Here is a 72,089-nt window from a genome sequence, read left to right as displayed (position 1 = left end):
GTAGCAAAAGGTAACAGTAGCAAAAGTAATGTTTTTGGTATTTTGTAGTGATGATAGCAATAGCAACGGGAAAGTAAATAAGCGGAGAACAATATATGGAAAACTCGTAGGCAATGGATCGGTGGTAGAGAATTATGCCGGATGCGGTTCATCATGTAATAGTTATAACCTAGAGTGACACAGAACTAGCTCCGGTTCATTGATCTAATGTAGGCATGTATTCCGAATATAGTCATACGTGCTTATGGAAAAGAACTTGCATGACATCTTTTGTCCTACCCCCCCCCCCCCCCGTGGCAGCGGGGTCCTTACGGAAACTAAGGGATGTTAAGGCCTCCTTTTAATAGAGTACCGAAAAAAAGCATTAACACATAGTGAATACATGAACTCCTCAAACTACGGTCATCACCGGTAAGTATCCCGATTATTGTCACTTCGGGGTTAACGGATCATAACACATAATAGGTGACTATAGACTTACAAGATAGGATCAAGAACTCTCATATATTGATGAAAACATAATAGGTTCAGATCTGAAATCATGGCACTCGGGCCCTAGTGACAAGCATTAAGCATAGCAAAGTCATAGCAACATCAATCTAAGAACATAGTGGATACTAGGGATCAAACCCTAACAAAACTAACTCAATTACATGATAGATCCCATCCAACCCATCACCGTCCAGCAAGCCTACGATGGAATTACTCATGCACGGCGGTGAGCATCATGAAATTGGTGGTGGAGGATGGTTGATGATGATGATGATGATGGCAACGGATTCCCCTTTCCGGAGCCCCGAACGGACTCCAGATCAGCCCTCCCGAGAGATTTTAGGGCTTGGCGGCGGCTCCGTATCATAAAACGCAATGAATTCTTCTCTCTGATTTTTTTCTCCCCGAAACACAATATATAGAGTTGGAGTTGGAGTCGGAGAGGCATCAGGGGGCACGAGGTAGGGGGCGCCCCCCCCACCCTCGTGGACAGGTGGTGGGCCGCCTGGCCTTCATCTTTTGCAGGTATTTTTTATATTTTCTGAAAAGTTGCTCCATGAAGTTTCATGTCATTTCGAGAACGTTTGTTTCTGCACATAAATAACACCATGGTAATTCTGCTGAAAACAGCGTCAGTCCGGGTTAGTTCCATTCAAATCATGCAAGTTAGAGTCCAAAACAAGGGCAAAAGTGTTTGGAAAATTAGATACGACGGAGACATATCAACTCCCCCAAGCTTAAACCTTAGCTTGTCCTCAAGCAATTCAGTTGATAAACTGAAAGTGATAAATAAAAACTTTTACAAACTCTATTTGCTCTTGTTGTTGTAAATATGTAAAGCCAGCATTCAAGTTTTCAGCAAAGATTATAACTAACCACATTCACAATAACGCTTAGGTCTCAAGTTTACTCATATCAATAGCATAATAAACTAGCGAGCAATAATAATAAATCTCGGATGACAAACTTTCTCAAAACAATCATAATATGATATAACAAGGTGGTATCTCGCTAGACCTTTCTAAGACCGCAAAACATAAATGCAGAGCACCTTTAAAGACCAAGGACTGACTAGACATTGTAATTCATGGTAAAAGAGATCCAGTCAAGTCATACTCAATGTAAACTAACAGTAATGAATGCAAATGACAGCGGTGCTCTCCAACTGGTGATTTTTAATAAGAGGATGATGACTCGGCATAAAAGTAAATAGATAGGCTCTTCGCAGAGGGAAGCAGGGATTTGTAGAGGTGCCAGAGCTCGGTTTTGAAACAGAGGTGAATAATATTTTGAGCGGTATACTTTCATTGTCAACATAACAACCAAGAGATGGCAATATCTTCCATGCTACACACATTATGGGCGGTTCCCAAACAGAATGGTAAAGTTTATACTCCCCCTTCCACCAACAAGCATCAATCCATGGCTTGCTCGAAACAACGAGTTCCTCCAACTAACAAGAGTCCTAGGGGGAGTTTTGTTTGCAATTATTTTGATTTAGTTTGCATAAAGCATGGGACTGGGCATCCCGGTGACCAGCCATTTATCTCGTGAGTGAGGAGCGGAGTCCACTCTTCTTGAGAATAACCCGCCTAACATGGAAGATACGGACAGCCCTAGTTGATACATGAGCTATTCGAGCATACAAAACAGGATATTTATTTGAAGGTTTAGAGTTTGGCACATACAAATTTACTTGGAACGGCAAATAGATACCGTATATAGGTAGGTATAGTGGACTCTTATGGAATAACTTTGGGGTTTAAGGGATTGGATGCACAAGCAGTATTCCCGCTTAGTACAGGTGAAGGCTAGCAAAAGACTGGGAAGCGACCAGCTAGAGAGCGACAACAGTCATGAACATGCATTAAAATTAATCAACACCGAATGCAAGCATGAGTAGGATATAATCCACCATAAACATAAATATGTGAAGGCTATGTTGATTTTGTTTCAACTACATGCATGAACATGCGCCAAGTCAAGTCACTTAAATCATTCAGAGGAGGATACCACCCTATCATTCCACATCATAATCATCTCAATAGCATGTTGGCACACAAGGTAAACCATTATGACTCATAGCTAATCAAGCATGGCACAAGGAACTATGATCTCTAGTTGTCATTGCAAACATGTTTATCCATAATAGGCTGAATCAGGAATGATGAACTAATCATATTTACAAAAACAAAAGAGGTCTAGTTCATACCAGTTTTTCTCATCTCAGTCAGTCCATCATATATCGTCATAATTGCCTTTCACTTGCACGACCGAACAATGTGAATAATAATAATAGTGCGCGTGCATTGGACTAAGCTGGAATCTGCAAGCATTCAATAAACAGGAGAAGACAAGGCAATATGGGCTATTTTGTCAGATCAACAATAATGCATATAAGAGCCACTTCAACAATTTAATTATGGTCTTCTCCTATCGACCCCCAAAGAAAAGAAAAGAAAAGAAGTAAAACTATTTACATGGGAAAGCTCCCAACAAGCAAGAGAAGAACAGGAAATCTTTTTGGGTTTTCTTTTTAATTACTACTACAAGCATGGAAATTAAACTAACTAAAAGCTAAAACTAATTTTTTTGGTTTTTCTTAAGGTTTCTTAAACACATAAGAAGAAAGCATAAAAAGGAAAATAAACTAGCATGGATGATACAATGAAAAAGTATGAGCACCGACATCTAGCAATGAGTGTGTGAACATAAATGTAATGTCGGTGGGAAATACGTACTCCCCCAAGCTAAGGCTTTTGGCCTAAGTTGGTCTATGGCCACGGCTGGCCTGGCGGATATCCATAATAATAGTTGGGGTCGTAGTGAGATGCAGCGGCTATCGCCTGCTGAGCTGCAGCGTGACGACGAGCGGATTCTGCTCTCCTCTCGTACTCATCTGCCTCCTCTCTGGTAATAGTATATCTTCCTTTTGCCTGATGATCAAAGAAGGCAGGAGCAGGGAGAGTAATATGGACAGCACAATGTCTGTCAAAGATTAGTCGGTACTGGAGAGGTGATTCATTCCTCTCGACAAACTGGTGGTGAATCATAGCATTAAAGTCTAGGTAAGCAGGAGGTAATTCAATATCATCTTCGCGTATGGCTATACCAAGAAAATTAGCTATGCGGGTTGCATAAATTCCTTCAAAGAAATCTCCATTAAATCTATTAAGATGCAACCTACGTGCAATAATGGCTCCCAAATTATAAGATTTATCTCCTAACACAGCACTCCTAAGAATACTGAAATCGGGGACACACATGTGACATGCCTCATCTTTACCATTAATGCATCTACCTATAAAGAGAGCAAAATAAAGTATAGCGGGAAAGTGAATGCTCCCTATGGTGGCTTGTGTTATATCTCTAGATTCTCCCACAGTTATACTAGCAAGAAAATCTCTAAATTCAGATTTGCGAGGATCCCTTATACTACCCCATTGTGGAAGTTTGCAAGCAGTGGTAAAATCCTCCAAGTCCATAGTATAAGAATTTTCATAAAGATCAAACAGGACAGTTGGAGAATTACGTGAAGTTGAAAATTCAAACCTCCTCACAAAGGTATTGATGAGGTTGTGATACTGGCTGCACTTCTCTTCCTCGAAGCTCACAAGATCAGCGTTACGCAAATATGCGTTAAATTCTTCCATAATTCCCGCTCGATCCATAAAGTTCTTAGAAGGCCATTCACAAGGACGCACTGGAGCGTCTCTTGGTGGGTCATCATCAGCATCACGCATTGCAAGCCTGAGTCCTTGCTTCCTTGAAGAACCACCTTGGAACATTTTCCTAAGCATATTTCTTCCTCTGAAAAATTTCTGAAATTTTTAGTAACTTCAAAATAAAAGTAAACCAAACTCAATAATATTGATAGCAACTACTCTTACAAGTGCCTAGAGCCTATATCATGCATCAAAACTACTTGGAACCATATAAATTTGACATGCAAGCTCAAGAACAGGGTCACCTAAGCAGCAAAAATTTGCAATGAATAAAGCACTAGAACAAAAACTAATTGGACCAATGAAGGAGTCACATACCAAGGAACAATCTCCCAAAGCAGTTTTGTGAGAGGTGCTTTGAGCAAGGAGATCGAAAATGGCAGCAAGATGAGCTAGAACTCATGCTTGAGCTGGATATTTGTGGTTGTGGGAGGAAGAAGAAATGTGTGGGTGCAGGAATAAGTGGAGGAGGGCCACTGTGGGCCCACGAGGTAGGGGGCGCGCCCAGGGGGGTAGGGCACACCCTCCACCCTCGTGGGCACGTGGTTGACCCCCCTGTTGTGTTCTCAGTGCCAAATATTCTCAAATATTCTGGAAAAATCATATTTAAATTTCAGGGCATTTGAAGAACTTTTATTTTTGTGGTATTTTTATATTGCACGGATAATCAGATAACAGACAAAAAAATATTTATTTTTATTTTATTTAATATAAATAACAGAAAGTAAAGGTGGGGTACAGAAGGTTGTGCCTTCTAGTTTCATCCATCTCATGCTCATCAAAAGGAATCCACTAACAAGGTTGATCAAGTCTTGTTAACGAACTCATTCCGAATAACATGGAACCGGAGAAATTTCGAATAACACTATGTTACCTCAACAGGGATATGCACATACCCAATAATAAGAATATCATATTTCTTCTTGACAGTAGGAAGAGGAAATTCAAAACCTCCAAATATAATCGATGGGATTTTTCCAATAGAGTTGATACTATGAACTTGAGGTTGTTTCCTTGGAAAGTGTACCGTGTGCTCATTACCATTAACATGAAAAGTGACATTGCCTTTAGTGCAATCAATAAAAGCCCCTACAGTATTCAAAAAGGGTCTTCCAAGAATAATAGACATACTATCGTCCTCGGGAATATCAAGAATAACAAAGTCCGTTAAAATAGTAACGTTTGCAACTACAACAGGCACATCCTCACAAATACCGACAGGTATAGCAGTTGATTTATCAGCCATTTGCAAAGATATTTCAGTAGGTGTCAACTTATTCAAATCAAGTCTACAATATAAAGAGAGAGGCATAACACTAACACCGGCTCCAAGATCACATAAAGCAGTTTTAACATATTTTCTTTTAATGGAGCATGGTCTAGTGGGTACTCCTGATCTCCAAGTTTCTATGGTATTCCACCCTTAAAAGTATAATTAGTAAGCATGGTGGAAATTTTAGCTTCCGGTATCTTTCTTTTATTTGTAATTATATCTTTCATGTACTTAGCATAAGGATTGGTTTTGAGCATATCAATTAATCGCATACGCAAGAAGATAGGTCTAATCATTTCAGCAAAGCGCTCAAAATCCTCATCATCCTTTTTCTTGGATGGTTTGGGAGGAAAAGGCATGGGTTTCTGAACCCAAGGCTCTCTTTCTTTACCATGTTTCCTAGCAACAAAGTCTTGTTGGGGAACGTAGCAATTTCAAAAAAATTCCTACACACACGCAAGATCATGGTGATGCATAGCAACGAGAGGGGAGAGTGTTGTCTACGTACCCTCGTAGACCGAAAGCGGAAGCGTTAGTACAACGCGGTTGATGTAGTCGTACGTCTTCACGGCCCGACCGATCAAGCACCGAAACTACGGCACCTCCGAGTTCTAGCACACGTTCAGCTCGATGACGATCCCCGGACTCCGATCCAGCAGAATGTCGGGGAAGAGTTCCGTCAGCACGACGGTGTGGTGACGATCTTGATGTTCTACTGTCGCAGGGCTTCGCCTAAGCACCACTACAATATTATCGAGGATTATGGTGGAGGGGGGCACCGCACACGGCTAAGAGATCAATAATCAACTGTTGTGTCTGTGGGGTGCCCCCTGCCCTCGTATATAAAGGAGCAAGGGAGGGAGGCGGCCGGCCTAGGAGGAGGGTGCGCCAAGGGGGGAGTCCTACTCCCACCGGGAGTAGGACTCCTCCTTCCCTTGTTGGAGTAGGAGAGAAGGAAAGAGCGGGAGAGGAACAAGGAAAAGTGGGCTGCACCCCTTGTCCAATTCGGGCCAGAGGGGGGGCGCGCGCCTCCTTCCTTTTGGCCTCTCTCCTCTATTCCCGTATGGCCCAATAAGGCCCATATACTCCCCGGCGAATTCCCGTAACTCTCCGGTACTCCGAAACATACCCGAATCACTTGGAACCTTTCTGATGTCCTAATATAGTCGTCCAATATATAAATCTTTACGTCTCGACCATTTCGAGACTCCCCGTCATGTCCCTGATCTCATCTGGGACTCCGAACTCCTTCGGTACATCAAAACTCGTAAACTCATAATATAACTATCATCGAAACCTTAAGCGTGCGGACCCTACGGGTTCGAGAACAATGTAGACATGACCGAGACACGTCTCCGGTCAATAACCAATAGCGGAACCTGGATGCTCATATTGGCTCCCACATATTCTACGAAGATCTTTATCGGTCAGACCGCATAACAACATACGTTGTTCCCTTTGTCATCGGTATGTTACTTGCCCGAGATTCGATCGTCGGTATCTCAATACCTAGTTCAATCTCGTTACCGGCAAGTCTCTTTTACTCGTTCCGTAATACATCATCCCGCAACTAACTTATTAGTTGCAATGCTTGCAAGGCTTAAGTGATGTGCATTACCGAGAGGGCCCAGAGATACCTCTCCGACAATCAGAGTGACAAATCCTAATCTCGAAATACGCCAACCCAACAAGTACCTCCGGAGACACCTGTAGAGCACCTTTATAATCACGCAGTTATGTTGTGACGTTTGGTAGCACACAAAGTGTTCCTCCGATAAACGGGAGTTGCATAATCTCATAGTCATAGGAACATGTATAAGTTATGAAGAAAGCAATAGCAACAAACTAAACGATCAAGTGCTATGCTAACGGAATAGGTCAAGTCAATCACATCATTCTCCTAATGATGTGATCCCGTTAATCAAATCACAACTCATGTCTATGGTTAGGAAACATAACCATCTTTGATCAACGAGCTAGTCAAGTAGAGGCATACTAGTGACACTCTGTTTGTCTATGTATTCACACATGTATTATGTTTCCGGTTAAGACAATTCTAGCATGAATAATAAACATTTATCATGATATAAGGAAATAAATAATAACTTTATTATTGCCTCTAGGGCATATTTCCTTCAGTCTCCCACTTGCACTAGAGTCAATAATCTAGTTCACATCGCCATGTGATTTAATACCAATACTTCACATCACCATGTGATTAACACCCATAGTTCACATCGACATGTGACCAACACCCAAAGGGTTTACTAGATTCAATAATCTAGTTCACATCGCTATGTGATTAACACCCAAAGAGTACTAAGGTGTGATCATGTTTTGCTTCTGAGAGAAGTTTAGTCAACGGGTCTGCCACATTCAGATCCATAAGTATTTTGAAAATTTCTATGTCAACAATGCTCTGCACTAAGCTACTCTAGCTAATTGCTCCCACTTTCAATATGTATCCAGATTGAGACTTTGAGTCATTTGGATCAGTGTGAAAACTTGCATCGACGTAACCCTTTACGACGAACCTTTTGTCACCTCCATAATCGAGAAACATATCCTTATTCCACTAAGGATAATTTTGACCAATGTCCAGTGATCTACTCCTAGATCACTATTGTACTCCCTTTGCCAAACTCAGGGCAGGGTATACAATAGGTCTGGTACACAGCATGGCATACTTTATAGAACCTATGGCTGAGGCATAGGGAATGACTTTCATTCTCTCTCTATCTTCTGCCGTGGTCGGGTTTTGAGTCTTACTCAACTTCACACCTTGTAACACAGGCAAGAACTCCTTCTTTGATTGTTCCATTTTGAACTACTTCAAAATCTTGTCAAGGTATGTACTCATTGAAAAAACTTATCAAGCGTCTTGATCTATCTCTATAGATCTTGATGCTCAATATGTAAGCAGCTTCACCGAGGTATTTCTTTGAAAAACTCCTTTCAAACATTCCTTTATGCTTTGCAGAATAATTCTACATTATCTCCGATCAACAATATGTCATTCACATATACTTATCAGAAATGTTGTAGTGCTCCCACTCACTTTCTTGTAAATACAGGCTTCACCGCAAGTCTGTATAAAACTATATGCTTTGATCAACTTATCAAAGTGTATATTCCAACTCCGAGATGCTTGCACCAGTCCATAAATGGATCGCTGGAGCTTGCATATTTTGTTAGCACCTTTAGGATTGACAAAACCTTTTGGTTGCATCATATACAACTCTTCTTTAATAAATCCATTAAGGAATGCAGTTTTGTTTATCCATTTGCCAGATTTCATAAAATGCGGCAATTGCTAACATGATTCCGACAGATTTAAGCATAGATACGAGTGAGAAACTCCCATCGTAGTCAACACCTTGAACTTGTCGAAAACCTTTTGCGACAATTCTAGCTTTGTAGATAGTAACACTACTATCATCGTCCGTCTTCCTCTTGAAGATCCATTTATTTTTTATGGCTTGCTGATCATCGGGCAAGTCAACCAAAGTCCACACTTTGTTCTCATACATGGATCCCATCTCAGATTTTATGGCCTCAAGCCATTTCGCGGAATCTGGGCTCATCATCGCTTCCTCATAGTTCATAGGCTCGTCATGGTCAAGTAACATGACCTCCAGAACAGGATTACCGTACCACTCTGGTGCGGATCTCACTCTGGTTTACCTACAAGGTTCGGTAGTAACTTGATCTGAAGTTTACATGATCATCATCATTAGCTTTCTCACTAATTGCTGTAGTAGTCATAGGAACAGATTTCTGTGATGAACTACTTTCCAATAAGGGAGCAGGTATAGTTACCTCATCAAGTTCTACTTTCCTCCCACTCACTTCTTTTGAGAGAAACTCCTTCTCTAGAAAGGATCCATTCTTAGCAATGAATATCTTGCCTTCGGATCTGTGATAGAAGGTGTACCCAACATTTTTTATTGGGTATCCTATGAAGATGCACTACTCCGATTTGGGTTTGAGCTTATTAGGTTGAAACTTTTCCACATAAACATTGCAACCTCAAACTTTAAGAAATGACAACTTTGGTTTCTTGCCAAACCACAGTTCATACGGTGTTGCCTCAACAGATTTAGATGGAGCCCTTTTTAACGTGAATGCAGCTGTCTCTAATGCATAACCCCAAAACTATAGTGGTAAATCGGTAAGAGACATCATAGATCGCACCATATCTAATAAAGTAGAGTTACGATGTTCAGACACACCATTACACTGTAATGGTGTTCCAGGTGGCGTGAGTAGTGAAACTATTTCACATTGTTTTAACTGAAGGCCAAACTCGTAACTCAAATATTTTACTTCTGCGATCATATCGTAGATACTTTTATTTTTGTTACGATGATTCTCCTCTTCACTCTGAAATTCTTTGAACTTTTCAAATGTTTCAGATTTGTGTTTCATCAAGTAGATATACTCATATCTGCTCAAATCAACTGTGAAGATCAGAAAATAATGATACCTGCCACGAGCCTCAATATTTATCGGACCACATACATCAGTATGTATGATTTCCAACAAATCTGTTGCTCGCTCCATTGTTCCGGAGAATGGAGTCTTAGTCATCTTGCCCATGAGGCATGGTTTGCAAACATCAACTGATTCATAATCAAGTGATTCCAAAATCCCATCAGCATGGATTTTCTTCATGCGCTTTACACCAATATAACCTAACCGGCAGTGCCACAAATAAGTTGCACTATCATTATTAACTTTGCATCTTTTGGCTTCAATATTATAAAAATGTGTATCACCACGATCGAGATTCAACAAACCATTTTCATTGGGTGTATGACCATAGAAGGTTTTATTCATGTAAATAGAACAACAATTATTCTCTAACTTACATGAATAACCGTATTGCAATAAACATGATCAAATCATATTCATGCTCAACGCAAACACCAAATAACACTTATTTAGGTTCAACACTAATCCCGAAAGTATAGGGAGTGTGTGATGATGATCATTCAATCTTGGAACTACTTCCAACACACATCGTCACTTCACCCTTAACTAGTCTCTGTTCATTCTGCAACTCCCGTTTCGAGTTACTACTCTTAGCAACTGAACCAGTATCAAATACCGAGGGGTTTCTACGAACACTAGTAATATGCACATCAATAATCTGTATATCAAATATACCTTTGTTCACTTTACCATCCTTCTTATCCGCCAATTACTTGGGGTAGTTCCGCATCCAGTGACCAGTCCCTTTGCAGTAGAAGCACTCAGTTTCAGGCTTAGGTCCAGACTTGGGTTTTTTCACTTGAGCAGCAACTTGCTTGCTGTTCTTCTTGAAGTTCCCCTTTCTTCCCTTTGTCCCTTTACTTGAAAGTAGTGATTTTGTTTACCATCAACACTTGATGCTTTTCTTGATTTCTACCTTCGTCGATTTCAGCATCACGAAGAGCTTGGGAATCGTTTCCGTTATCCCTTGCATATTATAGTTCATCACGAAGTTCTACTAATTTGGTGATGGTGACTAGAGAATTCTGTTAATCACTATTTTATCTGGAAGATTAACTCCCACTTGATTCAAGCGATTGTAGTACCCACACAATCTGAGCACATACTCACTGCTTGAGCTATTCTCCTCCATCTTTTAGCTATAGAACTTGTTGGAGACTTCATATATCTCAGCTTGGGTATTTACTTGAAATATTAACTTCAACTCCGGGAACATCTCATATGGTCCATGACATTCAAAACGTCTTTGAAATCCCGATTCTAAGCTGTTAAGCATGGTGCACTAAACTATCAAGTAGTCATCATATTGAGCTAGCTAAACGTTCATAACGTCTGCATCTGCTCCTGCAATAGGTCAGTCACCTAGCGGTGCATCAAAGACATAATTCTTCTGTGCAGCAATGAGGATAAACCTCAGATCACGGACCCAGTCTGCATCATTGCTACTATCATCTTTCAACTTAATTTTCTCTAGGAACACATATAAAACATAGGGAAGCAATAATGCGAGCTATTGATCTACAACATAGATATGCAAATACTATCAGGACTAAGTTCGTGATAAATTAAAGTTCAATTAATCATATTACTTAAGAACTTCCACTTAGAAAGACATCCCTCTAATCTTCTAAGTGATCACGTGATCCAAATCAACTAAACCTTAACCGATCATCACGTGAAATGGAGTAGTTTTCAATGGTGAACATCACTATGTTGATCATATCTACTATATGATTCACGCTCGACCTTTCGGTCTCAGTGTTCCGAGGCCATATCTGCATATGCTAGGCTCGTCAAGTTTAACCTGAGTATTCTGCGTGTGCAAAACTGGCTTGCACCCGTTGTAGATGGACGTAGAGCTTATCACACCCGATCATCACGTGGTGTCTGGGCTCGACGAACTTTGGCAACGGTGCATACTCAGGGAGAACACTTTTATCTTGAAATTTAGTGAGAGATCATCTTATAATGCTACCGTCAATCAAAGCAAGATAAGATGCATAAAAGATAAACATCACATGCAATCAATATAAGTGATATGATATGGCCATCATCATCTTGTGCTTGTGATCTCCATCTCCGAAGCACGATCACCATTGTCACCGGCGCGACACCTTGATCTCCATCGTAGCATCGTTGTCGTCTCGCCAATCTTATGCTTCCACGACTATCGCTACCGCTTTGTGATAAAGTAAAGCATTACAGCGCAATTGCATTGCATACAATAAAGCGACAACCATATGGCTCCTGCCAGTTGCCGATAACTCGGTTACAAAACATAATCATCTCATACAATAAAATTTAGCATCATGTCTTGACCATATCACATCACAACATGCCCTGCAAAAACAAGTTAGACGTCATCTACTTTGTTGTTGCAAGTTTTACGTGGCTGCTACGGGCATAGCAAGAACCGTTCTTACCTACGCATCAAAACCACAACGATAGTTTGTCAAGTTGGTGTTGTTTTAACCTTCGCAAGGACCGGGCGTAGCCACACTCGGTTCAACTAAAGTTGGAGAAACTGACACCCGCCAGCCACCTGTGTGCAAAGCACGTCGGTAGAACCAGTCTCACGTAAGCGTACGCGTAATGTCGGTCCGGGCCGCTTCATCCAACAATACCGCCAAACCAAAGTATGACATGCTGGTAAGCAGTATGGCTTATATCGCCCACAACTCACTTGTGTTCTACTCGTGCACAACATCAACGCATAAAACCTGGCTCTGATACCACTGTTGGGGAACGTAGCAATTTTAAAAAAATTCCTACGCACACGCAAGATCATGGTGATGCATAGCAACGAGAGGGGAGAGTGTTGTCTATGTACCCTCGTAGACCGAAAGCGGAAGCGTTAGTACAACGCGGTTGATGTAATCGTACGTCTTCACGGCCCGACCGATCAAGCACCGAAACTACGGCACCTCCGAGTTCTAGCACACGTTCAGCTCGATGACGATCCCCGGACTCCGATCCAGCAGAATGTCGGGGAAGAGTTCCGTCAGCATGACGGTGTGGTGACGATCTTGATGTTCTACTGTCGCAGGGCTTCGCCTAAGCACCACTACAATATTATCGAGGATTATGGTGGAGGGGGGCAGCGCACACGGCTAAGAGATCAATAATCAACTGTTGTGTCTATGGGGTGCCCCCTGCCCCCGTATATAAAGGAGCAAGGGAGGGAGGCGGCTGGCCTAGGAGGAGGGTGCGCCAAGGGGGGAGTCCTACTCCCGGTGGGAGTAGGACTCCTCCTTCCCTTGTTGGAGTAGGAGAGAAGGAAAGAGCGGGAGAGGAACAAGGAAAAGTGGGCTGCAGCCCTTATCCAATTCGGACCAGGGGGCGCGCGTCCTTCCTTTTGGCCTCTCTCCTCTATTCCCGTATGGCCCAATAAGGCCCATATACTCCCCGGCGAATTCCCGTAACTCTCCGGTACTCCGAAAAATACCCGAATCACTCGGAACCTTTCCGATGTCCAAATATAGTCGTCCAATATATCGATCTTTACGTCTCGACCATTTCGAGACTCCTCGTCATGTCCCTGATCTCATCCGGGACTCCTAACTCCTTCGGTACATCAAAACTCATAAACTCATAATATAACTGTCATCGAAACTTTAAGCGTGCGGACCCTACGGGTTCGAGAACAATGTAGACATGACCGAGACACGTCTCCGGTCAATAACCAATAGCGGAACCTGGATGCTCATATTGGCTCCCAGATATTCTACGAAGATCTTTATCGGTCAGACCGCATAACAACATACATTGTTCCCTTTGTCATCGGTATGTTACTTGCCCGAGATTCGATCGTCGGTATCTCAATACCTGGTTCAATCTCGTTACCGGCAAGTCTCTTTTACTCGTTCTGTAATACATCATCCCGCAACTAACTTATTAGTTGCAATGCTTGCAAGGCTTAAGTGATGTGCATTACCGAGAGGGCCCAGAGATACCTCTCCGACAATCGGAGTGACAAATCTTAATCTCGAAATACGCCAACCCAACAAGTACCTCCGGAGACACCTGTAGAGCACCTTTATAATCACCCAGTTATGTTGTGATGTTTGGTAGCACACAAAGTGTTCCTCTGATAAACGGGAGTTGCATAATCTCATAGTCATAGGAACATGTATAAGTTATGAAGAAAGCAATAGCAACAAACTAAACGATCAAGTGCTATGCTAACGGAATAGGTCAAGTCAATCACATCATTCTCCTAATGATGTGATCCCATTAATCAAATCATAACTCATGTCTATGGTTAGGAAACATAACCATCTTTGATCAACGAGCTAGTCAAGTAGAGGCATACTAGTGACACTCTGTTTGTCTATGTATTCACACATGTATTATGTTTCTGGTTAATACAATTCTAGCATGAATAATAAACATTTATCATGATATAAGGAAATAAATAATAACTTTATTATTGCCTCTAGGGCATATTTCCTTCAAGCCTTTCTTATCATAACGTTGATTCTTTGATTGTGGGTTATCAAGATCAACAGCAGGTTCAATTTCTACATCATTATCATTACTAGGTTGAGCATCATCATGAACATTATTATTAACATTATCACTAGTTTCAGGTTCATTACCAGATTATGTTTCAGCATCAGAAATAGAAATATCATTTGGATTCTTAGGTGTTTCAACAATAGGATCACTAGAAGCATGCAAAGTCCTATCATTTTTCCTTTTCTTCTTTTTAGAAGAATTAGGTGCATCTATATTATTTCTCTGAGAATCTTGCTCAATTCTCTTAGGATGGCCTTCAGGATACAAAGGTTCCTGAGTCATTCTACCACCTCTAGTCATAACTCTAACAGCATTATCATTATCTTTACTATTCAATTCATTGAGCAAATCATTTTGAGCTTTAAGTACTTGTTCTACTTGAGTGGTAACTATAGAAGCATGTTTACTAATAATTTTAAGTTCACCTTTAACATTAGCCATATAATCACCCAAGTGTTCAAGCATATTTGAATTGTATTTCAATTGTCTACCAAAATAAGCATTAAAATCTTCTTGCTTAGCCATAAATCTATCAAACTCATCTAAGCATGGGCTAGCAAACTTAGTAAATGGGATTTCAGCTTTATCATATTTATAGAGAGAATTTACCTTTACTACCCGTGTCAGGTTATCAAGACCATGAGTTTCTTCAATAGGTAAAGGATTAAGATCATATGTTTCTTCAACAGGCGGTAAATTAAGACCATGTATTTCTTCAATAGGAGGTAAATTCTTAACATCTTCAGCTTTAATACCCTTTTCTTACATAGATTTCTTTGCCTCTTGCATATCTTCAGGACTGAGAAATAGAATACCCCTCTTCTTCGGAGTTGGTTTAGGAATAGGCTCAGGAATTGGCTCCGGAGGTGTCTAATTATTTTCATTTGTCAACATATTATTCAATAGAATTTCAGCTTCATCCGGTGTTCTTTCCCTGAAAACAGAACCAGCACAACTATCGAGGTAACCTCTGGAGGCATCAGTTAGTCCATTATAAAAGATATCAAGTATTTCATTTTTCTTAAGAGGATGATCAGGCAAAGCGTTAAGTAATTGGAGAAGCCTCCCCCAAGCTTGTGGGAGACTCTCTTCTTCAATTTTCAAGCAGAGAAGTAATAAATCATATCCCGGGGACTACGCACACAACCAGGATCAAGAGAATTAAACCATATCTTAGCATCACCCTTTAATGAGAACGGAAATATTTTAAGGATATGAAAGTAACGAGTTCTCTCATCATTAGTGAACAGGATGGATATATCATTTAATTTAGTAAGATGTGCCACAGCAGTTTCAGATTCATAACCATGAAAAGCGTCAGATTCAACCAAAGTAATGATATCAGGATCACCAGAGAATTCATAATCCTTATAAGTAACACAGATAGGTGAAGTAGCAAAAGCAGGGTCATGTTTCATTCTAGCATTTAGAGATTGCTTATTCCATTTAGCTAATAACCTTTTGAGTTCATATCTATCTTTGCAAGCTAAAATAGCTAAAGAAGCTTCTTGATCAAAAACATAACCTTAGGAATAACAAGTGATTCTTCATCATCACTTTCATCAGTATCATCACTTTCAATATTTTTAATCTCTCTAGCCCTAGCAAGTTGTTCATCAAGAAATTTACCAAGTGGCACAGTAGTATCAATCATAGAATTAGTTTTATCATAAGTATCATGCATATCAGAAGTGGCATCATCAATAACATGTGACATATCAGAACGAATAGCAGAAGCAGGTGTAGGTGTCGCAAGCTTACTCAAAACAGAAAGTGAATCAAGTGCAGAGCTAGATTGCAGTTCCTTACCTCCCCTCGTAGTTGAGGGATAAATCCTAGTTCTTGGATCTTTCAAGTTCTTCATAATGATAAGCAGATATATATCCCAAGTGACTCAAAGAATAGAGCTATGCTCCCCGGCAACGGCGCCAGAAAATGGTCTTGATAACCCACAAGTACAGGGGATCACAATAGTTTTCGAGGATAGAGTATTCAAACCAAATTTATTGATTCGACACAAGGGGAGCCAAAGAATACTCTCAAGTATTAGCAGCTGAGTTGTCAATTCAACCACACCTGAAAACTTAATATCTGCAGCAAAGTGTTTAGTAGCAAAGTAATATGATAGTAGTGATAACGGTAGCAAAAGGTAACAGTAGTAAAAGTAATGTTTTTGGTATTTTGTAGTGATGATAGCAATAGCAACGGGAAAGTAAATAAGCGGAGAACAATATATGGAAAACTCGTAGGCAATGGATCGGTGATAGAGAATTATGTCGGATGCGGTTCATCATGTAACAGTTATAACCTAGGGTGACAGAACTAGCTCCAGTTCATTGATATAATGTAGGCATGTATTCCGAATATAGTCATACATGCTTATGGAAAAGAACCTGCATGACATCTTTTGTCCTACCCTCCCGTGGCAGCGGGGTCCTTACGGAAACTAAGGGATATTAAGGTCTCCTTTTAATAGAGTACCGGAACAAAGCATTAACACATACTAAATACATGAACTCCTCAAACTACGGTCATCACCGGTAAGTATCTCGATTATTGTCACTTCGGGGTTAACGGATCATAACACATAATAGGTGACTATAGACTTGCAAGATAGGATCAAGAACTCTCATATATTGATAAAAACATAATAGGTTCAGATCTGAAATCATGGCACTCGGGCCCTAGTGACAAGCATTAAGCATAGCAAAGTCATAGCAACATCAATCTCAGAACATAGTGGATACTAGGGATCAAACCCTAACAAAACTAACTCGATTACATGATAGATCTCATCCAACCCATCACCGTCCAGTAAGCCTACAATGGAATTACTCACGCACGACGGTGAGCATCATGAAATTGGTGATGGAGGATGGTTGATGATGACGATGGCGACGGATTCCCCTCTCCGGAGCCCCAAACGGACTCCAGATCAGCCCTCCCAAGAGGTTTTAGGGCTTGGCGGCGGCTCCGTATCGCCAAACGCGATGAATTCTTCTCTCTAATTTTTTTCTCCCCAAAACACAATATATAGAGTTGGAGTTGGAGTCTGAGAGGCATCAGGGGGCCCACGAGGTAGGGGGCGTGCCCCCCACCCTCGTGGACAGGTGGTGACCCCCTGGCCTTCATCTTTTGCAGGTATTTTTTATATTTTCTGAAAAGTTGCTCTGTGAAGTTTCAGGTCATTCCGAGAACTTTTGTTTCTGCACATAAATAACACCATGGTAATTCTGCTGAAAACAGCGTCAGTCCGAGTTAGTTCCATTCAAATCATGCAAGTTAGAGTCCAAAATAAGGGCAAAAGTGTTTGAAAAAGTAGATACGACAGAGACGTATCAGACTACTACATGTGTTATCCTGCAATTCTCACAAACACATTAGTCCTTCAACCAGGTTTGTCGTCAATACTCCAAAACCAACTAGGGGTGGCACTAGATGCACTTACACTTGGCAAATCCGGTATCTCCAATGCCCGCGGACGCATCTGGGCGCATCCACTGGCACTTACTGAGCACCCCTCAAATAATGTAATCCACATCCGGACACCTCAATTAACATATCTTAAACCCATACAAACTCATGCAACTATGTCGACGCACACGCATCATCCGGCTACTCCATCATACTATACTAACACATGTGATTGGACTACCAAAATTTGGCATGTTTGGCTATGGTAGAGTTCATCCAGGCTGCCCTTGCCCTTCCCGGCACCCTTACCGTCCTTCTCACGAAAGTACCAATCGAAGATTCAGTATGGATCGAGCCGGGTCTGCTCGTCGTCGGAGCTATCCTCGTCGTTGTTGTCCTCCTTCGGTGGCAGTCCGACCATGGCACGGACCGGCCGATTCTACTCTTGGGCGAGGGCGCGCGTGTTCCTCCGCTGCCGTTTCTTCATAATGCGAGCGCAGATGGCTTCCTCCTCTACGGCCGCCCACGCCGCCGCCATTTCCGCCGCGATGCGGACCTTGGTGGTCCTTATCCTCTCCTTCCCACGGTGTGCCGCCCGTTCCCAGGGAAGTATACTCTGCCCGACCGGTGATGGGGAAGGAGAGGTGTTCCTGCCGGGACCACGAGGATCCAGCGCCAAAGGACCCGAGCGCCCCCATGAGCCGATGCTATGACGTCGCGGCGGACGGGTCCGTCCGTCGGCCGGGCACTGTCCTCTCGGGAGTGACGGAGTGCAATGCGGACTGCCATTGCCTTCTCCAACCCACACGGGATGACACCCCAGTCGATGGATCCAAACTGGCCGGAGTCTGATCCGCTGCCTGCCATGGCGGAGAAGACCGAAAAACCGCCGGAGGTGAGCTCGGGTGACGAAGGGGAATGGAGTGAAGTGGCTAGGGTTTGCTCCGGCGAGCGGATGAGAAGGAATATAAGTGCGGTTGGATGGGCCAGCATGTGCCGGGGCCGACGTAGCGGGCGTGCCCGGGCGCGTCCATATCCGCCTCATATTTGGCCTAGATATGAAGGTGCCGGTCAGCTCGGACTTTTGAGGTCCATTTAGACGTCTGTCTAGGTCGAAAAAACGTGACCGGTCAATGACCGGATGGCCCGCCCGAACGTATAAGGAGGGTTTAAGAGATCCGGCTATAGATGCTCTTAGTCGTGTAGTGAACGAGATCAAGCTTAAATTTAAGGCAAGGAAAACCCGGTAAAATGTATAAAACGGTTAATTCAGAGTCGTCTTTACACGTCCATGGCTCTGGAACGAAAAAGAGACGATATCTCGCGAGCAGCGCCGATACGAACCAAAGCGAGGGGCACTATGGCCGTCCCTATCCGCTGGGCTGACGTGGCAGCTTTGGGGCCACCGGGTGCTGGTCAGGGCCTTGACCGCCTGGGCCTGGGAGCGATCCCGTGCGGCGACGGCCCGTGTGGCGCTTGAGCCGTAGGCGCAGGCGCAGGACACGTGCGGAAGGCGACGACGGGGTCATCGTCCCCTCCCCTCCGATCGGGACGAGAGAGGCCTCTGGCGCGTCTGCGTTTGCCCGGCTGGACGGTGGCGACTGCGACGGTCCGGTCGGCACCGCAGTCCCTCCCCTGGTCGTACGCCCTCTCCCCCGAACTTGTGGGGCGCCAGTGCTCGGCCGACGCGTGCCCGGTCCCGGCGCAAGGACCTGATCCCTTGCGTTTTCATGGGGGAAAGGGTCGGATCGTGTGCTGCGCTCAAGATTTATTTTGAATACCGCGACGTGTGAGGTACTCCCTCCGAACTAATGCGTTTTTTCAAGACTGCCTTTGATTATTGATAAGATTAATAATACATAAGATTTATAGTGTGAAAATTATATTAATGAAAGCTTCTTTGACGTAAGAATTTGATGATAGGACTGTGCTAACCACCAGCAACAGATCCGGACGACCTTCGATCGATCCTCCTGTTCGTCTCGCTGCGTCGTTCTAGCTTGCATGCATGCATCTTCATCTTATTTTTTTTCTGTGCGTGTCCACTCCACTAGCAGTTAATTAGAGTTGTTAATCATATACATGCAGAAAAAACAAAAATGATGATGTCATCAAAGATTCTTCCCAATGCGAAAATTCAAAATATTTTGTAGCACAAACCTTCGCTCCGATTAAAAAACTGTTTTCACGTAAAAGATTCGTAGCGACGAGATCTTCGAAACTAGATCCCATGTTGATATGTTTTAACGATTTTTTTTAGGGTCAGAAGTTACCACGTGTTCTACACAATTTATCATATCTATGGTGTCTAAGTTATCATGTTGTTTACACAGAAATTACCAGGGCATGAAAAAGTTTCTCCAACCTTCTATTCACAAGCACATGCGTGCATGCATTAGAAGAAATTTTTCATGTCATCCTAGTTCTCCTTGTTCAAAACTTCAAAATGTTTTATAGCTTAAATCGTCGGTCCAATCAAAAAGTCGATTTCACATAAAGTATCTATCACGGTGAGACCTTCGAAACTAGATATCATGTTGATATGTTTTGACAGACTTTTTTCATGCAAATAGTTATCAGGCCCGGGCTAAGTAAGTTATCAGATCTGATGTGTCTATTATCATGCTATTTACACATGAGTAACCGTGGTACATTTTCAACAGCTATTTTTTTGGACAACGCGGTGTTTGTGCGTGAGTTACCATGCCCGCGGTCCGTATATTACCATATTATTTACGCATAAGTTATCAAGGTTATGTTTTCAAACAATTGCCTCCCCCCGCCATCAAAGTTATCACGGGTGTTTGCACATGATTTATCAAGTTTACGGTGCGTATATTATCATGGTATTTATATGGAAGTTATAAGGAGGGGTTATGTTTTCAAACAACTTCATCCCCTCCCAACACCCCGGACCGTAAGTTAATGTGGTATTTATGCGTAAGTTATCACATATACGGTGCATACTGTACCATGCTATTTGACAGAAGTTGTCGGTGATGTTTTTAAACACCTCCTCCCCCGGGTCAAAGTTATCACGGTATTTGCGCATGAGTTATCAGGTTTATGTTGTATAAATTATCATGCTAATTACGTAGAAGTTATCGGGTGATGTCTTCAACTTTTTCTCCCTGTCAAAGTTATCATGATGTTTGCGCATGAGTTATCATGTCTGTGGTATGTAAAATATCATGCTATTTACGCATAAGCTATCAGGGGTGTATTATACCATATGTAGCCTGATACCTACAAAAATTAACCATGTTGATAACTATAGTACATCTAGCCCGATAACTGCATAGTAAGCATGTTGATAACTATAGTAGATATTGCCCGATAACTATAGTAGATCTTGCCCGGTAACTACAAAATAACCATGTTGATAACTATAGTACATCTAGGCCGATAACTACATAGTAACCATGTTGGTAACTATAGTACATCTAGCCCGGTAACTACATAATAACCATGTTGTGGGATGGTGCATCTTGTCCATTCTTCAAAAGTTAGATGCGGGAGGACGGACGTTGGAGATTCCTAATCTACTCAATCCCTCTCAAATCAAGTGCACACTAAAGTATCGTTTTCAGAAATCAGATCATTGATTGAACATTTTTTTTCTCGATCTAAGATTATTTCCTATGAATCCTCGTCATCGCGTGTTTACGTAAAGATAAATACAAATAAGAAAGAAATAGGGGGACGAGAGAGTGATGGAGATTCCTCAAAGAAAAGAGAAAAAGAAAACATCGTGGAATGGTCAAAAGAGTGCAACGTGCTTCCTTTTACACAACAATTAGTCTAATTGAGCTGGCTAGTAAGTGTTTCACGTAAGCTGCTTGCTGTGGGTTCGAATCCTATATTGAGAATCAATTTTCTTGACTAAAAAATCCCTGTAAATAGGGTCTACCGATAGATCTAGCGCACAGAAAAAATCATGATGGATCCAATCCAGAGAGAAAATCACGGACATCAACGTTTCAGGAAGTCTTTCCACTAAATGCGCCATCACATTAGCAACTTCTTCAGATTTTAAATCTCAAAAAAGATCCACTACGCATTAAATTAAGAGATTTCGCAGTTCTAACAACTACGATGTCCGGGTGAGATGGTTAGTGCAGTGACGTGCCTACAGGACGTCGGGGGTTCGATTCTCGTCCACGCCCCTTTCTTTCCTCGCTCCCTTTCTTTTTCTTGCTTCGAAGCTGTTGTTAACTGTCGTTCGATTCGGAATGAACGAGATCCAGATCGTTCGGATCTGATGCAAACTGTCAGTCGGCAGAAATTTAGCATTCTCGTTGATGATATGCTTTGTGTAACTTGCATGTCATATATTATTGCTCTAACACTTGATCAAAGTTAGTCTCGAAAAACACATTAGGTCCTATATAGATGGAAGGAGGGAGTAGTACTATCTAACGATTAAACCGCAGTGGCCTCCCGGGTTCACACGAGCTGGTTTGGTTTGATTCCAAAAAAGCGCTGCTACATGGATGACACATTCTGAACGATTTGCAGATGATGCAAGGCATCCAGCCATCCATGTGTAGTCCAAACATGAATCCTTTGGTCGTCCACACTTGGTAATTTTTTATGTTTTAGCCCTCTTCTGAAACTTATTCGAGATCTGATCCTACTCCCTTGGTTTTTTTACTCCGCATATAAGATTTGGTTAAAGTCAAACTACACAAAGTTTGACCAAATTTATATAAAAAATATGAGCATCTACAATATTAAAACTATATAGTATGAAAATACAATTTTATGATGCATCTGATAATATTGATTTCATATTGTCAATGTTTATATTTTTTAATATAAAGTTAGTCAAACTTTACAAAATTCGACTTTGAACAAACCTTATATGCAGACTAAAAAGAAACGGAGGGAGTAATTTAAAAAAAATTCAAGATCTGAGTCTTTTGTCCATGGCGGTAGGGTGTAACAACCTGCTTCCGCCAAACAGATTGGCGGTAGTATGTACAACCCTACCGCTAAGATGCTTGGCGGTAGGCATGGGCATGCACTGTGTTCAATACTTAGGAGGATTTTACGGTAGGGCATGCAACCCTATCGGCAGGGACCTTGGCGGTAGGCTGTTATACCTTTTTTTAGAACAAAGATGCCAGGGGCATCCGGCTTTAAATTAATAAAGCCCTCAACATAGGCAGCGTAGCACAACCACATACCCCACACTTTGCAACAAACCAAAAGCGAAAAAGTCCAGGAGAGCAAACTAAACCGGAGACAGAAATAAGTACGATACAGGGCGCGACCGGCCTAGCGAAACGAGCACGCAGGCTCGGCTGAAAGTAGAACCAAAAGGGGGCTGCCCATCCCTATGAGCCAGCAGACAGCACGGACGACGGGGCGCGGGACTCGACGTAGACAGAGCGGAGGCGGTTAATCGCATGACGATGAAGATCAGAGTCCTGTTGCCTTCCCAGCGGTGTCCATTGCTGCAAGAACACGATGCATTTGAAGATAACGTCAGCAGGGTGCGAGGGAAAAACTGTTGGGTTTCGTAGTAATTTCAAAAAAATTCCTACGCACACGCAAGATCATGTGATGCATAGCAATGAGGGGGAGAGTGCTGTCTACGTACCCAACGCAGACCGACTGCGGAAGCGCTGACACGACGTAGAGGAAGTAGTCGTACATCTTCACGATCCAACCGATCAAGCACCGAAACTACGGCACCTCCGAGTTCGAGCACACGTTCAGCTCGATGACGATCCCCGGACTCCGATCCAGCAAAGTGTCGGGGAAGAGTTCCGTCAGCACGACGGCGTGGTGACGATCTTGATGATCTACAGCAGCAGGGCTTCGCCTAAACTCCGCTACAGTATTATCGAGGAATATGGTGGCAGGGGGCACCACACACGGCTAAGGAATAGATCACGTGGATCAACTTGTGTGTTCTAGGGTGCCTCTACCTCAGTATATAAAGGAGCCAAGGGGGGAGGGGGGCGCCGGCCAGGGAGAGAGGCGCAGGAGGAGTCCTACTCCTTCCGGGAGTAGGACTCCCCCCCCCCCCAATCCTATTCCAACTAGGATTCCCAAGGGGGGAAAGAGAGAGAGGGGGGCCGGCCACCTTCTCCTAGTCCTAATAGGACTAGGGGAGGGGGAAGTGGCGCAGCCACCTTGGGCTGCCCCTTTCTCCTTTCCACTAAGGCCCATGAAGGCCCATATGGCTCCCGGGGGGTTTCGGTAACCTCCCGGTAACCCGGTAAAATCCCGATTTCATCCGGAACACTTCCGATGTCCAAACATAGGCTTCCAATATATCAATCTTTACGTCTCGACCATTTCGAGACTCCTCGTCATGTCCGTGATCACATCCGGGACTCCGAACAACCTTCGGTACATCAAAATGCATAAACTCATAATGTAACTGTCATCGTAACCTTAAGCGTGCGGACCCTACGGGTTCGAGAACAATGTAGACATGACCGAGACACGTCTCCGGTCAATAACCAATAGCGGGACCTGGATGCCCATATTGGCTCCTACATATTCTACGAAGATCTTTATCGGTCAGACCGCATAACAACATACGTTGTTCCCTTTGTCATCGGTATGTTACTTGCCCGAGATTCGATCGTCGGTATCCAATACCTAGTTCAATCTCGTTACCGGCAAGTCTCTTTACTCGTTCCGTAATACATCATCTCACAACTAACATATTAGTTGCAGTGCTTGCAAGGCTTATGTGATGTGCATTACCGAGAGGGCCCAGAGATACGTCTCCGACAATCGGAGTGACATCCTAATCTCGAAATACGCCAACCCAACATCTACCTTTGGAGACACCTGTAATGCTCCTTTATAATCACTCAGTTACGTTGTGACGTTTGGTAGCACCCAAAGTGTTCCTCCGGCAAACGGGAGTTGCATAATCTCAACATGTATAAGTCATGAAGAAAGCAGTAGCAACATACTAAACGATCAGGTGCTAAGCTAATGGAATGGGTCATGTCAATCAGATCATTCAACTAATGATGTGACCTCGTTAATCAAATAACAACTCATTGTTCATGGTTAGGAAACATAACCATCTTTGATTAACGAGCTAGTCAAGTAGAGGCATACTAGTGACACTTTGTTTGTCTATGTATTCACGCATGTATTATGTTTCCGGTTAATACAATTCTAGCATGAATAATAAACATTTATCATGATTATAAGGAAATATATAATAACTTTATTATTGCCTCTAGGGCATATTTCCTTCAGTCTCCCACTTGCACTAGAGTCAATAATCTAGATTACACTGTAATGATTCTAACACCCATGGAGCCTTGGTGCTGATCATGTCTTGCTCGTGGAAGAGGCTTAGTCAACGGGTCTGCAACATTCAGATCCGTATGTATCTTGCAAATCTCTATGTCTCCCACCTGGACTAGATCCCGGATGGAATTGAAGCGTCTCTTGATGTGTTTGGTCCTTTTGTGAAATCTGGATTCCTTTGCCAAGGCAATTGCACCAGTATTGTCACAAAAGATTTTCATTGGACCCGATGCACTAGGTATGACACCTAGATCGGATATGAACTCCTTCATCCATACTCCTTCGTTCGCTGCTTCCGAAGCAGCTATGTACTCCGCTTCACATGTAGATCCCGCTACGACGCTTTGTTTAGAACTGCACCAACTGACAGCTCCACCGTTTAATGTAAACACGTATCCGGTTTGCGATTTAGAATCGTCCGGATCAGTGTCAAAGCTTGCATCAACGTAACCTTTTACGGTGAGCTCTTTGTCACCTCCATATACGAGAAACATATCCTTAGTCCTTTTCAGGTATCTAAGGATGTTCTTGACCGCTGTCCAGTGATCCACTCCTGGATTACTTTGGTACCTCCCTGCTAAACTTATAGCAAGGCACACATCAGGTCTGGTACACAGCATTGCATACATGATAGATCCTATGGCTGATGCATAGGGAATATCTTTCATATTCTCTCTATCTTCTGCAGTGGTCGGGCATTGAGTCTTACTCAACTTCACACCTTGTAACACAGGCAAGAACCCTTTCTTTGCTTGATCCATTTTGAACTTCTTCAAAATTTTGTCAAGGTATGTGCTTTGTGAAAGTCCAATTAAGCGTCTTGATCTATCTCTATAGATCTTAATGCCTAATATGTAAGCAGCTTCACCGAGGTCTTTCATTGAAAAACTTTTATTCAAGTATCCCTTTATGCTATCCAGAAATTCTATATCATTTCCAATCAGCAATATGTCATCCACATATAATATCAGAAATGCTACAGAGCTCCCACTCACTTTCTTGTAAATACAGGCTTCTCCGAAAGTCTGTATAAAACCAAATGCTTTGATCACACTATCAAAACGTTTATTCCAACTCCGAGAGGCTTGCACCAGTCCATAAATGGATCGCTGGAGCTTGCACACTTTGTTAGCTCCCTTTAGATCGATAAAACCTTCCGGTTGCATCATATACAACTCTTCTTCCAGAAATCCATTCAGGAATGCAGTTTTGACATCCATCTGCCAAATTTCATAATCATAAAATGCGGCTATCGCTAACATGATTCGGACGGACTTAAGCATCGCTACGGGTGAGAAGGTCTCATCGTAGTCAATCCCTTGAACTTGCCGAAAACCTTTTGCGACAAGTTGAGCTTTGTAGACAGTAACATTACCATCAGCGTCAGTCTTCTTCTTAAAGATCCATTTATTCTCAATTGCTTGCCGATCATCGGGCAAGTCAACCAAAGTCCATACTTTGTTCTCATATATGGATCCCATCTCAGATTTCATGGCTTCAAGCCACTTTGCGGAATCTGGGCTCACCATCGCTTCTTCATAGTTCGTAGGTTCATCATGATCTAGTATCATGACTTCCAGAACAGGATTACCGTACCACTCTGGCGCGGATCTTACTCTGGTTGATCTACGAGGTTCAGTAGTATCTTGATCTGAAGTTTCATGATCATTATCATTGGCTTCCTCACTAACTGGTGTAGGTGTCACTGAAACAGTTTTCTATGATGAACTACTTTCCAGTAAGGGAGCAGGTACAGTTACCTCGTTAAGTTCTACTTTCCTCCCACTCACTTCTTTCGAGAGAAACTCCTTCTCTAGAAAGGATCCATTCTTAGCAACGAATGTCTTGCCTTCGGATTTGCGATAGAAGGTGTACCCAACAGTTTCCTTTGGGTATCCTATGAAGACACATTTCTCCGATTTGGGTTCGAGCTTATCAGGTTGAAGTTTTTTCACATAAGCATCGCAGCCCCAAACTTTAAGAAACGACAACTTTGGTTTCTTGCCAAACCACAGTTCATAAGGCGTCGTCTCAACGGATTTTGATGGTGCCCTATTTAACGTGAATGCAGCCGTCTCTAGAGCATAACCCCAAAACGATAGCGGTAAATCAGTAAGAGACATCATAGATCGCACCATATCTAGTAAAGTACGATTACGACGTTCGGACACACCATTACGCTGTGGTGTTCCGGGTGGCGTGAGTTGCGAAACTATTCCACAGTTTTTCAAATGTACACCAAACTCGTAACTCAAATATTCTCCACCACGATTAGATCGTAGAAACTTTATTTTCTTGTTACGATGATTTTCAACTTCACTCTGAAATTCTTTGAACTTTTCAAATGTTTCAGATTTATGTTTCATTAAGTAGATATACCCATATCTGCTTAAATGATCTGTGAAGGTGAGAAAATAACGATATCCGCCACGAGCCTCAATATTCATCGGACCACACACATCGGTATGTATGATTTCCAACAAATCTATTGCTCTCTCCATAGTACCGGAGAACGGTGTTTTAGTCATCTTGCCCATGAGGCACGGTTCGCAAGTACCAAGTGATTCATAATCAAGTGGTTCCAAAAGTCCATCAGTATGGAGTTTCTTCATGCGCTTTATACCGATATGACCTAAACGACAGTGCCACAAATAAGTTGCACTTTCATTATCAACTCTGCATCTTTTGGCTTCAACATTATGAATATGTGTATTACTACTATCGAGATTCAATAAGAATAGACCACTCTTCAAGGGTGCATGACCATAAAAGATATTACTCATATAAATAGAACAACCATTATTCTCTGATTTAAATGAATAACCGTCTCGCATTAAACAAGATCCAGATATAATGTTCATGCTCAACGCTGGCACCAAATAACAATTATTTAGGTCTAATATTAATCCCGAAGGTAGATGTAGAGGTAGCGTGCCGACCGTGATCACATCGACTTTGGAACCGTTTCCCACGCGCATCGTCACCTCGTCCTTTGCCAGTGCCCGCTTATTCCGTAGTCCCTGTTTCGAGTTGCAAATATTAGCAACAGAACCAGTATCAAATACCCAGGTGCTACTGCGAGCTCTAGTAAGGTACACATCAATAACATGTATATCACATATACCTTTTTTCACCTTGCCATCCTTCTTATCCGCCAAATACTTGGGGCAGTTCCGCTTCCAGTGACCAGTCTGCTTGCAGTAGAAGCACTCAGTTTCAGGCTTAGGTCCAGACTTGGGTTTCTTCTCTTGAGTAGCAACTTGCTTGCCGTTTTTTTTGAAGTTCCCCTTCTTCTTCCCTTTGCCCTTTTTCTTGAAACTAGTGGTCTTGTTAACCATCAACACTTGATGCTCCTTCTTGATTTCTACCTCCGCAGCTTTCAGCATTGCGAAGAGCTCGGGAATAGTCTTGTTCATCCCTTGCATATTATAGTTCATCACGAAGCTCTTGTAGCTTGGTGGCAGTGATTGGAGAATTCTGTCAATGACGCAATCATCCGGAAGATTAACTCCCAATTGAATCAAGTGATTATTATACCCAGACATTTTGAGTATATGCTCACTGACAGAACTGTTCTCCTCCATCTTGCAGCTATAGAACTTATTGGAGACTTCATATCTCTCAATCCGGGCATTTGCTTGAAATATTAACTTCAACTCCTGGAACATCTCATATGCTCCATGACGTTCAAAACGTCGTTGAAGTCCCGATTCTAAGCCGTAAAGCATGGCGCACTGAACTATCGAGTAGTCATCAGCTTTGCTCTGCCAGATGTTCATAACATCTGGTGTTGCTCCAGCAGCAGGCCTGGCACCCAGCGGTGCTTCCAGGACGTAATTCTTCTGAGCAGCAATGAGGATAATCCTCAAGTTACGGACCCAGTCCGTGTAATTGCTACCATCATCTTTCAACTTTGCTTTCTCAAGGAACGCATTAAAATTCAACGGAACAACAGCACGAGCCATCTATCTACAATCAACATAAACAAGCAAGATACTATTAGGTACTAAGTTCATGATAAATTTAAGTTCAATTAATCATATTACTTAAGAACTCCCACTTAGATAGACATCCCTCTAATCTTCTAAGTGATTACGTGATCCAAATCAACTAATCCATGACCGATCATCACGTGAGATGGAGTAGTTTTCAATGGTGAACATCGTTTATGTTGATCATATCTACTATATGATTCACGCTCGACCTTTCGGTCTCCGTGTTCCGAGGCCATATCTGCATATGCTAGGCTCGTCAAGTTTAACCTGAGTATTCTGCTTGTGCAAAACTGGCTTGCACCCGTTGTAGATGGACGTAGAGCTTATCACACCCGATCATCACGTGGTGTCTGGGCACGACGAACTTTGGCAACGGTGCATACTCAGGGAGAACACTTCTTGATAATTTAGTGAGAGATCATCTTATAATGCTACCGTCAATCAAAGCAAGATAAGATGCATAAAAAGATAAACATCACATGCAATCAATATAAGTGATATGATATGGCCATCATCATCTTGTGCTTGTGATCTCCATCTCCGAAGCACCGTCATGATCACCATCGTCACCGGCGCGACACCTTGATCTCCATCGTAGCATCGTTGTCGTCTCGCCAATCTTATGCTTCCACGACTATCACTACCGTTTAGTAATAAAGTAAAGCATTACATCGCGATTGCATTGCATACAATAAAGCGACAACCATATGGTTCCTGCCAGTTGCCGATAACTCGGTTACAAAACATGATCATCTCATACAGTAGAATTCAGCATCATGCCTTGACCATATCACATCACAACATGCCCTGCAAAAACAAGTTAGACGTCCTCTACTTTGTTGTTGCATGTTTTACGTGGCTGCTACGGGCTTAAGTAAGAACCAATCTCACCTACACATCAAAACCACAACGATAGTTTGTCAAATAGACTCCGTTTTAACCTTCGCAAGGACCGGGCGTAGCCATACTCGGTTCAACTAAAGTTGTAGAGACAGTCGCCCGCAAGCCACCTATGTGCAAAGCACGTCGGGGGAACCGGTCTCGCGTAAGCGTACGCGTAATGTTGGTCCGGGTCGTCTCGTCCAACAATGCCGCCGAACCAAAGTATGACATGCTGGTAGGCAGTATGACTTGTATCGTCCACAACTCACTTGTGTTCTACTCGTGCATATAACATCAACATAAATAACCTAGGCTCGGATGCCACTGTTGGGTTTCGTAGTAATTTCGAAAATTTTCCTACGCACACGCAAGATCATGTGATGCATAGCAATGAGGGGGAGAGTGCTGTCTACGTACCCAACGCAGACCAACTGCGGAAGCGCTGACACGACGTAGAGGAAGTAGTCGTACATCTTCACGATCCAACCGATCAAGCACCGAAACTACGGCACCTCCGAGTTTGAGCACACGTTCAGCTCGATGACGATCCCCGGACTCCGATCCAGTAAAGTGTCGGGGAAGAGTTCCGTCAGCACGACGGCATGGTGATGATCTTGATGATCTACAGCAGCAGGGCTTCGCCTAAACTCCGCTACAGTATTATCGAGGAATATGGTGGCAGGGGGCACCGCACACGGCTAAGGAATAGATCACGTGGATCAACTTGTGTGTTCTAGGGTGCCTCTACCTCAGTATATAAAGGAGCCAAGGGGGAGGGGGGCGCCGGCCAGGGAGAGAGGCGCAGGAGGAGTCCTACTCCTTCCGGGAGTAGGACTCCCCCCCCCCCAATCCTATTCCAACTAGGATTCCCAAGGGGGGAAAGAGAGAGAGGGGGGCCAGCCACCTTCTCCTAGTCCTAATAGGACTAGGGGAGGGGGAAGTGGCGCAGCCACCTTGGGCTGCCCCTTTCTCCTTTCCACTAAGGCCCACTATGGCCCATTAAGCCCCCGGGGGGTTCCGGTAACCCCTCGGTACTCCGGTAAAATCCTGATTTCACCCGGAACACTTTCGATATCCAAATATGGGCTTCCAATATATCAATCTTCACGTCTCAACCATTTCGAGACTCCTCGTCATGTCCGTGATCACATCCGGGACTCCGAACAACCTTCGGTACATCAAAACTCATAAACTCATAATATAACCATCATCGAAACTTTAAGCGTGCGGACCCTACGGGTTCGAGAACTATGTAGTCATGACCGAGACACGTCTCCAGTCAATAACCAATAGCGGAACCTGGATGCTCATATTGGCTCCCACATATTCTACAAAGATGTTTATCGGTCAGACGCATAACAACATACGTTGTTCCCTTTGTCATCGGTATGTTACTTGCCCGAGATTCGATCGTCGGTATCCAATACCTAGTTCAATCTCGTTACCGGCAAGTCTCTTTACTCGTTCCGTAATACATCATCTCACAACTAACATATTAGTTGCAGTGCTTGCAAGGCTTATGTGATGTGCATTACCGAGAGGGCCCAGAGATACCTCTCCGACAATCGGAGTGACAAATCCTAATCTCGAAATACGCCAACCCAACATCTACCTTTGGAGACACCTGTAATGCTCCATTATAATCACTCAGTTACGTTGTGACGTTTGGTAGCACCCAAAGTGTTCCTCCGGCAAACGGGAGTTGCATAATCTCATAGTCATAGGAACATGTATAAGTCATGAAGAAAGCAGTAGCAACATACTAAACGATCAGGTGCTAAGCTAATGGAATGGGTCATGTCAATCAGATCATTCAACTAATGATGTGACCTCGTTAATCAAATAACAACTCATTGTTCATGGTTAGGAAACATAACCATCTTTGATTAACGAGCTAGTCAAGTAGAGGCATACTAGTGACACTTTGTTTGTCTATGTATTCACACATGTATTATGTTTCCGGTTAATACAATTCTAGCATGAATAATAAACATTTATCATGATTATAAGGAAATATATAATAACTTTATTATTGCCTCTAGGGCATATTTCCTTCAAAAACACCCTCAATGGTAAGTTTGTTACGAATATGCCAGATAGCCCATAACATGGCCGCCGCACACGTCCACATGACCCGTTGCGACGGGCCATGAAGCGAAGACAAGGAAGACACCAGCGCGGCACGGGAGCGGGGGTCCCAATCCACCCCCGCGGCGTCGCGGACCACACTCCAAGCGAAACGCGACAGAGGGCACCGGAAGAAGGCGTGATCCGCATCTTCCGGCACCCCACACAAAGCGCAAGGGCCAGAGGCGGGGCCATTGCGCTTGGCAAGGTTGATCGAGGTAGGAAGGCGGTCTTGGCAAAGTTGCCATAAAAAGACTTTGATCTTTAGAGGGATTTTAGCCTTCCATAGCCCCATGGCAGCCGAAGGAACCTGGCCGCGGGTAAGCTCTCTGTATAAGGACTTGACAGAAAATTTGCCAGAGCAAGAAAGCCTCCAAGAGACCGTGTCCGCGGAGTCAGACAGGGGAACATCCGCAATCAGCGCCCGAAGGCGATCCCACTCCGCCATCTCCGGCCCCGTTAGTTCTCTCCGAAAATTGATGTAGGGTGGAGATGAGCTAAGGGCTAAAGCAACCAATTGGTTGGGCTCAACAGCAATGGAGTAGAGTTGGCGAATTCGGACCAAAGGGGTTGTTGGCCAATCCAAAGGTCAAGCCAAAACCGCGTGGAGCGTCCGTTGTTAACCCCGAACTTCGCACTCTTGGCGAAGAAGGGTTTAAGGGCTTGAATGGAGTTCCAGAAGGGGGACCCACGAGGGGTCGCCTCAAAGAAACTCCCATTCGGGAAGTATTTCGCACGGAGAAGGTCGATCCAGAGGCCAGTCTCACCCTGAGACATCTTCCAGATCCATTTGCACATGAGTGCAATGTTCATCAGCTTGGAGTTGATGATCCCAAGGCCCCCCTGGGCTTTAGGTCTGCAAACGGCCTGCCATTTAACCATATGGTATTTCCGTTTAGGACCCGCTCCTTCCCAAAAGAAGCGGGACCGCGGGGTATCCAACTTAATGTGTACCCCGTCCGCCAACATGAACAAACCCATGGCAAACATAGGTAAGGATGAGAGGCTGGAGTTGGTTAAGATAAGTCTAGCCCCTGAAGACATAAATCTCCCTCTCCACGGACACACCCTATCCGCTACCTTGGAGGTGAGAGGTTCCCAATCAGCGATCGAACACTTCTTCGCCGCGATCGGGAGGCCGAGGTATGTGAACGGAAATTGGCCAAGTTTGCAATTGAGCAAGTTGGCAACCCGCTGGCTCTCAGCCATGTCCATCCCTATGGACATTACTTCACATTTGTGAAAGTTGATTTTTAGCCTCGACATGAGTTCGAAACACAGCAGAATGGCTTTGACCGTTGCAATACTGTGAGTGTCGGGCTCGAAAAGGAGGAGTGTGTCGTCCGCGTATTGCAGGTGAGACACCCCCCCCCCGGGGATCAGGTTGCCCACCACTCCCCTGATGTGGTCAGCCGTACGGGTTTTGTCTAGCATGGCGCCCAAGGCGTCGGCCACAAAATTAAACAGCAACGGCGAGGCTGGGTCCCCTTGCCGCAGCCCACGCTTGTTGCGAAAGAAGTTCCCTACTTCTCCGTTCACTGCAATCGCCGTTTGGCCTCCCGAGACCAATTGCATCATACGGTGAACCCAAACCGACGAGAATCCTCGGTCCAGGAGAACCTGTCGGAGAAACTCCCAGTTCACACGGTCGTAGGCCTTTTCGAAGTCCAGTTTCAGTAGGATCGCGGGCTGGCGAGCACGTTTAAGGGAGTGCACAATCTCATTTAAGGCCAGTGGCCCTTCCAAGATGTTGCGCCCCCGAATAAAGGCTGATTGGTTCCTACTAATAATACGGTGAGCTACCGGAGTCAGGCGGGTCGAGCAAGCTTTCGCACAAATTTTAAACGGGACATTAATCAACGCAATAGGACGAAAGAGCCTAATATGATCCGCGCCCGGAACTTTGGGGATCAGAGAGAGAACCCCAAAGTTTAGGCGAGAGATATCTACCATTCCCCGCATAAAACCATTGCAAACGTAAAAAAATAGGCCCTTTGAGCACTTGCCAGAACCGTTTGAACATCGCCACCGGCCACCCATCCGGCCCGGGAGCGGTGTCTGATTTCATGCCCAGCGTCGCCTTGTCAATCTCTTCCGGGGTGAAGGCCAGACCCAGGCCCTCATTTTCCGCATCCGTGACCCGCAACGCAGGGTCCCACACGTCCGCCCTAAGCCGGGCACGGGATTCCTCCCTGGAACCCATGAGATGGATGTAAAAATCGTAAATGTGCCGTACGATATCCTGTTGCCGCAAAATGAGCCCCTGCTCAGATTGCAGGCGCAGGATTGCACATTTGCGACGACGGCCATTTGCATAGGCGTGAAAATACTTGGTATTCGCGTCACCCTTGAGCGTCCACTTGATTCCTCCACGTCTACGCCAGTACTCCTCCTCAGCCCGGAGGAGGGACTCAACCTGGGCCTCAAGCGCGTAGCGCTGGGCCCATTCTTGCTCCGAGAAGGTCTGCACGTCCGCCACAGCGTCCATCTGAGCAAGGTCTGCAATCAAACGCGAGCGAAGCAACTTATCGTCGCGCCCCTGGTTATCCCCCCACCCTTTAAGGGCCGCACGCAGGCCCGCGCCTGCAGCAATCCAGAACTCCATCGGCCTGCGTACGCGCCCGATCCGGGCGACGCAATTCTCCCAATTCGATAGGAAGATTTGCTCAAAGTCCGGAGACTCTAACCACGCGGTTTCAAAGAAGAAACGAGGGCTGCGTTTTAGCCTTTCCTCCCCCAGGAGAGAATGAGGGGGACGTGGTCCGACCCTATCCTCGTTTCGGCGTGCAAGGAGCAAAGAGGAAACAGCGCCTCCCACTCCGGGGACATAAAAACCCTGTCCAAAACCGACCGCACCGGTGTAAGTTGTTTGTTGGTCCAGGTATAGCGTGCCCCCACGCGAGCCACTTCCCTAAGGGCCATAGCTGCAATTGCACTATTAAACATGGACACCCTTGTCCAATTAATAATACCATTGTTTTTATCCGCTCCCGAACGGATTAAGTTGAAATCCCCTCCCACAAGCAGAGGAAGATTTCGCGTGCCCAAAGACGCAACCTTTGCCTGGAGTTCTCCCAAGAACTCGAGCGAGCGCGAGTGATCGGCCGGGCCGTAAACCACAATCACCTCCCACTCACGGAGAGTTGCACGGTGGCACACGTGGGCCGACAAAAAGAAGCGGCCAGCATCCCATGCCACCACCTCCAGGCAAACTAGGTTGATGCCTAGCAACATGCCTCCCGAGTGCCCGACCGCCGGCACCCAACGCCAAACAAAACGCTCCAGCGGGTCAACAGTTAGCAGGTCCCGATGATTGAAATTGGTCTTGATGGTTTCCTGCAAGCCAACTACGTCGATCGCCTCGTTTCGAATGAACTCTTTTAGCTGGGTCCGCCTCCCAGCGTGGCCGAAGCCTCGGATATTCCAAAATATGTAACGCATTAGATAATGCGATTGCGGAGGCGGATACCGTGAGCGGTCACCGCTTTGGCCACGCGCCGTGTCTTGGCAAGACGACGGTTGGAGGGGGACGACGCAGCCCCTGCTGCTCTGTCCTCCTGATCGGGCCGCGCAATAGTCACCAGGGAAGCCCCTGCTTCTTCTGCGACTAGCGCAACGCGGGCCAACGCTGCCTGGGCGAGCGCGGCCTGCGCGATTTCCTTAGCGCGGATAAGAGAAAGAACTTCGCGCGCTTCCCCCTCGTCAGACATCCTAACACCACTATCCGCTAAGATACCCCCCAAGCACTCATCAGAATAATCGTCGAAGATCGTAAAGAGGGGCACGGGATTACCTTCAGTTTCCAGGTTCTTCTGGGCCTGCAGGAGTTGGGCGCGTTGGAGGGCAGGCAGTTTGCCCTTGGCACCCTTCGGGCGGGAGCTCGCCCGCTCCTGCGTCGCCGTGGACGTCACCACCGCCTTGGAGTGCTTGGCCGTAGAAACGGGCGCCACCTTTGCCACCTCCACTCGAAGCGCATCAGAAGCGGGAGGAGAGATGACCGACGGAGAACCACCCACCGGACCCCCTGGAGAGGCCAGCGCCATCACCACCGGCCGCTGCGGGGCAGGCGTGCTCCCACAGCCCGAGGGTGGGCTTGCCAGCGCCACGAAGGGAGTCTTGCGGCCCGCCGGCTTCTTGTGGAGCCGCGTCCCACCGACCCCGAGGCCTGACGGCGCCTTGGGAGAGCGCTCCGCGGTAGCCCGAGGCTCATCCACCACCGTAGCCACCGGGGAGATGAGCATCGAGCGGCCCTCCGAAGCGCAGGACAAGTTGGAGCCGTACTGGTTGAAGCCCAACTCGTTGCTGCCCACCACCACCTGCCGTTCCTCCTGGTCCATCGCCGCGCCCGCCGCCGGCGGCGCGTCCTGGGGGTCCTTGTCCTTGAGCCCAAGCTTGTCCCAAGTGGCGGTGTCGATGGAGTCATCCCCCATGCTCGTGTCGAGGTCTCTGTCCTTGTCGTTCGGACCCTTGTCCATGTTGGCTGGTGGCGGGGGAGGGGGAGCCGCGCCCTGCAACTCGCCCTCCTCGGCCTCCAGGCGAAAGGTGAACCCCTCGCTGTTGAACCAAACTTGAACGTAGCCCTTGAGCTTGGCCGGCGCGCGACACGCGAAGCGCATCCGTACCGGGCCGAGCCCCGGCAGCGACGCTGGATCCACCTCCATGGGCCGCCCAATCATCACCGTCCCGACCATAAGGCGGTCCACACGGCGGTGCTTGGGTGGCACGCCCCACAACTTGACCCACACATCCAGCATAATCTCGGCCTTGGGTTCCTCCTGGCACTGTTCCTTGATGTCTGCCATGATGTCGTTGAGGGAGAGGTAGAGCTTTCCGCTGCGGGTCGCCATCCGTAGCATGGCCTTGTTGGGAAAGACGACCGAGAACTGGTCGACGTCGATGGCCGACACCTGCCAATCCCACTCCCCTTCGAAGAGGTGAGGGAGCTCCGCCTCCAAGATGGGGATCGACAGCGTGCCCGGCGCCGCCGAGATGATCGCCGCGTCCGCCACCAACGGGGCCCGGACCTCCTCGCCCTCCGTCTCCACGAAAGGGAGGCAGAAGAAGCCCTCGCCTGGAATGGCGTTGCCCATGATCTGCAGCATCAGGGGCCGACCCCGCGTGGGGCAGTATGCCGACGCGTGCCCTTCCTCGTGGCAGACGACGCACAGGGGCTTGTATTGGCACGTGTTTTGGTAGTGCCCCACCCTGCCACACTTGAAGCACTCCGGCCCATCGGCCTCCTCCACTGGGATCGGGGCGTCAGCCGAGCCCTTCGAAGCCACCGGCCCAGCCACCAGCTGCAGCGGCGCCGTACCCCCCTTGTGCTTCTGCTTCTTGGCCAACGGGTCTTCACTCCGCTCGCCGCCCGGAAGGGGCTGAGACTCCTTCCTCTTGAGCTCTTTCTTCTGCTCCAGCCCCCGGCGCCGGTATTCCTCCTTCTTCTTCTTTTTGCGCTCGCGCTTCTCTTGATGCTTCCGCTCCTGCTCCGCAATCCACCATGGAGGCGGCGGCCCCCAGCCCCCGTCTTCCACGGCCTTCGCCGACGCCTTGGAGAGTGCCTTCGCCCGAAGCTCTTGCTCGCGCTGTCGATCCGCCGCCAGAATCGGGGGTGACATGGGAGGCTTGTCGCTGCGACGGGAGCCCATCTTCACCACAGCGGCGAACGAGCAAGAAAGAGGTGGGGGAGGGGCAGAGCGGATAAGGCTACGAGCAAGGTGCCCGAAACGCCGCACCTGAGAGTGGGAGGCAGGAAACCCTAGCGTCAAATCTAGGGTTCCTTTTGGCACCCACAGCCACCTATTAATAGGAGCGGGCGCCCGCGCGGCCACCTCCACGTTGGGCCCGGGCCGCTGCACAGGCTCGCGACAGGTCGTCGGGCCAGGCTGGACAGGCCCAAGCACGGAGGGGAGCCCCTGCACCCCCCCACTCGAAGAAGCGGGCTGAGCCGCCAATGGGCCCCCCGGCCCAATTCCTGGGAGGCTGGGCCACGCCTCCTGGCCCAGCGGGGAAACGGGCCCGTCCGTCCTCTCCCCGGAAACCCTAGCCACAATCCGTGGTTCCCCGACCCGGGCGGCCACGCCGTCGCCGCCGCCGACCCCTGTCAGCTCCGACGAACTCGCCGAGGCCAGAGGAGGCCCCGCCGGCGCCACCTCGCAGCGGCCCACCGCCGCCAGAGTGCACGAACGACCCTCATGGCCCGCATCCACCCCCCGCGGCGGACGCCAGATCCGCGGCGCCAGGCGGCGACCTCCATGCCCACCAGGAGCGAAGGCACGCCGGCGTCCGGCCACGAAGGAGCCCCCAAGCTCCTCCGCACGGGCGACAAAGTCACCCACCGAGCACCCCGCCCGGGGCCTCGGCGAACCACCACCACCATCACTTACCTCGCTACTTACCTCCTCGTCGTCGGAGTCGGAGTCGACCCCCTCCAGGGCCCAGAACCTGCTGCCGGAGAGGGGCGGGGCGAGGAGCCGCGCCCCCGCCGGCGCGTTCCGCCGCGCGCACCCCTGGGCAAGGCGCACCACCGTCCAGCCATCTGCCTCCGCCGCGGGGCCGCTAGCAACGTCGCCCGCGGAATCCCCCCCCCCCCCCCCCCCCGAATCGCCCCCCGAGTCGCCTCCCCTCATCCGGTTCACCGCCCCTATGACCCACCGTCGTTGTTGCTGCCTCGTCTCCTCTGCCGGCTAAACCGCCACCGGAGGTGTCTGGCCGAGTCACTGGCCGCGGCCGCTGTTATACCTTTTCACCATGGGCCCTGGCGGTTGGTCAGATCTTGAAATTTTTTTAAACTAAGATCAGCGAATAGGTTTGAGAAAATGGTCAAAACATGAAATTTAGCCTCCACAGTTCGGCCGGTATCTGTCGTCTGTACAGTAATTTCGATTCCAAAATCTGGAAGCAAGAGCGTTATTAGCAGGCCTGAACTCTCTCTGTCTAGCATATACAAAGGGCCTATAGTTGTCGAAACTGATTGTACTTTCCTAGCACAACAGCTAGCCCCTGGATGTGAGAACCGATCTGTCTGCTTCCATGTAATCATCCATCAGCGAGATCAAAGTCTGCTCTCAAATCCTTCGCCGCTGCAAAAGTTCAGCATGTTAAAGGAAATCAGAACAAGCTGGCTCACATGCTTGCCGAAGAGCTAGATCAAGCGACGATGTTTTCCGGATTGCTGATGTCCCCGTGGAGCTACAAAACACTTTGTACTCTGAATACCCCCTTGCTCTTTGAGTAATTTATTTACTCCTTTCCTCAAAAAAAAAAAGACTGACTCATCATTATGTTCGCAAATACTAATTTTTTTGTCATTCTCTATGAAGATTGTCAATTATTGGCAAGTATCAGCGGCCTCGCCGAACATGGGAACAACTCGTGTAACACAGCTCTTCGATAAATCGCAGTGTCGACGGTCATGTAGCTTGAAATTAGTCGCGTCGTGGACAACCATTTAGCACTACAAAATAATCTTGTAATACTTGAAATCTCTCCCAAACTAGAAATATGTATGTCATTGAAAATAGTTGAATTTTCGTTGCACCAATAGATAAACTTTTTTTGAGGGAATAGATAAACTTTCTTGAATTCGCAAAAGAAAAAAGATAAACTTTCTTGGGTGGTTGAGATTGTCCCAGATGCGCATGACATTTGAAGCATGACCATCGTTGAGTGGAGCGAATAATTACCTTCTAGTGGATGACAATAATAGCTCCACTTGTAACATAGGAGGTGAGAGGGTGACGCACTTTCTCTCTCACGCGCGCTTTCAAACTCTTCCACATACGCACTTTAATCATCTTTATGATTACTAATAATTGAACCTCAACCTATTTATGGTTTGATATCTAACTCACTCCAAAACGACTAGCAATCACTTTTGCAAACCTATTCTCCTACTCCCGTCTTTGCACTTCCGATGTTTCTTCTATGGACATGTGGCACCGGATATTCGGACGAGGTCGGTTGTCCGGCGGCTGATGGATGTCGGACGTCTGGGCGCTGTAGAGTCCCTTGGATGTAGCTGTTCTGTAGGCTGAACTTCCAGGTGGCGGACGTCCGGTATGGACCGGTCGTCCGATGGCTGTGACTTGCAGTCAACCCTTCCTCTTGTTCCTTGCGCTTGGTGTCCTCGCCGTAAGTGCCTATGATCAGGGTGACAAATATCTGGCGGTTCAGTTAAAAATCTAACATGCGAAATCGTTTAACCTTTACCACCACGACAGAATTGGTTTCACTTTTGTGTGTGCCGCAGGACTTACTGCCGCCGCAAGATCAGGATCAGCGCTTCCTAATTGGGGGCAAGGACTTCTCCAACCCATCTGAAGCCGACACTGACAACAACGCATGACGGATCTGAAGCTCACACGTCCCCAACAAAGTCAAGATCTTCGCCTGGCTACTCTTCCACGACAGGCTCAACATAAGTGTCAACCCCGTCAACAAGCATATCATCACCGACTCAAACTGCCCACGCTGCTAGTCGCCCGCTGAGGACGCCGCTAGCCTCTTCATCAACTGCCCATAAGCTGACCGCATCTGGTAGCGACTGGGCATCACGCCTATCTCCGCCTCCATCGACGACCTGACGACCTCTGGGACGCTTCGCTTCCTCAAGGTGCGCCCCACGCGTATGGTCGTTTATGCTGCTCACTATCCTTTGAAAGATTTGTGAAGCCAAGAATGACAAGGCCTTCAGAGCCTCGCCCTCAACTACCTCCGCTGGACTAATCACGCGTATGCTCGTTTGGTCTCGCCGGCTCTTTGTGTTCGATGACAAGGATGCCATCTCCTCCTGGCGGTCTTTCCTCTCTGCACGTTGTAATATGTCACCGTAATTCCGCTCCATAGCTTGTTGTGAGGCCAACTCCACCGCGACCCCAAACGGACGTTCGTTTTGTCCGGATTCTGTCCGTTTGGGTAGGGCGATGGGGTCATGTCCAGGCGTGTCCTGGGATGCGGTGGCCGTGCGCCCAGCGCACGGCCCCATCCCTTTGCCTCATCCTGTCCGTCAGGGCCAAAAATGCCTATATTTTCATCAAAACTAGTTTTACAACCCAAATATTTGTTTGAAAATTATAATAGTTTTACAACCAAATCGAAATTGTCTTGACTGAACATAAAATGGACCAATACATCTATTGGTTGCCAATGTGATCCCAGACGTGCTCAGCCAAGTCATTTTGAAGATTCAAATGAGTGTGCCAATCACGCATCTCACGGTGGAATTGGGCAAACTGTTCAAATGTGGCCGGGTCTTGGTGCAGGGGCTCAATATTTTCACTTTGATAATCAAATCCTTGGTCGAAAATACTCTCATCACGCTCGTCCTCGGCGATCATGGTGTGCATGATCACACAAGCAGTCATCACCTCCCAAAGCTTCCTTTCATCCCATGACAGTGCAGGGTTTCAAACGATACCCCACCGAGATTGAAGCACACCAAAAGCACGTTCCACATCCTTTCTAACACTCTCTTGCATTTGGGCAAATCTCTTTCTCTTCTCACCTTGGGGTTTCGAGATTGTTTCCACAAAAGTTGACCACTGAGGATATATACCATCTGCTAGATAGTATCCTTTGTTGTACTGGTGGCCGTTGATCTCAAAGTTGACAGGTGGGGAGTGGCCTTCTGCAAGCCTCGCGAAGACTGGAGAACGCTGCAGCACGTTGATATCATTGTGAGAACCTTCCATGCCGAAGAAAGAATGCCATATCCAAAGATCCTGCGATGCCACCGCTTCTAATATGACAGTGCACCCGTTGACATGCCCCTTGTACCGGCCCTGCCAAGCAAATGGACAGTTCTTTCACTCACAGTGCATACAATCTATGCTGCCAAGCATGTCTGGAAAGCCTCTAGCTGCATTGGTCGCCAACAATCTCTCTGTATCAGCGGCAGTTGGCTGCCTCAAGTACTCTGGGCCAAACACCTCGATCACAGCCTGATAAAACTTGTACATTTACATCAGACATGTTGTCTCACTCATACGCACATACTCATCCACCAGATCGCCTGGAATTCCATATGCAAGCATGCGGATGGCTGCGGTGCATTTCTAGTAAGAGGAGAATCCAAGCTTACCAAGGGCATCCGTCTTGCACTCGAAGTATGGGTCATGAGCAACCACTCCCTCTCGGATACGATTGAACACATGCCTTGCCATTCGAAAACGGCGATGGAATTTAACCGGCTTGAAGAGCGGGGTGTTGGCAAAGTAATCGGCATAGAGCAGTGTTGGAAATATGCCCTAGAGGCAATAATAAAATGGTTATTATTATATTTATTTGTTCATGATAATTTTCTATTATTCATGCTATAATTGTGTTATCCGGAAATCGTAATACATGTGTGAATACATAGACCACAACACGTCCCTAGTGAGCCTCTAGTTGACTAGCTCGTTGATTAAAAGATAGTCATGGTTTCCTGACTATGGACATTGGATGTCATTGATAACGGTATCACATCATTAGGAGAATGATGTGATGGACAAGACCCAATCCTAAGCATAGCTCAAAGATCGTGTAGTTCGTTTGCTGTAGCTTTTCCGAATGTCAAGTATCATTTCCTTAGACCATGAGATTGTGCAACTCCCGGATACCGTAGGAGTGCTTTGGGTGTGCCAAACGTCACAACGTAACTGGGTGACTATAAAGGTACACTACAGGTATCTCCGAAAGTGTCTGTTGTGTTGGCACGAATCGAGACTGGGATTTGTCACTCCGTATGACGGAGAGGTATCTCTGGGCCCACTCGATAATGCATCATCATAATGAGCTCAATGTGACCAAGTGGTTGATCACAGGATCATGCATTACGGCACGAGTAAAGTGACTTGCCGGTAACGAGATTGAACGAGGTATTGGGATACCGACGATCGAGTCTCGGGCAAGTAACGTACTGATTGACAAAGGGAATTGTATACGGATTGATTGAATCCTCGACATCGTGGTTCATCCGATGAGATCATCGTGGAGCATGTGGGAGCCAACATGGGTATCCAGATCCCGCTGTTGGTTATTGACCGGAGAGTCGTCTCGGTCATGTCTGCATGTCTCCCGAACCCGTAGGGTCTACACACTTAAGGTTCGGTGACGCTAGGGTTGTAGAGATATTAGTATGCAGTAACACGAAAGTTGTTCGGAGTCCCGTATGAGATCCCGGACATCACGAGGAGTTCCGGAATGGTCCGGAGGTAAGGATTTATATATAGGAAGTCTAGTTTCGGCCATCGGAAAGGCTCCGGGGGTCGCCGGTATTGTACCAGGACCACCGGAAGGGTCCCGGGGGTCCACCGGGTGGGGCCACCTATCCCGGAGGGCCCCATGGGCTGAATTGGGAGGGGAACCAGCCCCTAGTGGGCTGGTGCGCCCCCCTTGGGCCTCTCCTGCGCCTAGGGTTGGGAAACCCTAGGGGTGGGGGCGCCCCCCACTTGGCTTGGGGGGAAGCCACCCCTTGGCCGCCGCCCCCTTGGAGATCCATCTCCCTAGGGCCGCCCCCCCCCAAGGCCCCTATATAAAGAAAGGGGAAGGGAGGGCAGCCGGACCTTTGCTCTTGGCGCCTCCCTCTCCCTCCGTAACACCTCTCCTCCCCGCTTCCGCTTGGCGAAGCCCTGCCGGGATCCTGCTGCATCCACCATCACGCCGTCGTGCTGCTGGATCTTCATCAACCTTTCCTTCCCCCTTGCTGGATCAAGTTGGAGGAGACGTCTTCCCAACCGTACGTGTGTTGAACGCGGAGGTGCCGTCCGTTCGGCACTTGGTCATCGGTGATTTGGATCACGTCGAGTACGACTCCATCAACCCCGTTCTCTTGAACGCTTCCGCGCGCGATCTACAAGGGTATGTAGATGCACTCCTTTCTCCCTCGTTGTCAGATGACTCCATAGATTCATCTTGGTGATGCGTAGAAAATTTTAAAATTCTGCTACGTAACCCAGCAGTGGCATCATGAGCTAGGTCTATGCGTAGTTTCTATGCACGAGTAGAACACAAAGTAGTTGTGGGCGTCGATATTGTCAATTATCTTGCCGTTACTAGTCTTATCTTGATTCGGCGGCATTGTGGGATGAAGCGGCCCGGACCGACCTTACACGTACGCTTACGTGAGACTGGTTCCACCGACTGACATGCACTAGTTGCATAAGGTGGTTGGCGGGTGTCTGTCTCTCCCACTTTAGTCGGATCGGATTCGATGAACAGGGTCCTTATGAAGGGTGAATAGAAATTGGCAATTCATGTTGTGGTTTTGGCGTAGGTAAGAAACGCTCTTGCTAGAATCCTATAGCAGTCACGTAAAAACTTGCAACAACAATTAGAAGACGTCTAACTTGTTTTTGCAGCAAGTGTTTTGTGATGTGATATGGCCAAAGGATGTGATGAATGATATATGTGATGTATGAGATGATCATGTTCTTGTAATAGGAATCACGACTTGCATGTCGATGAGTATGACAACCGGCAGGAGCCATAGGAGTTGTCTTAATTTATTTGTGACCTGCGTGTCAACATATAACGTCATGTAATTACTTTACTTCATTGCTAAACCGTTAGCCATAGTAGTAGAAGTAATAGATGACGAGACAACTTCAAGAAGACACGATGATGGAGATCATGGTGTCATGCCGGTGACAACGATGATCATGGAGCCCCGAAGATGGAGATCAAAAGGAGCAAATGATATTGGCCATATCATGTCACTATTTGATTGCATGTGATGTTTATCATGTTTTACATCTTATTTTCTTAGAACGACGGTAGCTTAAATAAGATGATCCCTCGTAATAATTTCAAGAAAGTGTCCTCCCTAACTGTGCACCGTTGCGAAGGTTCGTTGTTTCGAAGCACCACGTGATGATCGGGTGTGATAGATTCTAACGTTCGAATACAACGGGTGTAAGCCAGATTTACACACGCAATACACTTAGGTTGACTTGATGAGCCTAACATGTACAGACATGGCCTCGGAACACAGAAGACCGAAAGGTCGAGCATGAGTCGTATAGAAGATACGATCAACATGAAGATGCTCACCGATGTTGACTAGTCCGTCTCACGTGATGATCGGACACGGCCTAGTTAACTCGGATCATGTTACACTTAGATGACTGGAGGGATGTCTATCTGAGTGGGAGTTCATTGAGTAATTTGATTAGATGAACTTAATTATCATGAACTTAGTTTAAAATCTTTACAATATGTCTTGTAGATCAAATGGCCCACGTTGTCCTCAACTTCAACGCGTTCCTAGAGAAAACCAAGCTGAAAGATGATGGCAGCAACTATACGGACTGGGTCCAGAACCTGAGGATCATCCTCATAGCTGCCAAGAAAGATTATGTCCTAGAAGCACCGCTAGGTAACGCACCTGTCCCAGAGAACCAAGACATTATGAACGCTTGGCAGTCACGTGCTGATGATTACTCCCTCGTTCAGTGCGGCATGCTTTACAGCTTAGAACCGGGGCTCCAAAAGCGTTTTGAGAGACACAGAGCATACGAGATGTTCGAAGAGCTGAAAATGGTTTTCCAAGCTCATGCCCGGGTCGAGAGATATGAAGTCTCCGACAAGTTCTTCAGCTGTAAGATAGAGGAAAATAGTTCTGTCAGTGAGCACATACTCAAAATGTCTGGGTTGCATAACCGCTTGACTCAGCTGGGAGTTAATCTCCCGGATGACGCGGTAATTGACAGAATCCTTCAGTCGCTTCCACCGAGCTACAAGAGCTTTGTGATGAACTTCAATATGCAGGGGATGGAAAAAACCATTCCTGAAGTATATTCAATGCTGAAATCAGCAGAGGTGGAAATCAAAAAGGAACATCAAGTGTTGATGGTGAATAAAACCACTAAGTTCAAGAAAGGCAAGGGTAAGAAGAACTTCAAGAAGGACGGCAAGGGAGTTGCCGCGCCCGGTAAGCAAGCTGCCAGAAAGAAGCCAAAGAATGGGCCCAAGCTTGAGACTGAGTGTTTTTATTGCAAGGGAAGTGGTCACTGGAAGCGGAACTGCCCCAAATACTTAGCGGACAAGAAGGCCGGCAACACTAAAGGTATATGTGATATACATGTAATTGATGTGTACCTTACCAGTACTCGTAGTAGCTCCTGGGTATTTGATACCGGTGCGGTTGCTCACATTTGTAACTCAAAGCAGGAGCTGCGAAATAAGCAGAGACTGGCGAAGGACGAAGTGACGATATGCGTCAGGAATGGTTCCAAGGTCGATGTGATCGCCGTTGGCACGCTACCTCTACATTTACCTACGGGATTAGTTTTAAACCTCAATAATTGTTATTTAGTGCCAGCTTTGAGCATGAACATTGTATCAGGATCTCGTTTAATTCGAGATGGCTACTCATTTAAATCCGAGAATAATGGTTGTTCTATTTATATGAGAGATATGTTTTATGGTCATGCTCCGATGGTGAATGGTTTATACTTAATGAATCTCGAGCGTAATGCTACACATATTCATAGTGTGAATACCAAAAGATGTAAGGTTGATAATGATAGTCCCACATACTTGTGGCACTGCCGCCTTGGTCACATAGGTGTCAAACGCATGAAGAAGCTCCATGCAGATGGGATTTTGGAGTCTCTTGATTACGAATCATTTGACACGTACGAACCATGCCTCATGGGTAAAATGACCAAGACTCCGTTCTCAGGAACAATGGAGCGAGCAACCAACTTATTGGAAATCATACATACTGATGTGTGCGGTCAAATGAGTGTTGAGGCTCGCAGTGGCTATCGTTATGTTCTCACCCTCACTGATGACTTGAGTAGATATGGGTATGTCTACTTAATGAAACACAAGTCTGAGACCTTTGAAAAGTTCAAGGAATTTTAGAGTGAGGTTGAGAATCAACGTGACAGGAAAATCAAGTTCTTGTGATCAGATCGTGGGGGAGAATACTTGAGTCACGAATTTGGCACACACTTAAGGAAATGTGGAATAGTTTCACAACTCACGCCGCCTGGAACACCTCAGCGTAATGGTGTGTCGGAACGTCGTAATCACACTCTATTGGATATGGTGCGATCTATGATGTCTCTTACTGATCTACCGCTGTCATTTTGGGGCTATGCTTTAGAGACTGTTGCATTCACTTTAAATAGGGCTCCGTCGAAATCCGTTGAGACGACACCGTATGAATTATGGTTTGGGAAGAAACCTAAGCTGTCGTTTCTAAAAGTTTGGGGATGCGATGCTTATGTCAAGAAACTTCAACCTAAAAAGCTCGAACCCAAATCGGAAAAATGCGTCTTCATAGGATACCCTAAAGAAACTATTGGGTATACTTTCTACCTCAGATCCGAAGGCAAGATCTTTGTTGCCAAGAATGGGTCCTTTCTAGAGAAAGAGTTTCTCTCAAAAGAAATAAGTGGGAGGAAAGTAGAACTTGATGAAGTATTACCTCTTGAACCGGTAAGTGGCGCAGCTCAAGAAAATGTTCCTAAGGTGCCTGCACCGACTAGAGAGGAAGTTGATGATGATGATCATGAAACTTCAGATCAAGTTGCTACTGAACTTCGTAGGTCCACAAGGACACGTTCCGCACCAGAGTGGCACGGCAACCCTGTCTTGGAAATCATGTTGTTAGACAACGATGAACCTTCGAACTATGAAGAAGCGATGGCGGGCCCGGATTCCGACAAATGGCTGGAAGCCATGAAATCCAAGATAGGATCCATGTATGAAAACGAAGTATGGACTTTGACTGACTTGCCCGATGATCGGCGAGCCATAGAAAATAAATGGATCTTTAAGAAGAAGACAGACGCGGATGGTAACGTAACCATCTATAAAGCTCGGCTTGTCGCTAAGAGTTATCGACAAGTTCAAGGGGTTGACTACGATGAGACTTTCTCACCCGTAGCGAAGCTGAAGTCCGTCCGAATCATGTTAGCAATTGCCGCATTCTATGATTATGAGATATGGCAAATGGACGTCAAAACGGCATTCCTTAATGGTTTCCTTAAGGAAGAATTGTATATGATGCAGCCGGAAGGTTTTGTCGATCCTAAGAATGCTGGCAAGGTGTGCAAGCACCAACGCTTGATTTATGGGCTGGTGCAAGCATCTCGGAGTTGGAACATTCATTTTGATGAGATGATCAAAGCGTTTGGTTTTACGCAGACTTATGGAGAAGTCTGCATTTACAAGAAAGTGAGTGGGAGCTCTGTAGCATTTCTCATATTGTATGTGGATGACATACTGTTGATGGGAAATGATATAGAATTCTTGGAAAGCATAAAGGCCTACTTGAACAAGTGTTTTTCAATGAAGGACCTTGGAGAAGCTGCTTATATATTAGGCATCAAGATCTATAAAGATAGATCGAGACGCCTCATTGGTCTTTCACAGAGTACGTACCTTGACATGATATTGAAGAAGTTCAAAATGGATCAGTCAAAGAAGGGGTTCTTGCCTGTATTGCAAGGTACGAGATTGAGCACGGCTCAATGCCCGACCACGGCAGAAGATAGAGAAAAGATGAGTGTCGTCCCCTATGCTTCGGCCATAGGGTCTGTCATGTATGCTATGCTGTGTACCAGACCTGATGTAAACCTTGCCGTAAGTTTGGTAGGAAGGTATCAAAGTAATCCCGACAATGGAACACTGGACAGCGGTTAAGAATATCTTGAAGTACCTGAAAAGGACTAAAGATATGTTTCTCATTTATGGAGGTGACGAAGAGCTCGTCGTAAAGGGTTACGTCGATGCTAGCTTCGACACAGATCTGGATGACTCTAAGCCACAAACCGGATACGTGTATATTTTGAATGATGGGGCAGTAAGCTGGTGCAGTTGCAAGCAAAGCGTTGTGGCGGGATCTACATGTGAAGCGGAGTACATGGCAGCCTCGGAGGCAGCACAAGAAGCAGTCTGGGTGAAGGAGTTCATTACCGACCTAGGAGTCATACCCAATGCGTCGGGCCCGATGACTCTCTTCTGTGACAACACTGGAGCTATTGCCCTTGCCAAGGAGCCCAGGTTTCACAGGAAGACCAAGCATATCAAGCGTCGCTTCAACTCCATTCGTGAAAGTGTTCAAAATGGAGACATAGAGATTTGTAAAGTACATACGGACCTGAATGTGGCAGATCCGTTGACTAAACCTCTCCCTAGAGCAAAACATGATCAACACCAGAACTGCATGGGTGTTCGATTCATCACAATGTAACTAGACTATTGACTCTAGTGCAAGTGGGAGACTGTTGGAAATATGCCCTAGAGGCAATAATAAAATGGTTATTATTATATTTCTTTGTTCATGATAATTGTCTATTATTCATGCTATAATTGTGTTATCCGGAAATCGTAATACATGTGTGAATACATAGACCACAACACGTCCCTAGTGAACCTCTAGTTGACTAGCTAGTTGATCAAAAGATAGTCATGGTTTCCTGACTATGGACATTGGATGTCATTGATAACGGGATCACATCATTAGGAGAATGATGTGATGGACAAGACCCAATCCTAAGCATAGCTCAAAGATCATGTAGTTCGTTTGCTGTAGCTTTTCCGAATGTCAAGTATCATTTTCTTAGACCATGAGATTGTGCAACTCCTGGATACCGTAGGAGTGCTTTGGGTGTGCCAAACGTCATAACGTAACTGGGTGACTATAAAGGTACACTACAGGTATATCCGAAAGTGTCTGTTGTGTTGGCACGAATCGAGACTGGGATTTGTCACTCCGTATGACGGAGAGGTATCTCTGGGCCCACTCGGTAATGCATCATCATAATGAGCTCAATGTGACCAAGTGGTTGATCACGGGATCATGCATTGCGACACGAGTAAAGTGACTTGCCGGTAACGAGATTGAACGAGGTATTGGGATACCGACGATCGAGTCTCGGGCAAGTAACGTACCGATTGACAAAGGGAATTATATACGGATTGATTGAATCCTCGACATCGTGGTTCATCCGATGAGATCATCGTGGAGCATGTGGGAGCCAACATGGGTATCCAGATCCCGCTGTTGGTTATTGACCGGAGAGTCGTCTCGGTCATGTCTGCATGTCTCCCGAACCCGTAGGGTCTACACACTTAAGGTTCAGTGACGCTAGGGTTGTAGAGATATTAGTATGCAGTAACCCGGAAGTTGTTCGGAGTCCCGGATGAGATCCCAGACGTCACGAGGAGTTCCGAAATGGTCCGGAGGTAAAGATTTATATATAGGAAGTCTAGTTTCGGCCATCGGGAAGGTTTCGAGAGTCGCCGGTATTGTACCGGGACCACCGAAGGGTCCCGGGGGTCCACCGGGTGGGGCCACCTATCCCGGAGGACCCCATGGGCTGAATTGGGAGGGGAACCAGCCCCTAGTGGGCTGGTGCGCCCCCCCTTGGGCCTCCCCTGCGCCTAGGGTTGGGAAACCCTAGGGGTGGGGGCGCCCCCCACTTGGCTTGGGGGGGAAGCCACCCCTTGGCGCCGCCCCCTTGGAGATCCATCTCCCTAGGGCCGCCCCCAAGGCCCCTATATAAAGAAAGGGGGAGGGAGGGCAGCCGCACCTTTGCTCTTGGCGCCTCCCTCTCCCTCCGTAACACCTCTCCTCCCCGCTTGCGCTTGGCGAAGCCCTGCCGGGATCCTGCTGCATCCACCACTACGCCGTCGTGCCGCTGGATCTTCATCAACCTCTCCTTCCCCCTTGCTGGATCAAGTTGGAGGAGACGTCTTCCCAACCGTACGTGTGTTGAACGCGGAGGTGCCGTCCGTTCGGCACTTGGTCGTCGGTGATTTGGATCACGTCGAGTATGACTCCATCAACCCCGTTCTCTTGAACGCTTCCACGCGCGATCTACAAGGGTATGTAGATGCACCCCTCTCTCCCTCGTTGCTAGATGACTCCATAGATTGATCTTGGTGATGCGTAGAAAATTTTAAAATTCTGCTACGTTACCCAACAAGCAGGGCGTGGCCTCTCTCCCTGTTGCGGTTCAGGTTGGGAGCACGGCCAGGGACTGACCCCCATGTACCGAGGAAACTGCCGTTGAATGTGGTCGTGAACGACCAGTGCAGCCACCACAAGATCTTCATCATCCGATGAACAAAGGAAATGATGGAAGAAAAACTCGTCTCTACTGTCCATACCTTTGTGGGCAAAATGCCAAACACCTTGCGGTCGTGGTGGCGAAGAGGCCGCGATGATCACCTCGACGCAGCAGGGGTGGTTGCCGGCCGGCTACTGGCCGCTCTGGAGCTCTCGTCGAAAGCTGCCGAGGCCGCCGTGGTACGTCGCCGGCGGTCGTCTCCCCTCTACGACCGGCAAAGACAACGACGGCCAAACCTCCGATCGACGGCCAAAACTACGGCCAAAGCGCGGGCGTGGTAGCGACCATGTCGAGACATGGTTTGGTAGGGACGGCCGGGGGCTGCACGGTGAGGAGGTGGCCGGGGCTGCGCGGTGAGGAGGCGACCAGAGAATAGCGGCGGCGCCGGCGACGCGGCGGGAGAGAGAGGATGGAAACGTTAGGAGCGAAGGGACTACTAGTGTACCCGACAGGCGGGCTACGGGGGGACAAGGGCGTCCAGGCCGTCCGCGCGCGTCCGTTTCACGAGCGCAAGTTTGAGTCAGAGATGGGTCGAAAACGGGCGAAATCCGAACATTTGTCCATTTGAGGACGCCTCCTAGGCCGCGCTATTCGTCCGTTTTACCTCAAACGGACGCGCGCGGACAAGATGGGATCGCGCGGTGGAGTTGGCCTGACTTCTTTGAGTAATATATCCAGCCGGGGAAAACCCCCTCCCCCATGATTCTAAAAAAATAATGTGCACTGTAATCTCTGATTCATACATTGAAGAAAGACATAGATTCACACACTGAAGAAAGAAAGGCTCTCGCGCCTCAATAGATCAGCCTCCTTCCTACCCCTCTCACCATCGGAATCATCCCCACAGACAGTAGGCTTTGCTGCCAGTGATCAAAGAGGTCGGAGGGGGAAGTGTGTAATGAATCAGGGGCCCTTCTTTTTCTCTCCGCTGAAACTGGTCGCCGAAGGGTGACACAAGGATCGGTTAGGCGCGTCCAGATGCCTCGCCCACCGATACGAGGCGCTAACTGGTCGACCAGCGGCTAGCATCACCCTTTTACTCCCTATGTTCCTAAATATTTGTCTTTTTAGATATTTTAACAAGTGATTACATACGCAAAATGAGTAAATCTACACTCCAAAATATGTCTATATACATCCCATATGTGGTAGTCCATTTAAAATCTAAAAAAGACAAATATTTAGGAACAGAGGGAGTATTAAATATGACAGTTCCAGACGTCAAAAAGCAAAAATGACAGCTTATATTCAGCACACTTATATTCGGCACTCCCAAATAAAAAACAGCCGAACAGAATCTATTTACTGTCACTATTTACTGTCACATCACGCTCTTATACATGGCCTTGGAAAGAGTTGACTTTCAATGATTCAAGCAATTGCACATATGAAGGGAAAACATATTAGCACCCAGATATTGACATTTGACATAGAAAATGAAGCAAGGGCCAATTTCAAGTAGGCTTTCGATGCTAGGTCAACCAAAGTTTCTAACAAGTCATGCATGCTACTTGCAAATTATTTCCTTAACACTCCAACAGATTGGTCTGGGATAAACCATCCGAGAAACTCATACTGTATTTTGTATGGCCGAGATCCTTGAATACCAAACTTAGCAACAGTTTAAGTTGGGATCAACTCTACAGCTACCGCAATAGGACAGCAGTTTATACTATACTGTTAAGTACTAGCACTAATGCATCTTGTAACAATGGTATTTCTCTAAATTGTGTTGCAAAGAAACATAACAAGCATTGCACTGATTGCGTTGCAAAGAAACATAATAAGAGTTCTGAAGTTCCAGCTAGGCATTCCCTGTCTTTATTAGTCCCTCTGGAATTTTTTTATAAGACGTTTTTAGAGTGTCAAAAAAATTTCTTATATTAAGTTACATTAGCAGTACTACAGAAAAGGGTCGATGATAATTGGACTTTCCAGTGCAATACCACTGCTGATCAAAGATGTCTGCTCCCTCCGTTCCATAATTTGAACTAAAACCATGACAAGAATTATGGAACAGGGGGAGTACTAATTAAGTATCCCGACTAGACCAACGTTTTCATTATAATCGCTAAAGTGCTCTGCGTACAATAAAAGCCTCATACGATCTTATCCCAGCTATACAGAAAATAAAATGGACGGCTGCTATCGAGTGTCGTACACAGATAGTACAGAAATCATCGCATGTGTGGCGGAACTCATATACAACTACTGATCAAAGAGATTTGCGAATTAAGTACCCCTAGTTAGACCAATGTTTCAACAAAATTGCAAACTAATACCACTACTTATCAAAGAGATTCGCGAATTAAGTATCCCTAGTAGACCAATGTTTCAACAGAATTGCAAACTAATACCACTACTACTTATCAACGAGACCATCTATGCATGATCAACAACATAAAACAGCAAGAATTGAAGCTAATTAATTAGCTTAGCATCTGCTCATGCCCAGCACAGCCACGAGCAGAAATAACACAACAACAAGCATATCCATAATCATAATCATTAGAACAAGGAAGAGAACAAAAGCAACTCACAGAGATGATACTAATCAATAATAATTTGCAATCATAAAATATTTCATAAAGTTATAGAGATGATTTCAAAGAAGAGGGGTTCAATTTTCCGTGCTAATAGAATGCGACTTGCAATTGCAAGGTCAATCAAAAGTACATGGTTATCCTAGTGCATCAACTCCTCGAGGAAATCACGGGCATATTGCTTACGAAATTTCACTGCACTTGCAGCATTGATTAAGTGAAAATTGAGCTATCCTGGTTGATCATCAAACTCCTAACAAATCACTAAATTGTCTTGCAAAGGAACATAATAAGAGTTAACTGAAGTTCCAGCTAAGCATCCCCTGTGTTTATTTGCGATGATAATTGGATTTTCCAGTGCAACATCACTGCTCGTCAAAGAGATATGCTAATTAAGTATACCTACTAGACTAACGTCTTCAATAAAATGGCTAAAATTGCACCTGTATGATCAAAGAGATTGGGGAATCAGGTATCTCTAGTATACTAATGTTTTCAATAATAAAATCAAACACCATCTATGCAAGATAAACAACGCACAACAGCAAGAATCGAAGCTAATTTATTATCATAGCATCAGCTCGTTCCCAACACAGCCACAATTGAGCAGAAATAACATAGCAACAATCCATAACCGATCGAACTATAAAGAGAACCTCGCAGAGATGATATTAATCAAGGATAAGTTAAGGCACTTGCATATATTAACCAAACAACACGAGATCCAAGGGCAACGCAGCAGTGCGATACTTAGATTGATCACCGAAAGGTCTCCAGATGCCTCGAAATTGTTTCACTTCACCGATAACCTAACTAGATAGACCGCAAGTACCATATCGACAGAACGACCTCCCAGCCTCATTACTAGTACCGGAAGACGCCTCGATCAGGCCAGATCGGAGTCGTCGAAGTCGGCGCCGTCGAAGGTGTTGAAGAAGCCGGCGAAGGGGAGGGGGCCGCGCGCCTCGTTCCCGCGGCCGCCCATGCGGTGGGAGTGGAGGAGGTCCCCCTCGTCGTCGTCGTCGAGGAAGCCGGCGCCGGCGGCGCTGCGGGGGGAGTCGTCGATGTCCATGAGCGTGGTGATGGCGTCGTCCTCCATGGCGGCGGCGGCCGCGGCGGCGGCGGAGCGCGGGGAGATCGGGGCGGCGGCTGGGACGTAGCGGATAGGGTTTTGGCCGGGCGTGCCGGGGTGGTGGCGGGGATGATGGGGCGTCGGTGGGCCGCGCAGGGTGCGGAGCAGCCTTTGGTGCCGGGGCGTCCTGGCGTCCATCTTGTGGGTTGCGGCGGCTATTAACCTGGCGTGGCTGGGTTTGGAGATCTGTGCGTGCGTGCCTTGCTGGCCCACGGCTTATTTTTATATGGACGGAGACGCTGCGTTTTCGTTTCGTTTTCCGTTTCCTCGGAAGAGACGATGGTGTTCTTCCTTCCGGGACGCCTCTTGAACTTTTTTTTTCTGGAAAAAATTCCAATCTATTCATCTTTAATAATGATAGTATAAAAAACAACAAAGGTAATAAAAATTATAACCATGTTCATGGATTACCTAGCGACGACTACAAGCACTGAAGCGAGCTGAAGGCGCGCCGCCGTCATCGCCCCTCCCTCGCTGGAGTCGGGCAAACCTTATTGTAGTAGACAGTAGAGAAGTCCTCGCGTTAAGAACCATAGGACTAGCACACCAGAGTACTAGCAACCATCGCCGATGAAGAAAGTTGTAGATCAGAAGGATCAAACCTTTATACACCTAAATGAAGACGAACAAAGACAAGACCCAAATAGATTCACCAAAGACCAGCACTGATCGAATCCCGCAAGATCCGACGGAGACAAACCTCCACACCCCTCCGACGATGCTAGAGGCACCATTAGGACGGGGATAGAACATGGGAGACATTATTCTTACTAAGGGACATCATCGTCGCCACACAACCCCAACCAAGACGCTGACTCTAACAAGAACGAGAACGGGGTCCCTCCTGCCGGTGGAGGGCCGTGATCCTCCACACCTCCATGGTCTAGGGATCCGGCTTGCCTGCTCCCTCCCCATGCTCCCATCCGTGCTCCCACCTCATCCTACGGCTGTCTTTTTTTCTTTTTTCTTTTTCCTTTTTCCTTTCTAACCTCATAGGAGATGGGACGGACCGGCGGCGGCGCCGGCGGGAGGAGAAGAGCTTTTCTGCCTTTTGAACCTTGTTTCTTTAGCTTTGTTGAGATCTCAAATTACATTCTGCAAAGTGTCAAAAATGTTCTTATATTATGGGACAAAGGGAATACCATATTGGATGTGTCTCCCGATTTCAATCAAAAAATGTAAAAGAAAGTAAATCCATGTGTGTACACTAAACAAACAATTATATAGAAAAATAGTGTAGTAATCAATTGTGGCCTAAAGAAACAATAAGTGGATAGCCGATGAAACTATTTACCTTGCTCTTTCATTTTTGCAAATGTCATAATGGTCATAGTTTCCAAGAAATTATGCAGGTGTACAAGATACCTGTAATTTATTTTAACGGGTAAAAAAGCATAGAAGAGCCATACGCAATGTGGGATAATGGCTGCAACGAATTGCAGAAAATTCGCATTAGAGACCTCCAGTCCATTTTCATCAATTCCACTTCGGTTACTTCTTTCCACTGAGACATACAAAGAAAACAGCTCCGAGAAAAGGATATGAACCTACAGCGGCCCAAAACGCCATAAAGAAGAAACCCAACACAAAGGAGCATTGGACAATTTTTTATACACAAACAAAAAGGTTGTATTCGACAGGAACACACCCAGGGAGAGTCTACTGCAGATCTTTCTATTTGTTTATCTCAATTGCGTGCAGCGGCAACAATGGTAGACGGATGGGATTAAGCACTAGAGATCTTATAGAATGCTGGAGACTGGAGAGTGCTACTGTGCTAGTGGTCTTTTGAGTCTGGAGAGACAACATATGTATAGATGTTGACATGTACATACAGCTGTTCTGATAGAGCTGCAGTTCAGGTAGCTAGCGAGAGGGTAGCTTGACAACATTACAGGGGACTTTGTAGTACATGGGGGCGGTTGACATCCTCATATTGCAAACCCCCACAACACATGTTACTCCTTCCGCGAGTCATTCACAGCCGCATTCACCTCTTGCATGTCCTCAGTGCTAGGAGCGGAACCTGTGAGACAGGGTGATGAGATTAAAGTCTGTGCCATAGATACAACGATAACAACGAAGAGATCCAGAGGAAAATGACGGTGGAACCCTTACCCGGTGCTAAACGCTTCTGGTCTCTAAGACAATTGACGTTCCAAACATTTTGGCCCACCATGGCCTCAAGCTCAACCTTTTTCCTTTTCATAACCTTCATTTTCTGGTGCAATTTTGGTATTGTGTTCGCAATAGCTGCAGGTTCAGCACAGTTGAGTAGGCATACATTCTGAACCAGAGATAATTGAGCAGAAGCAGTGCTTCTTGAATAGTAGCTAGCAGCACTATCTAGACCAAATTTAGATGTAGGGATATGATCTTTGTGATTTCTGCCAAGCATACTGTTAACCATGTTCAGCTGTATTTACGCTAGATGCAAAAAGGATAGAACATTGCCAGACAAAAACTGAGAAGTCATAATTAAGTGTGAGAACCATCTGGTTGCTAAAGCTAACACGTCAGAGAAAAAAGTTCAAAAGACGACCAAAGGTTAATGGTGTATTGAATTGTTGCTCATAAATAAATAACAAATGGCTCACACTGATAGGTGCGGCACTTACTACCAAATTACTAATTAGTATCTCAACGATCTAACGAGGAGATAGGGAAGAACATTGACTTCAGGGCTTAAGGTGATAAGGCTATGATAACAAATAATATCTGGTGTGGTTTCACACAATAACCCTTCACTAATCATCTGAACTGGTGAGTGTTCAAATAAATAATTCAATAAATTGAAAGTTCTGATTACTTTGAGAATTAGATATTTAATGCATACCTTGTATATTCTCCTGAACAGATTTGTCTTCAAACAACTTCAGTACTTCAGCGATAGAGGAATTAAGGTTACTCTTGTATGTAGTTTGCCTTTCCAAGGAAGAAATTTCTCTTTGAAGTTCTTCAGATTCCTTGTTAGCCTAATTAAACAACACCAGAGTTTGTTAGATTAAGTGTAGATAATATTAACAAGCAAATTCTTTACGAGTAAAGTACTTACATCTGCCAGTTTTTTTCTCAAAGAATTAAGTTCTGCATCCAGTTCCGAATCAGAATTCCCATCTTTATGCAACACCATTGCAGAAGAATTATCCTGATGAAGAAAATATATTCTAATTATAATCACTTACATGCCTCTTGATTTTTGAAATGCAGGTTGTAAAGTAAATATAAAATAATGCATGGCTTCAGTGAAACAAAATGTGCAGAAACATGTAATTTATTGAGTACCGTATTGCAAGAAAACTTTGACCTTAATCTTAACTATATGTTTCACGCTGATTCCATTTAGTAGATATAAGAACTGAACTGCGGATGACACTTACCAGAAACTTTGTTCTGTACCATAATATCAAACTGGAAAGTCGATGGTTATGAGTTAATCACTTAGTTGTATTAAACTTCTATTTCCCTACAAACAGTTTAGTAAAATGGTGTGATTGATACTGAATAAATCTATATTTGCCTGTAGGGCATCTAGAATCGAAATCTAAGTGCAATAATTTCAACGAAGATGGATAGAAAACAGAATTGCACTAATATATGCTAAGAATATAAAAGAAAAAGGTATCTATTTCAATACAACGGCCAACAAATTAATGATGTGCATTAGTTGGGCAATTCAAAATAAGACATCAATAAGAAATGTCCAGATATATTTTGCCCTGAGATTCAGAAGGTCTTGCTGATATTACTATTTATCATATTACTTCCTAGTAGAACATAATGTACACCACGGGCACTTAGAAAAACTGCACTTGAATAATATCATGAGATACAACATAGGTAAAGAAAAGCTCAAGCTTTCATAGCCAAAACAAAGCCTAAAAGTCAGAAATGATGGAATATTAATCACTGTAGAGTAGAGAGCAGAACTCAAATTCTCTAATTAGCTTACAAAATAGTTTAAGCCTGACTGGTATTAACTGTGCACAATTTTTATCTTGAAAGGTTTCCTTGTCAATTGCTGAGTCAACTGAATGAAATGTTTTTTTTTCACAAACGGGTGAATCAATATAAGATGAGGCATCAGTTTCCACATTATGAACCCCCAAGACGAAAAGTATCTTTAAAATAATCTATAGTGAATCATGTGAAACAGGGGTGAGAATTGAGTGGATTAATTCTAAACCGAGAGTGTTGGGTCAAATTGAAAATTCTGGCTTGCCAAAATTTATTACTTTGAGATAAGAGACATACATCTTCAGGTGCCACAAATCCTTCAGGTACAGTTAAACATTTCCGAAGGCAATACATCTCCCAATTGTTCATTCTCTTGTCCAATACATCCTTTACCAAGTGGTGAATTTCATTTACTCCCTAAGACAAAAATCATCACAAAGTCCATAATTTCAGATGTTTCCAGCAGACATTTTGACAAAAAATATACAGAACATTTAATCATATGAAAGAATGTAACATAGGCTAAATAAATCAGTTTTTATAACTATCCTAAAGGATGCTATAGGTAAAACCAGATGAATTATAGGTCGAACCTAAAGTTAATATGAGGATTGTTCTAACTGTTTCAAACTTCCAGTCAGTAATCATTTTACTTTCAGAAATTGCGAATAGTGTCTGGTATCAAATGTGTGACAAAGAAGACCTCATTCCTGGCGCAATAAAGTTCCAAGACACTGTTTGCAGAACAAAGTAATATCCAGTTTGCTACAGAAAGGGATCACCAAGCATGTAAATCTAAATTTTATATCCTCTACACCTGAAAGACGCATCTACTTAGGCAGTTAAGGCGACATCGCTACATCAATTTCCTTTGGAATGGGTATACTCGAACATATAATAAACCTATCTATACATGGCAGACACAGATTAGTTTTCCCCACTGTGGGATTACAAGCAAAACAGACCCATCTTCACATGTGCAAGCCACTGAGGGCGTTTAGTCCATATTCAAACCTAACAGTTTCCCCTGTGCAATCACTGAAGGAGCATTATTAGCATGTAAAATGCAAAAACTCTGGCCAAGACACCATTCTGGATCTGGTAGTGCCCTGAATCCTCCAAAATTCAAAAGGAGGATTCGGTTATATTGGATCCTGAGGTCGGAAGAAACCTACCCGTTTCAGCTCCTCGGCCTTATTGGTCGCCGTGGCGGCGCCGACCGCCGTGGGGGCGCCTTCCCTGTAGAATGACAGCGAAAGGGCAAAGTTAGCAAAACCGGTAGGCGGCAAAGGGGGGCGAAGCTACGGAGAGGGATCCGACGCGTAACTGGAGGCAGTAGTCGAAGGCCTGGAAGCAGACGTCGTCGACGAAGTTGAGGACCTCGTTGATGAAGGTCTGAGGGCTCAGTCCGAGCGCCGCCTCCGCCGCCGAGGTCTCGCCGTCACCTTCCATGCCTCCCGTCGCGGCCCTTCGAGACTAGCGGGCGGCGGTCTTGAATCGTGGCGGCGTGTGCGCAGCTGTGAGAGGAGAGGCGGCTGATTGGACTGGACACGGGAGTATTCAGTGGCTCGGGCTCCGGCGGCCGGCGCGGCGGTTTCGTTCAAATTTTGCGCTGGCCGCTGCCGCCTATTTGGGCGAAAACTTAGGCACCCCTCAAGAAAACTTGGGAAAATTTAGGCGATCCGTCCTGTGGGCCGGCCCATGTCCTGGTCCTAGGGGGGTGTTTACTTTCAGAGACTTTTTTGTATTGGGACTGAAATAAGTTTTTAGTAAAACAAATAAGGTGGAACTTTTTTAAGTAAAATTCTTTAGAAGTATCTCCTTAAGAGTCATTTTTAAAAAATCTCAAGGGCTAAAAAAAAGTCTTAATACTAAAGAACCAAACAGCATCTAAGACGGTTTTCTTTCGTTGATTTGATCGGTTCTAGAGCAAAACCAGGGAGCTCCTATTTACCGCATCCTGCGGCAAATAGTTGGAGCGACGCACACAGGTGCCTCACTGGGCAGGCCCATTAGAAGACCACGCGCGCACCACTAAAAGGAGATGTAAGGCCAACTCTACCGCACGATCCCATCCTGTCCGGCCCCGTTCGTTTGGAGTAAAATGGACAAATCAGATGGCCCAGCGCGCGGGTGCAAATGGACTTTTGTCCGTTTTCTGTCTGCTTTTGACCCATCCCCGGCCCAAGTTTGCGTCGATTTTGGGGTGAAACGGACAGGCGGGACGCGCGCGCTTGTCCTCCCCTGGCCCGCCTGTCGGTGGGAGAAAGCAACCCCCCCACCCACGCCCCATTTGGCGCCATTTCCCACAAACCCTCCCACGTCCCTCCCGCCGCCCCCTCCCTCCCCCCTCCATGGCCGACGCCCAGCCGGATTCCGGCGGCCTGGCCGTCCACCCGCCTGGAAAGGCGAAGAAGAAGGCGGCCAAGGCGCCAAGGAAGCTGCGGTCGGAGTGCACGCTGGAGGAGATCGCCAAGTTGGACGCGGAATCGACGAAGAGGAGGAACCGGAGAGCGGTCGTCAAGGTCAATGCCGCCGCGGCCAAGTTCGCCGCCGAGCGCGATGCGATGGAGGCCGCACGGCGCAAGGCCGCGGTCGACGAGAAGGAGGACATCGTCAACAAAGCGCACGCCCTCCTCATGCTTGGCATTGGCCATCCGGACGGTTTCCCTGCAACGGTCATCGGCCCGGCGAGCACAGGCTTGTCGGTCGCCCGGCCTCCGCACAGCCAGTCACCGACGTTGCGGACCACGCCCATGTCGCCCGGCTTTCCTCCGCCAAGGCACGACGGCCAGACCTGTTTCTCGGGGTCGTCGGACGTTGGCGTGATCGCGCCGTCCACACCGCGCCCCTTGGCCGTCATCGACCTCAACGTCACGCCTGGGTCCAGCAGCGGTGGCCGGCCGTCTGTCGAGATGCTAAGAAAGCAAGCACGGGCACCGTTCACGGGCACCATATGCCCCCCCCCCCCCCGCGTCTTCTTTGACGGAATGCCAACACCAACGCCACCGGTCGACGACCCCTTCTACAACCAGTACATGGAGGACGTGATCTTCGAGGGTGGGTAGGGCCGTGCCTACGACCGCGAGGAGACCCAAAGTTAGGATGGTCGCGCCCAGTTCGTCCTCGATGAAGAAGCCGACGACCGTGCTGACTACGACCATGGTGACTCGTGGCATGAAGACGATGACATCTATTGCGAAGGTGATGGTGAGGAAGAAGAAGGCAATGACGTTGATATTAGTGGCGAGCCATTGTTCATCGACGAGCTCACCCAAAGAGCGAAAGCACAAAAGAGGAGGAAGAGCATTCGCACGGGTTCATATACCCAAGATGAGGACAAAGTTGATTTGCCAATGTTGGATGGAGATTAGCCAAGATCCGAAGACCGGCGCGCAACCAAAAGGGCCTCATTTTTTGGACAAGAGTCCACAAAACATTCCATGGAAGGAAGATGTTTGAACTCTACCAAATTACAAGCAACCGTGGCATCACCTCGATTCAAAAAGAGGTGGTTATTCATTCAACAAGAGTGCAACAAGTATTGCGCCGCATTAGAGAGCGTTGAAGCACGACCCGTGAGTGGTCTCGGCGTTAGGGACATGGTATGATCTCCCCATCCTAGTCCTTTCCTTGCTTCGGCCATGAGACTTCGGCCTTTTATATGTTTGCATGTTCAATTGTTGTTCATCATGTGGTGTGGGCATTTCAATCTTTGGAGGCATTCAAGGCCCGGCACAATGACAAGCCATTCACTCTTACGCGTTGTTGGACGATCATCAACAATTGCCCTAAGTTCAAGGACTAATACCGTGAACTTCAAAGGAAGAGAGGCATGAAGACGACCAAGTTCGCCGGAGGTGGAGATGGTGAGGCGTGAAAGAGGCCGAGGGGCAAGACCAACTCCAAGGTTGACGACATACGTGATGCCTCATCCATGGCATTGCATGACACTTTGCATGGCATGATGTCTCAAAAGGATGTGAGGGACGAGAAGAAGCGACAAAGCAAGGACGAGCAAATGAAGCAATACCTAGACCTTCAAAGGAAGAAGCTTGAGATGGAGGAGGCGGCCAAGAGAAGGAAGCTCGACATGGAGGAGGCGGCCCGGCAAAGGCAGCTCGACATGGAGGAGGCAGCCCGGCAAAGGCAGCTCGACATCGAGGCCAACAATGTCACGGCCATGTAGAGGCAGCTCGACATCATGGCCACCAATGCCGCCACCAAAGCGAAGGAGGTGGCCCTTGCGATCATGACCGTTGACTTGTCCAAGATGAGCAAGAAGACGAGAGCCTGGTTCGAGGCTAGGCAGAAGGAGATGCTCGACGCCGACGACCTGAACTAGGTCGTTCGATCGGCCGTGGCCGTTCTTTTTGGAGGCTGGCATGGGTGCCGCCCGCCCGCTGGGCCGCTGGCTGTGTGCCGGCGAGAAAAACTTTCATTTTGGAGGCCGGCTGTGTTGCCGGCCGCTGGCTGTGTTGCCGGCGAGGACAACTATTCATTTTGGAGGCCGGCTATGTTGCCGGCCGCTAGCTGATGCCGGCGATGAACGTGTAGACCGCTAGCTCTATTGCCGGCATGATGAACTGGGGCCGCTGCCCTGATGAACTAGGGCTTGGCATTTGAAACGTTTCTCTTTTTTTAAATAGACGCGGACAGGATGGGGGCAAACGGATGCGGCCGCGCGCTGGGCGCACGGCCACCGCATCCCAGGACACGCCCGGACACGACCCCATCTCCCTACCCAAATGGACAGAATCCGGACGAGTCTGTTTGGGGTCTGTAACACCCCGGATGTAATTTACCCAATATGTACTCCAACTCTTGCCGTTTCTGGCGTTAAGTTATTTTATTTTCTCGGGTTCGGGTTTTTGTCTCCGTATGTTGTTGTCGTTGTCATGCATCTCATATCATGTCATCATGTGCATTGCATTTGCATACGTGTTCATCTCATGCATTCGAGCATTTTCCCCATTGTCCGTTTTGCATTCCGGCGCTTCGTTCTCCTCCGGTGGTCATTTCTACCTTTCTTTCATGTGTGGGGATTAAACATTTCCGGATTGGACCGAGACTTGCCAAGCGGCCTTGGTTTACTACCGGTAGACCGCCTGTCAAGTTTCGTACCATTTGGACTTCGTTTGATGCTTCAACGGTTAACCGAGGGACCGAGAAGGCCTCGTGTGTGTTGCAGCCCAACACCCCTTCAAGTTGGGCCAAAACCTACCAAAACCCTCTCCATCATCTAGAGCGTTCGATCACGATCGCGTGGCCGAAAACCGCACCTTATTTGGACTCTCCTAGCTCCCTCTATGCCTATTTAAAGACACCCCGAAAATCTCCTTCTCCTTCCTCCCGAAACTCTAGATCCACTTCGTCCGCCATCGCCGGACATCAACAGCCACCGACGGACATGTCCAATTCGCCCCCGCCGCCGCCACGTGGCAACCGCCGCCGCCTCTAAGGCCCGCCGAGCCCAGCGCGGGCCCACGGAGCCCATCGCGCCGCGCCCCGCCGCCCGGGTGCCCCGCCGCCATCGTCACTGGAGCCGGCCGCGCCGGCCACCGGCGACCTCCGCCGCCACCAACCTCCGCCGGCATTGCCCCGGCCACCGGAGCCTGCCGCCCCGGCCGCCGCGCCCGCGGGCACCTCGCCGCGCCGGCGCCGCCACTTCAGCAGCTCCGGCAACCCCCCCCCCCCCCCCCCCGCAAGAACTCCGGCGACCTTCAAGAGTTCCAACGATCCTCGTAAACCGCGCCGGTCGGATCCAGATCTGAGATTCGTCTCGGGTTGACTTTTCCCCGAAACCCTAATTATTTGCTCACGTTCATCGCATCGTAACTTTGCATCCGTAGCTCCGTTTTGTGCATATAGCATATCAAAATGTTCATCTCAGAGAGCACATCATTTCATCTTATTGCATCATTTTTATTTGAGTTCATCTTGATGCCCGAAATGCTGTTAGAAGAATGCTATTTGAGATAATTGTCAGATCTGCTGCTCCATTTAGATATTTGTCATTTTTGCCATGATTATTGTATGCATGATATGCCCCTGAGATCTTCATGAGTTTTGTTATATGTTTTGCCATCTATCCAGAGGTGCAATCCATGTATTTTTGTGATGTGTGTGGTGACTAGCACAAGCTTGCAAAGTGGAGCATTCGTTAATGCTGATTTCAGGGACTTAGCATTTCCACTAAGTCCTTGACCTGTTTATCTCATATTGCCATATATTCATGTTGTTTCCTAGTGATTCGTGCCTCTTTTGAGGATGTTCAGTAAGGATGTTTTGTTAATCTTGTAGTGCTCTATCCATCCATGCCTTTGTTTGCAATTATGGAGCATCCTAGCTTGAGTCAATCGAGCTCTACTTTTGTCATTTCGTGAATCTGGGCAGATTGTCTACTTGTTAGCGATTTTGCCGAGGATGTTGTAGTTGATCCGTGCATGCTATGTTATTGTTCTTGCCATGTCTAGCTTGCATTTTGCGTATTCTTGATGGGTGTATGCTTATATTGTCATGACTTGCTCTGTAGTGAGTGCATCGAGCTCGTAAACATGCCTACTTGATATCTGTTTCAGCATGCTCCAGTTTTCACTAAGTCTGAGAACTGATTATGTTTTTGCCATGTTCACATGCTTGCAAATGTATTTTCTGATCCCTTTTGGCTCAAGGTCACTAAGGGACTTTTGTTAAGCTCTTTGAGTAGCTCCATGACATGCTTTACTTTGTCATGTTCAGGTCATGTAACATATTGTTTTCATGCTCCAAAGAGTGCTATCTGATCTGAGATTCCAGACCAGTGTTAATTTCACCAAGTCTGAGATCTGTTTGCCAAATGCATTTTTGCCATGCTTGTTTGAGCCTGTTAATGTATGAATTGGCCATAGCTCAGTGCTAGTATTTTGTTAAGCATCATGAATGGATCCCTGCCATGTATTTTGTTGTCATGTTTGGGTGCTGTAGCATGTTCATCTTGTTGCATTTAGTTGGCTACTTGCTGTAAATCGCAGAACGTGGCCATATTTGAATTGCTTGCCATTTCCAAACCGTAACTCCGATTCTGGTGATCTTTATATCATTTTCAAGCGATTTCATCTCACCTTTCCAGTGGCATACTTGGATTTCCAAGTTGAGACCAGGTTCATGCATTCCTTGTCAAATCTTGCATATGCATCACATATTGCATCCTGCATAGCATACCATCTTTGCATCATGTTTTTTGAGTTTGCACGTGGTTGATTGTGTCCTTGTTGCTTGTTTGTCTTGTTTGTGTAGATCCGGGAGACGAGTTCGCTAACAAGGAGCCCGTTGAGTTTGCTTTCGAGGATCCGGTCAACTCTGACAAATTTGCAGGCAAGATGATCATATTGTTGGGGAACGTAGTAATTTCAAAAAATTTCCTACGCACACGCAAGATCATGGTGATGCATAGCAACGAGGGGAGAGTATAATCTACGTCCCCTTGTAGATCGCAACGGAAGCGTTGACACAACATAGAGGAAGTAGTCGTACGTCTTCTTCCCGATCCGACCGATCCAAGCACCGTTACTCCAGCACCTCCGAGTTCTTAGCACACGTACAGCTCGATGACGATCCCCGGGCTCCGATCCAGCAAAGCGTCAGGGAAGAGTTCCGTCAGCACGACGGCGTGGTGACGATCTTGATGTTCTACCGACGCAGGGCTTCGCCTAAGCACTACAACGATATGATCGAGGTGGAATATGGTGGCAGGGGGCACCGCACACGGCTAAGGAACGATCTCAATGATCAACTTGTGTGTCTAGAGGTGCCCCCTGTCCCTGTATATAAAGGAGCAAGGGGGGAGAGGTGCGGCCAGCCTTGGGGCGCGCCAGGAGGAGTCCTACTCCTACCGGGAGTAGGACTCCCCCCCAATCCTAGTTGGAATAGGAATCCTCAAGTGGGGAGAGAGAAGGGGGGCCGGCCACCTCTCCTAGTCCTAATAGGACTAGGGGAGGGGGGAGGTGCGCAGCCACCTTGGGCTGCCCCTTTCACCTTTCCACTAAAGCCCACTAAGGCCCATATGGTTCCCGGGGGGTTCCGGTAACCTCCCGGTACTCCGGTAAAATCCCGATTTCACCCGGAACACTTCCGATGTCCAAACATAGGCTTCCAATATATCAATCTTTATGTCTCGACCATTTCGAGACTCCTCGTCATGTCCGTGATCACATCCGGGACTCCGAACAACCTTCGGTACATCAAAATGCATAAACTCATAATAACTGTCATCGTAACGTTAAGCGTGCGGACCCTACGGTTCGAGAACAATGTAGACATGACTGAGACACATCTCCGGTCAATAACCAATAGCGGGACCTAGATGCCCATATTGGCTCCTACATATTCTACGAAGATCTTTATCGGTCAGACCGCATAACAACATACGTTGTTCCCTTTGTCATCGGTATGTTACTTGCCCGAGATTCGATCGTCGGTATCCAATACCTAGTTCAATCTCGTTACCGGCAAGTCTCTTTACTCGTTTCGTAATAAATCATCCCGCAACTAACTCATTAGTTGCAATGCTTAAGTGATGTGCATTACCGAGAGGGCCCAGAGATACCTCTCCGACATTCGGAGTGACAAATCCTAATCTCGGAATACGCCAACCCAACATGTAACTTTGGAGACACCTGTAGAGCTCCTTTATAATCACCCAGTTACGTTGTGACGTTTGGTAGCACACAAAGTGTTCCTCCGGCAAAAGGGAGTTGCATAATCTCATAGTCATAGGAACATGTATAAGTCATGAAGAAAGCAATAGCAACATACTAAACGATCGGGTGCTAAGCTAATAGAATGGGTCATGTCAATCAGATCATTCAACTAATGATGTGACCTCGTTAATCAAATAACAACTCTTTGTTCATGGTTAGGAAACATAACCATCTTTGATTAACGAGCTAGTCAAGTAGAGGCATACTAGTGACACTCTGTTTGTCTATGTATTCACACATGTATTATGTTTCCGGTTAATACAATTCTAGCATGAATAATAAACATTTATCATGATATAAGGAAATAAATAATAACTTTATTATTGCCTCTAGGGCATATTTCCTTCACATACCCTCGAAATCACTACTATCTTTGCTTTGCTAGATGCTCGCTCTTTTGCTATGCCTATGCTACGATGCCTACCACTTGCTTATCATGCCTCCCAAATTGCCATGTCAAACCTCTAACCCACCATGTCCTAGCAAACCATTGATTGGCTATGTTACCGCTTTGCTCAGCCCCTCTTATAGCGTTGCTAGTTGCAGGTGAAGATTGGAGACCGTTCCTTGTTGGAACATTATTTACTTGTTGGGATATCATTATATTGCCATGTTATCTTAATGCATCTATATACTTGGTAAAGGGTGGAAGGCTCGGCCTCTCGCCTAGTGTTTTGTTCCACTCTTGCCGCCCTAGTTTCCGTCATATCGGTGTTATGTTCCCGGATTTTGCGTTCCTTACGCGGTTGGGTTATAATGGGAACCCCTTGATAGTTCGCCCTGATTAAAGCTTTTCCAGCAATGCCCAACCTTGGTTTTACCATTTGCCACCTAGCCTCTTATTCCCTTGGGTTTCCGGAGCCCGAGGGTCATCTTATTTAAACCCCCCCAGGCTAGTGCTCCTCTGAGTGTTGGTCCAAACAGAGCCACTTGCAGCGCCACCTCGGGGCAACTCGAGGGTTGGTTTTAGTTGTACGTAGTGTTCATCTGAGTGTGCCCTGAGAACGAGATATGTGCAGCTCCTATCGGGATTTGTCAGCACATTCGGGCGGTGTTGCTGGATTTGTTTTAACTTGTCGAGGTGTCTTGAAGAACCGGGATACCGAGTCTGATCGGAACGTCTCGGGAGAAGGTCTATTCCTTCATTGACCGTGAGAGCTTTTCATGGGCTAAGTTGGGACTCCCCTGCAGGGTTTTGAACTTTCGAAAGTCGTGCCCATGGTTATGGGTAGATGGGAATTTGTTAATGTCAAGTTGTAGATAACTTGAACCTTAGCTTAATTAAAATGAATCAACTGTGTGAGTTACCGTGATGGTCTCTTCTCGGCGGAGTCCGGGAAGTGAACACGGTGTTGGAGTAATGCTTGCCGCAGGATGTCCTCTAGTTACTCGTTCGCGCTTTGCCTCCTCTTCTCGCTCTCTTTTGCGAACAGGATAGCCACCATATATGCTAGTCGCTTGCTGCAGCTCCACATATTTTCCTTGCCTTACCTATTAAGCTTAAATAGTCTTGATCGCGAGGGTGCGAGATTGCTGAGTCCCTGTGGCTCACAGATTACTTCCAAACCAGATGCAGGGCCTGATGATTCCGTTCTAGATGACGCGCTTGAGCTTGGGAGTTCGACGAGGACTCACGCCGATACTACGTGTCTTTCCCTGATGATCAGTAGTGGTGCCCAGTTGGGGTGATCGGGGCCGTGTCGCATGTTGGGTTTATCTTTTATTTTGGCGCCGTAGTCGGGCCATGAGTGTTTGAATGTTGTAATGCTATTTATGTACTTTGATTGACGTGGCGAGTGTAAGCCAACTATGTATCTCCCCTTTTATTATCTATATTACATGGGATGTTGTGAAGATTGCCTAACTTGCGACATTGCTTTCAATGCGGTTATGACTCTAAGTCGTGCCTTGACACGTGGGAGATATAGCCGCATCGAGGGCGTTACAAGTTGGTAATTAGAGCCTTCCCCGACCTTAGGAGCCCCCATTGCTTGATCATTTTTAGCGGCCGAGTTGAGTCTAGAAAAAAATGTTTTGAGTCATTTAGGAATTATATATCGGAGAGTTTAGGAATTCTTTTACTCCCCAGTCTCCTCATCGTTCTGGTAAGGCATCCTGACGTAGAGTTTTGACTCTTCTCTTCTCAAATTTCAATAAAAAAAATTTAGGATCACGCAGGTATCTTGGAATCGTTCCGATGGTTTTGTGACGAGAACATTGTTCTTGGTGCCTCCTGTCTTTAGGGGTTGTGGCAGTGTCCCGGGGAGTTGAGCTCCGAGGTGTTGTCGTCACAATTTTATCGTTGCAGTTCTGGAATACCTGAGTTTAGTACGCCGACATCGAAAATCTCTTTTATGCAGTTCGTTGGTGAGATAACCTCGACGCCACCCAGTACTGGGGCGGGAGTTCGGGAGTATCGCCATAACTTGTATAACGGATGCTTTTCGAAGGTTGAGGTAGATGGTTTCCGAAGTTTTTCTCGGTTATGTGTTGAAGGATGGATACAACTGGATGTAGGATTTGCTAGATTTGGGTGAGATATTATGCTTCCCCTGTATCCCCAACACCTGATTGCATAACCGGAAAGGTTCGGGAGTTTCATAGGTGGGAATTCTTGTAGCTCTAGTTCTTCTTCCATGGATATTTAGTTTGAGATTGGGATTTCTTATCGAGTATTCATTCTTGATCCATACCTTGTTGATTTATTCCTCTACCTAAATTCTAAGTGGCTTCTCAATTTATGGGTATGTGACCATTTCAAGTGGAATGCATTCGTTCATTTTGTTCGGATGTGAAGACTTTATGTTGCAATTTCAACCCGTTGGATTCAGCTTCAATATTTATCTGTCAATGTGCTAACGGTTGTCACCCTCTTCAGGATAGCTCCCGCTAAGAGCACCAATCAGAATCAGAATCAAGATCCGCCACCACCTCCACCTCCTTCGGAGGCATGGCAAGCTGTGATGGCCACAACCAATGCAAACACAAAGTTGATCATGCAAATTCTTCAAGAGCGCAATCAAGCGAACCAAGGCAACCAAGGCAACAATCAGAATCACTTTGCTACACTCAACCAGTTCCTTGCTAACGGGCCAAAGACTTTCAGCAATTGTGTTGAGGCAACTGATGCTGACGATTGGCTCGTGGATCTGTGCAAGCATTTCGAGTGCAGTAACGTCAGGCCTGAGGACTTCGTCAAGTTCGCTTCCTTCCAACTCAAAGATCAAGCTGCAGAATGGTTCCAGCAGTACAAGGATTCCAGAGGAGGCCGTGTGATTACCTGGGATGAATTCCGTCAAGACTTCAAAGCTCATCATATTCCTCAGAGCGTGGTTGAAAGCAAGCGTGAGGAATTCCGCAACCTGAAGCAAGGCTCTTTGTCTGTCTATGACTACAACAAGTTGTTTCAGAAGCTCGCCCGCTTTGCTAAGCAGGACGTCCCTGATGAGAAGAGCATGACATACCAGTTCAGGGGTGGTCTCAGAGAAGAAATCCAGTTAGCTCTTGTTCTCTTTGAGCCCTTGAGGTACGATGAGTTCTACAACATGGCACTGAAGCAAGAGGCCGCTCAACTAAGGTGTGATGCTTCCAAGAAGCGAGTCAGAGACACTACTCCTTCTTCCTCTACTCAAGTGGCCAAGCAGCAGAAGTATTGGCTTCCTCCTCCTCCGTTTCGTCAGCCATATCAGCAGAAGAGCAAAGGTGGCAGTGGATCTTCCCACCCACCCAACCCTGGCTTTTAGAACAAGACTTCGTCTCAAGCTCCAAGATCAAGTGTTCCGTATCACTGTCCGCTTTCAGAGGTCACGTGCAACAAGTGCCAACAGAAGGGTCACTATGCCAACAAATGCTTCAACCAGAGGCGTCTTCCTCCTCCTCCTCCTGTGAGATCGGCAAGTACAGCTGTGGTCAAGCATAACCCCAAGCACGCCAAGGTCAATTTGCTGAATGCAGCTCAGGCAGAGGACTCGCCAGATGTCATCATGGGTAACCTTCCTGTTAACGATGTTCCCGCAAAAGTTTTTTTTGACACTGGTGCATCGCTTTCTTTTATTTCAACACCATTTGTTGCCAAGCATGATTTTGTGACCGAGAGGATTCCTGTCCCGTTGAAGATTGTGTCTCCGGGCAAGCAAATGACTTCTAACAATTGCGTCCCGGATGTCTCTATCACGTTGGGCGATTACAAGTTTCTTTCTTCTCCAGTGGTTCTTGGTAATTCGGATATTGATCTTATTCTCGGAATGGATTGGCTTTCTAAGCACAAGGCGCATCTTGATTGTGCTGCCAGGCAGATTCAATTGACTCATTCGTCTGAGGATGTAATTGTCTTTGCCGCTCGTGATGATACCATCTGTCTATTTTCTCTCAATGAGAAGGGTGAACTGGATGCCATCTCGCAAATTCCAGTCGTTTGCGAATATCAAGACGTCTTTCCA

The 72,089-nt window shown here is 46.4% G+C and overlaps 4 protein-coding genes across 6 annotated transcripts; 1 reads left to right on the top strand and 3 right to left on the bottom strand.

The window, feature by feature from the left end:
• Positions 1-19,158: 19,158 nt before the first annotated feature.
• LOC147965465 (uncharacterized) lies at positions 19,159-46,619 on the top strand. Of its 3 annotated transcripts, XM_087526790.1 has the most exons (4): positions 19,159-19,710; positions 40,459-40,821; positions 45,415-46,254; positions 46,359-46,619. In XM_087526790.1, exons 3-4 carry the CDS (start codon positions 45,420-45,422, stop codon positions 46,370-46,372), a joined length of 849 nt encoding a protein of 282 aa, XP_087382916.1. In that variant the 5' UTR covers positions 19,159-19,710; positions 40,459-40,821; positions 45,415-45,419; the 3' UTR covers positions 46,373-46,619. The 3 variants fall into 3 exon arrangements, 2 of the variants coding, with proteins under 2 accessions (XP_087382916.1, XP_087382917.1); XM_087526791.1 differs by lacking the exon at positions 40,459-40,821; XR_015607456.1 differs by lacking the exons at positions 40,459-40,821; positions 45,415-46,254; positions 46,359-46,619 and adding an exon at positions 19,840-20,435.
• Positions 23,256-34,815, bottom strand: LOC147965466 (uncharacterized). Its single transcript, XM_087530471.1, has 2 exons — positions 34,213-34,815; positions 23,256-23,375 (listed from the first exon to the last, which is right to left on the bottom strand). The coding sequence occupies exons 1-2, from the start codon at positions 34,813-34,815 to the stop codon at positions 23,256-23,258; spliced, it is 723 nt and encodes a 240-aa protein (XP_087386597.1).
• Positions 46,620-54,466: 7,847 nt separating the features above from the next.
• LOC125513567 (uncharacterized) lies at positions 54,467-55,146 on the bottom strand. The gene has a single exon (XM_048678697.2). It carries the CDS (start codon positions 55,088-55,090, stop codon positions 54,707-54,709), a length of 384 nt encoding a protein of 127 aa, XP_048534654.2. The 5' UTR covers positions 55,091-55,146; the 3' UTR covers positions 54,467-54,706.
• Positions 55,147-56,484: 1,338 nt separating this feature from the next.
• Positions 56,485-60,555, bottom strand: LOC125513568 (protein MIS12 homolog). Its single transcript, XM_048678698.2, has 7 exons — positions 60,237-60,555; positions 60,085-60,148; positions 59,207-59,326; positions 58,008-58,100; positions 57,789-57,927; positions 57,071-57,205; positions 56,485-56,978 (listed from the first exon to the last, which is right to left on the bottom strand). The coding sequence occupies exons 1-7, from the start codon at positions 60,359-60,361 to the stop codon at positions 56,911-56,913; spliced, it is 744 nt and encodes a 247-aa protein (XP_048534655.1). The 5' UTR covers positions 60,362-60,555; the 3' UTR covers positions 56,485-56,910.
• Between the last annotated feature and the right edge of the window lie 11,534 nt (positions 60,556-72,089).

The sequence above is a fragment of the Triticum urartu genome, chromosome 6A, assembly GCF_056163025.1.
Source record: "Triticum urartu cultivar PI428250 chromosome 6A, HENAU_Tu73, whole genome shotgun sequence".
NCBI classification, from domain to species: domain Eukaryota; kingdom Viridiplantae; phylum Streptophyta; class Magnoliopsida; order Poales; family Poaceae; genus Triticum; species Triticum urartu.
Note: the sequence above shows the minus strand (reverse complement) of the source record. Positions and strands in the feature narration are given on the sequence as shown.

What these genes read in the sequence shown, in the direction of transcription:
- LOC147965465 (XM_087526791.1), top strand. Translation starts at nt 45,420, where the DNA reads ATGGCCCACGTTGTCCTCAACTTCAACGCGTTCCTAGAGAAAACCAAG.
- LOC147965466 (XM_087530471.1), bottom strand. Translation starts at nt 34,815, where the DNA reads ATGGAGTTCTGGATTGCTGCAGGCGCGGGCCTGCGTGCGGCCCTTAAA. An exon ending in TGTTCAAACGGTTCTGGCAA is followed by an intron (nt 23,376 to 34,212) that starts GTGCTCAAAGGG and finishes GTGTTCTTGCAG; the next exon opens with CAATGGACACCGCTGGGAAG.
- LOC125513567 (XM_048678697.2), bottom strand. Translation starts at nt 55,090, where the DNA reads ATGGACGCCAGGACGCCCCGGCACCAAAGGCTGCTCCGCACCCTGCGC.
- LOC125513568 (XM_048678698.2), bottom strand. Translation starts at nt 60,361, where the DNA reads ATGGAAGGTGACGGCGAGACCTCGGCGGCGGAGGCGGCGCTCGGACTG. An exon ending in GATTTGTGGCACCTGAAGAT is followed by an intron (nt 58,101 to 59,206) that starts GTATGTCTCTTA and finishes TTTCTTCATCAG; the next exon opens with GATAATTCTTCTGCAATGGT. An exon ending in CCAGAAGCGTTTAGCACCGG is followed by an intron (nt 56,979 to 57,070) that starts GTAAGGGTTCCA and finishes CCTGTCTCACAG; the next exon opens with GTTCCGCTCCTAGCACTGAG.